General features: G+C 38.4%; 1 protein-coding gene across 1 annotated transcript; it reads right to left on the bottom strand.

Annotated features, from left to right (window-relative positions):
• Positions 1 to 899: 899 nt before the first annotated feature.
• On the bottom strand, positions 900 to 58,190 carry LOC140305678 (voltage-dependent calcium channel gamma-2 subunit-like). Its single transcript, XM_072384635.1, has 4 exons — positions 57,882 to 58,190; positions 22,121 to 22,204; positions 6,058 to 6,198; positions 900 to 3,155 (listed from the first exon to the last, which is right to left on the bottom strand). Exons 1-4 carry the CDS (start codon positions 58,090 to 58,092, stop codon positions 2,623 to 2,625), a joined length of 969 nt encoding a protein of 322 aa, XP_072240736.1. The 5' UTR covers positions 58,093 to 58,190; the 3' UTR covers positions 900 to 2,622.
• Between the last annotated feature and the right edge of the window lie 3,446 nt (positions 58,191 to 61,636).

The raw sequence follows: 61,636 nt of genomic DNA, 5'->3' as shown, positions 1-61,636 counted from the left end.
CTCTTTTCATATATGTTTAAGCTGTCTGGACAGTCAGGCAAATCATCATTTTAACTGAATTATGTAATAGATTATGAGGTCTTTTTCTATGTTTCTCAATTCAAATCCATTTCTTTTCTTTGAACAAACCATTTGCACACTGTGAATATGACTTTTTTCTTATCCTCGTAACAGTGTTCATGGCTACTTGTAAAATATTGTATATATGAAAGCTGGTTTTACTCTTCAAAATCATATTGACGTAGATGTGCCATCAACGTGTATCCAACTCCACAGCTTCCCTGTAGCCTGGGCACTTTCTAATAAAGGTAACAACACAACGTGGGGAAGCAGACGGTGACAACTGAGACTGATCATGTTGGTACAGTTTGCGTTTACACAGCATGCAGCTTTGCTGAAATATAATGCCTCTGTGGAACAAAAATGTAAAATGTAGCACACTGTAATTGAATAATTTTTGCTTATAATGCTAACACAACAACCAGTAATCTACCTGCAGCCATCTTCTCATTATAAAATATCTGCCAATCTGTCTGTTCCATTTGTTCAACATCCATCTCGATACAACTTCTCTCCTTTATGTGTTGCAGTAGTTTCAGTTAAAAATGACTGTTGTTCAACACTTCTCTGCTCCCCACATTGTCACAGAGCTGTTAGATCAACAGACTTTTGTCTTCTATTATCTATTGTTCGAATCAGTGGCAGAACGCTTGCTGCCAACTTGGGCTACAGGGGTTGAAACTGCCGACCAACGCAGACTTGTAGGATCAGCGTTGATCACATGTTAAAGCATAAATCAAGCTTCAGAGAGCTAAAGAGGCTAACATTGAATCACAGGATCTTTCTGTATGAAGCCCATTTGTGTTTTCTTACCAGACATAATACAACAAATACTCATTCAGTTCCCTACAGGGGAAGGGGTCAGTATTTATTTGTCATCAGGACTTGATGCATCCAAGTTCAGATTCATTCAGTTTTGGCACCTTGAAAGATATTACGCTTTTTTATATTCTCATTTACAACAACACAATGTGAAACCAAAGAGCAAGAAAAATGAGATAAAGAAAGAATAAGGCTGTGTGAGAGTTCAGCTGAGCTGTGAAAATAAATGAGAAAAGCCAAGATAAGATATTGTTCTGTTAAAAAAAGAAGCTGTGATACGTTTTCCAAAGTCTGTTTTTCCTTCAAGCGTAATAAGGCCCCACCCGAAATCCCCACTCCAAAGAAAAAAATAAATAAATGAAGAGACACAGTACTGTAACATTAATTTCTATTTTCCCACTGCCCTTACATGATATCATTGTTCAGTTGTTCAAAACATAGGTTTCTTAAAAGCAGAGTGGATGATTTTGATCAGCATGCACGTAAATTCTTAATTTTTTGGAGTCACTTTGCTTCAGCTTGATGGTAGCCGTGTTCTCTCACGTACTACTTTGTGTCTTTGGCAGTAGTGACGTTTCATTGTCCACAGTCATCTTCAAGTTTGCAGAGAGATTATCCCTTACCCAGAGTTCTCTCTTCACTCCGCCCCTTTAAGGGGTAAAAAAAAAAAAAAAAAAAGAAGAAAAAGAAGGAAAAAAAACAACAAAAAAGTGAGGTCAACTTTTTACCATGAGTTGACCCTGATCAAAGATGGCTGCCAAGGTTTTGGCAGACTTCCAAAGGATTTTTTTGTTGTTCTTGTAAAAGAATGTGACAATGTGTCTAATACTAACCAATATCAGTTTATCAAGCTGGCTGTAGCCTTTGCTATCAAATGAGCCAGTTGCGCTGAATCCTCCTTGGTTTTGTTTCCATGATGACTCGATTTAGTTTAACTACAGTAACTCTCAAGTTACTTCACTTTTTTTTCCTGTTGATATTTTTTTGCGCCAGGGATGTCTAGTCATGATGTATTAACATGTATATTCATATATTTATATATAATCAATACATATATTAACTTATGTGTTTTTTTCTTTTTTTAAATATATATATTTATATTTTTTTTGCGGCCTGAATTGCTCCCTGCTTGAATCCCACACCGCAATGGTTCACAGTATTAATGTGATTAAAGAATGAAATCAAGAAGATACAGCAACTAAACAAAGGAGTTGGGTGTAAGGGTGTTTATGGAGTGTGTGTTTGGGGCTTGTTGTATGGTAGTGCAAGGGCAGGTTAACAGGCTGGGCCGAGGGGAAAACAAGGCCCCTCTTTGTTCAGACTGAGGAAAAGTAAAAAAATAAAGTTCGCCTTTGAACAGGCAGTCTGGCCCAGCCCACCACTCCACGGTCCCACAGCCCCGAAACAACAACTGCCCACCACACCCCAGCGTCCCAGAAGTCTCGTCTCCCCGTTTATCACCCCCTCAACTCTTTACAAACATGTTCAGATCTTGTGAAACAATGGTTCATGGGAAAATCATGCATGTTTCTTTTTTTATGCATTTTTACTCTGTTTCCTTTTTTTTTCTTTTTTTACCAACAGAAACTCAATGATTATCTGAGGTGCTGTGGAGCGCACAGAATTTCCCCGTTACTTACTCATCACCCCTAAATCTATCCATTTCTACCCCTCCCCCTCCCCATCTCCCCCTCCCAATACCCCTCTAATTTATGCCAACGTCTGTGGTCCATCTCTGTTTCATACAGGTGTAGTGCGCCGATTGGCGGTGTTGCTGTGGCTGCCTGAGTCTTTCAGGTCTTTCTGAATGCAGTTGTGGACCTGCAGGAAGTTGTGGTCCCTCTCCGTGGAGTTATAGGTAGCTGTCGGGGTGCCCGTTTGGCCCTTGGGCAGCGTGTACATGGACAGCTCAGTGGAGGGCAGCGTCCCGAAGGCCTTCAGGCCCACTGGTGAGGCCTCGCGAGAGTGCGAGGGATCTGTAGAACGGGATGAGGAGCGCGAGCGGCGTCGATAGCGGTAGCGGTAGCTGGGGATGCGTGTGATGGCCGCGCCTTGGAGGTAGTCGGCGGCTCGCGCTCCAACTCGCAGCTCCCGATGGCGATCAATGAACATGTGCACAGCCAGCACACCCACCATCTCAGCCATGATGAAGGAAAGGGCGCCAAAGTAGAAGGACCAACCATAGGAATAGCTGTTCTTCTTGGAGTCACTCTTAGAAGGGTCACCAGCGTTGGCTGATATGTACACAATGATTCCTATGATGTTGCTCAGGCCTAAAAAAAAGGAAAAGAGAAAGAGTAATTATATCTAAACTAAAATACAGCTGAACTCAAATAGAGTAACACATTATGAAACTGCCTCTCCCGTGCTTTTCTATTGTTATGTGTTATCTGTAAGCTCGCAAGACCAAGAGTATAATCACACCAACTTCTTTTTGATGATTTACTGTGCAGAGGTCAGACAGACTTAAAGAAAAAAGAATTATTCATATTTACATATATAAAATATGTTATATACATTCATTAACAGGATTATTTTGTGATAAAAACTTGATACTATAGCAACAAAACATTCCTGGAGGGACTGAAAATGTAAACTATGGAATTACATCACTTCTCCTCCCTCAAAGCACCCCTGGTCAAAATGTTTTCCTGAATAACTGCTTAGAAGGTTAACTGAACCACAAGTGGTAAAGATCAAATGTTTGTGCGACAAATTTAAACAAAATCACTGCATCATTTTTGTTTTGGACAATTTATAGAAAGCAATAGTGGAAAAAATTAAAAGGAGCACCATGGAGATATTTGAATATCCCAAAATATTTGAGCTCATGGATAACTTTTGAAAATAAGAGACTTGGCCTTGAATTGCGTGTTGCTTTAATATTCACAGCTGGAGATGCAAAATTATGCAAATTTCAAACTTTATCAACTTCTCAAAGCTTGTCCCAACATTTAGCAGCAATGGGCTTTTCTAGGCTGATGCTTTGCGATCTGAAAATTTAAATAATGTTCCCAGACATTTACAGAACATCTTGAGATTTAGTTGTGAGAGACCAAGCTAATACTTAACCAGTTTTAAGGCCCTGGTGTAAGCATTATAGTCTATTGGTCTGGCATCTTGGGTAAATCCTTTATATCAGGTGATATCATGAGAGGCAACTGTGGTGCAGCTTGCAGGTTGGCCACTAACCTTTTCATGTTGTATGGAAAAACTCAGCCAAAAAAAATTCAATCAATTAAATTATTAATTGAATCAGAACATTTTTTCATGTAAATATGCACAAAATATGCAAATTTACATTCTAATTCTATAGATTTGTTATTATAGATTATTATTCTATGTATTTCAAACTTTCAAAATATAATTTTGCTCACAATGTTTAACAAAAAATACTTCACTGTGAAAGTATGGCCATATTTAAGTATCCTTGCAGACTTTCTTGAAGTTTTCTGAAATCCTTAATAGTTAATCCTTAATCCTTAATAATAAAAACCTATATCTATAAACTCCAACTTATGAAACGAATGAATACAGTTTGAATATATCATTAGCTAATCAATAAGCTCACACAGTGGTTATTTTACACAATTAGATTTAAACTGAATGATAGTGAGACTGGGGGGTGGAAATACACCCCAAGCAGCAAATGTTAGACAAACTTAGTTGGAGACTCCTTTTTAAAGTACCCAGTAGACAGGTGCATCATTTAAAGCAAAATATATTCAATATTTTCTGACAATTTACATTTCTATCACTAGGGCCAAACTTGTTACGGTTTTGAGGGAATTTACTCACTCACTGGCTTATCATAATTAATTGATGCTTTTAAATACTGCACATATCTGCACGTACATGAATTCAAAGGGTTTTACAATTTCAGTTACTTTTGATGCTCATCAGCCTGAGGAACCAGATTAGTTTGACTTGGAAAGAAAATGAAGACAGCTGATCAATACGAGTGACAAGGAACCAAAATATACTTCAACTGACATTTTTAAGCATGTCCATATATCAACAGCATTCATGGGAGTACAATCTGATGTGCACATTTTCCCACATGCACTGATTTCAGTTGTGGTAAATGAGAGTCCAGCACTTTTGTCTTTTGTTCTTCTTTTTTTGTAATTTTAAATCTCAAACTGGGGCAGATTCACCTCTATTTCTTACAGCGTTTGGACATCTTTCCCTGTATCCCCATATTTTACCCTCCCTCAGCACTTCCTACATTTGAAAATGTTTAACTTCATACATTCTGCTGATCTCTCTGATCTGCGAAACCTTTTTTTCTGCTTATATTATGATAATCTTTTGCATCGTTGCTGTGCTTAGCCAGAAATACATACTTAAACCTGGAGAAATAGCCAGAGAAAAATAAACATTCAAATATGAAAACAAACAGTGAAAATAACAACATATGAAGATACAGATAAGCAGACTTAAGAGTTTGGACTGAAGACCTGATTGAGATGGATCAGAGCAAAAGAGTATCAGGGACACCTTATTTTTAGAGTGTAATCCCAGCGGCCTCCTCTTAGCCTAGCAACAGGGCAAGAGAGACAGAAACAGACAGCAAAAAGAAAGAGAGAAACACAGAGAACTGCATCTCTCACTTCTGACTTGAAGGGGAACTAGTTATCTAGCACAACACAGTAGGCCATGGCCTAGAACCATGACACACATATAAACACACAAAAACATAAGAACATAGAATGGCAACCTGCATCCATTTTGGGCCTGCTGCAATCTAAGGCAAATGTTATACTGTATATGTCACGCAATGCACCACACCACATTGGTGTTGGAGAGCCATCGTGAGCATCCACAGAACATTTCATGTTCTATTACTTACCAAAAAATACATTTAAGTCGAGTCAGATATTTTGATACTGTGATGCAACAAGGATATCTTCACCTTTTTTTAGTCTCTCCCCCTCAGCTCTACCCATTCATGATACTGATCTTCTCTTTCCTCCTCCTGCTATAGGTTCCTCAGCTTTCCTTTTATTTGCTCTGACTTTGATCTCTTCTTCTTAATCATCCCTCCCTCCGTTTGCCCCACCCACTGACTTGTACGCTGACATCTCCTAGTTAGTCAGCCGTCCTCCTTCTTTCAGTCCTTCCAACACCCCCACCCCCCACCCTTTTCTGCAGTTCCCCTTCTTTCCTTTATACCTGCAGAGACGAAGAGGATGCCAGAGCTGAGGATGATGTTGTGGCGTGACTTGTAGAATTCGCTGGCGGCAATGCAAAGCCCCCCCATGAAGAGCAGGATCACACTCAGGATGGGGAAGATGCTGGAGGCTCGTACAGCGCCTGGACACACACACACACACATCCAGGAAAAAACAGCTGTCAGGATTGTCTCCACTGGACATTTGCCAAATATAAGATTACTAAAAGAGAGAAAGACCTTTCTGACTTAATGTGAGCTCTTGTAAAAATAATGATAATAATAATATTGCATTTTAGCATTTGATGGTTCACTTGTGGTACCACACAATAGTCACCTGAAAGATGATGGTACTATTTATCTGAAAAAAAGAGATTATATTAAAATAACTGTGTACATCTGTATGAATTTGTGTTGGCAAGAAGTACAATAAGTCATTCAGCAGCAGAAATGGGCAAAAATTAACAAATGCTTAATTCAGTGTTTGCTATCTTGAATGACTTGTTCAGGACTTAACACTGTAAGAATTATGTGATTCTGTTCTTTGACTGAGCTACATTGGATAAACTGTTTTACTTGCAAAAACCTTATTCCTCCTCCCTTCTGTCTGTAGCAAATGTTTTTCCTCCCATGGGCATCAAGTTTGTCTTGCTCATTAGAGCCGTCTTCATTGTCCTATCGTTCCATCTCTCCATCTACCTGTGTCTTCCCTCTCTTCCCTCTATTAGCTTGCCCATCGGCTATCTGTTTGCCCTCTGATGGACAATTTAGCTGATAGACCATAGTGTTGTCATGGTTCTACTTGTTTTAGAGGCAGCCAATGTCTCATGTCTGAACTTCTGATTATTTTCAAGCTGATGCAGGTTTTTGCACACAAATACCAGAGAGTGTATAACTTAGACTGGATTTAAAACATTGATTCCACACTGTCATCAGTGTGGAATCAGCACATTAAAAGCGAGACTTACTACACAAAGATACCCCAGATTGTATTTCTGTTTTACCTTTGTGTAACTATATTTTTTATATTGTTTAGATATGCAACTAACCGCAACCAATTTTTCAGCAACTTTAGCTGATTCTGATTCAAATTAAGCTTAGCTTGTGGAAGATATGGTAATATAGTTGTTAGCTGAAGTCCAAAAATTTACAATTCCATGGCACATCAGCATAGATCCGTCTCGTATCCTGGTGTGAGTTGGAGCAAACCAAACTAAACGGAATAAATCAGAAACTAAAAATTCCAGTGCACACCAAGGTATCGTGCTGGAGTTTTGACTTTATTTGGTTAATTGTGTTGTACCCCTGCCCCGGCTGGTACCCAGGAGAGAAACACTGCTGTGCATGTGGTACTCTGAGTTTCCTTTCAAGACATTTTATTTGTTCCAGCTTATTTGATAACAGATTGTGCTCAGCAATTAATGGGCTGAAATACATTTCACGGATGTGACAAAACCTAGATGTAAGCTGACAAACATCAGTTATGAAGTTTGAGGAGACAAGAAACCAACCTGATCTCATGCCACTGTGTATAAATAGCACACCATTCAGGCACCTTTTGACAAATGATTTTTACAAATAAAGCATTTCTTTGTGGCGAATGGTAATGTATGTCATTTTAGGCAGCTAAAATAACACAAATGTTTTTTGATTATAGTAAAGTGTAGTATTTACTTTTTGGCAAAATTAAAACAAGCAACAATTCTGTGCTGTGAGTATAAACAGTAGATAAAAGATGGACGTTGTGTCACCCACTCTCAAAAATCAATAAAGTAGTGCCTTACAGAGCAATTCCAATGATGACCACTTTGTGCTGGCTCCAAAACATCCCAGACTCCAGCAGAATCTCATTCAAAATCACCTTCCATCTTGAAATAGCTTGATATTTCCCACATTCACGAAAATTTCCCTCTTGAGATAAATACCAATTGTTTATTTTATTTATTATTTTGTTGTCCGGTATAATGTTAATGTTTTATGCTAGTCACTGTTTTTTGTCCTGAAAAAACAAAATGTCAACCAAAATTAGCAAAGCAGCGCTGGTGTTGTAACAACCTTGGGTTAGCCTTTACAGCCTTACCCTATGGCTACTATGAATTGCCACTGAATACACAAAAACTCTGGCGTCACACAGTATCTCTTTCTCTTCATGTCTCCAGCAGAGCAGCACTGTGATGCTTTCCTTCATCGAAGCAGATCGAATATTAAGATGACCTCAGAGTTGGCACTGCACCAAAATTTCCGTCCTCCTCCATGTGTTTTAACCTCAACTCCTCATCTTCCCTGACATGTGGCATCAGGGGAAATTGTCTTGGTGGTAGGTGGACGCAAAGGTGGAAAGCCTCTCAAATTGTGCACATATAGTATGAGAACATATATATTTTTTAAATTTTCTTTAAAGAGTAAAAAAGATGACACATATTCACAATTCCACCTGTGCTGCACTTGATTTATCTACCTAGAGGTGAACACACTGCTGTTTGAGCTTCACTGTGATAATCTGAGTCACACAGTGAGCACAAATTACTGTAGACAGCACACAATATATGGCAGCATGGCTGTATTTTGCAATCAAAATTTTATTGATTGTGTGCCAAGCCTGATGCTTCTTAATCACTGCGGTGACCCCTGTCTTGACTTGTTCTAGCATATAAAGATTACGATGACGACTGTATTCATAGTACCAATTAACTTGGTGTGTTGACTATTCATATTAAAGGCTACCTTCTTCATCAATAATAGACACCGGGAGTCTTGACAAAATTGCAGTATATGACACCAGCAAAGTGAGACTTGATTACAAGTAGGTAAGTTATAGCACAGCAGCATTTAACAATGAACCAGAGTTTTTTTTTTTCTCACCCTGCTTTCATCAAATACAACAAATTTTCAGAGCCAGTAGTGTTTCGGGTTTTCCTCATGGTAGCACGTGAGTATCCTGCCCTGATGATCTCACCAAATGTTGAGCGAAGGATTCTGGGTATTTGAACCAACTTAAGAATAAGAATAATAGTAATAATGAATTTTATTTATAAAATCCCTCTTCATCAGGGATCTCAGAGTGCTATACTTAGACAGTCTTTCAAAAACTCCTCACAGCCCTCAAAGATGATGCTAAGCATAGCTCAAATACTGATTGGTTGAAAGCTAGTTTGAGCCAGCAGAGGCATAAATCAAGCAATTTCATCATGATGTGGACAAAATGCCAAAAACAAAAAAGATCAAAGACACAGACAATAGCTGCACCAGACAATCAATAATAGTTCATATTTATTTGCACTTTCTTAGCAGCTCTTTGACCAATTTGATTTGCATCAAATTTGATTTGATTTGTGGGTGACTTTGGTTTATGATTTGAAAACATTTTGTTCCGAGGAATTTAGACAGTTTGTTGAAAATTGATGCCTCAGTGTTTTATCAAGCAATCCTGATAAAGCAATTATATGGCTTGGTAGTGAGACCAAAGTTTTTTTTCCTTTTAATGTAAACAATGTGATGGCATTTTTTTCAGATGAACTGATATTTATTAGTTGAACTGTTCGTTTTGTGTAACTATTCATTTGATAATGACAATGAATATAAAACTTCACAGTGAGGTGTGACACGTTATATGAGTTACTCATATATATGAACTACAGAGGCTAGTGTAATGGTGACTAGCTTGATTTCAGATTTTAGATTTCAAAGGCGAGGGACAAGCTGATACATTAAGGGAAATGTTGCAAAACCTAAATTGACAAAAACGAGAATAGAGGGATGAATATAAAAATGATTAGCAGAACCAAAAGGAGCTAAAAGTAAAATATGAGTGCAGAAGAGGAAAAAGAAGATGAAACAAGAGGAAAAGCACAAAGACTGCAGGCCCTCACTTCTCTGTGAAGCTGCTATGCCTCCAGCAGTCTTTGTCTCCCTGTCTCCCCCTCTCTTTTTGCACTAGTGCTTTAAGATGAAGGCAGGGAGTTTAAAAGGAAGAATTTTTAAATGTGCGGGCCTCCAGGCACACCCTGCCACCAAGCACATCATGGCATAGACACAGAGAGACGGAGAGTTGAGCTGAGACTGAATGCTCTGCAGTGGAAGCAGCATAAAGAGACGTGCACAGTATGTTTTTGGTTTCTTTTTTAAGAATGCTTGAGGCCACTGTGGAAGCTGAAGCTCTTTCTTCCTGGTTGTGGATTGATCTCTGTTTACTTGAGGCCACTCTACTCTATCATGCTGTACCAATCGTAACCTCATAGTCACATGTAGCACTGCTGTGCAATTTTTAACTTACACCCAGCCAAATGTACAGAACATTGTTATGGGAAACAGATTAATAAATGTAATAATAATAATAATAATGAAAAAAAACAACAAAAGGTGTCTGCTCTGAGCCTTGTCTTAAATCAAAGTAAAAAAAAGCTAATGTACTGTTCAGTGTAAAAAAATCCGTTAAGACACTTAAACCTTTTTAACACATGAGATATGGAACATTAATGGCTTTATCGCTCTGTTAAAGTGATGGCATTAATTTATTCAGAGACTGGTCACTTTTCCATTAGTCTCCCTCTCTTTTCATATGAAACTGCCTGTGAAAGAGATGTAAGAGCCTATGTGTGCTTGTTATTCACCAGTCATAAGAGATTTGACACTATGTGAGGTATACTCTCATTGTCCTTAAAGAGTCAAAGTCTTTTTCACAGCATGGTGCCATAACAATTCACATTAGTGTGCCGAGCACACAGTGGTTGTGTAAAACATTGAGGCGGTGGATGGAAGCAGCTGCAAATGTAATTTTTCTAAATGGTTAAGCTTGTTGAGGGTTTAGCTGCACTATTGTTACAACATAGTTAGAAACATTAGGATAAATGTGATGTTGACTTCAGCTCACCACGCTGTCTCTATACAGTCACAACAATTTTTCAGAAGAGAAGTTGTGCCATAACACAGCATTCTTAAAGTTCTTAAAGTAAATTAAAGTTTTCTCATAACTGTTTTAACAAATATGCAGTATTGTGTTAAACAAAACAATGGTGGATGGCAGCAGTGGATAATATTGAAATATGGTCTGAAGGAGTAGGGAAGCTTAATCTTTGGCTCAAACGCATTTCTCCCAGTCATTTATCTCAGGTGTTGAGAAAAAAAATACCACTCGGAGCTGCAGCTAATTATTGTAGGTGAAACCATGGAGAGGAAATTTTGAGCAGCACTGTTATCTATCAATGTAAAATTGCGATCTCCCGGCCACAATCAATGCCTTGAGGAGGTGGAGAAGTAGGAGCCAAATGCAGGACGAAAAGGCAGGAAATGGGCAGATGAATAAAATAGTCAGTATTAAAAAGGACTAACAAAAGGCACAGCCGGTGCAGGAAAAGCAAGGTACTAATTGAGGACGAACAATAAAACTAAACTCTGGTCATGGTAGCCACATGACTGACAGGCAGACTAAGAAACAATTAAAACTAAGGAGCATACACACTTGGAGGAGCGATTAGATGAGTTAAAGCAGGGGAGTTCACAAAGAGCAGGTAGTAACACAGTGGCAGTGTAACAAAGCAAAGACAGCAGAGGACATCTAGTTATAATGGCAGGAAGCAGCACAGAAAAATCTAACTGAGACCTGACTAAAGCCAAAGACAGAATCCAAGAACTTTAAAGCAAAAATTTAACTCAGTATAGGGCTGAACTAAGGTAAAGAACAATAGCAACTAAATGACAAAACAAAAAGTACAGAACCTAATCAAAACATGAAATTACTCCAAGAAAGCAAAGGACAACAACCCCGAACACAGCAAAACCCATAACACTCTCAGAGTCCTCTGAACAACTGACCATATATCAAATTTGCCCACCACTGCTGTGCGTTTGTTGATTCGTTTGAACACCTGAGTTCACACTTGTGCCATGTTGAAAATGATTCTAGTACGTTTCTAGGCCTAAACTAGAATGATTTCCAACTCAAAATGTTATGGAAATGCAAAAAGGGGAATTAATTCACACATGACACCAACAAATACGTAGAAAACAGCACCTGAGTGCTAATTATCTTCATGAACTTTATCAAAAATACTGTTTCTGTGTTTCATTGTTGTATAATGTAAGCTTATTGGTTCATTGGTGTTGTGCCAAGAAGGTTTTATGTTATTATTACTAATAGATAAACCATTTTTTAAATAATTGAAAAGCTGGGGGTAGTGAATTTCAATGATGCAACTGTTGCTGGAGATATTCCTAATAATCAGCTTTGTGATGTTTCATCTTGAAAGATTTTGGAAGGAGTTGGCAAGAAGCTGATGAGAGGCTCTGTTTCTTCTGTTTAGATTTTCCCTGAGAGAACCTGATCAAATGAACAAAGATAAGCAGCACCTGCATCCAGAGGGCAGAGCAGGCACACACACAAACGAAAGTGTTGCCTCTTCTGCACACTTTCAAACCTCTTCTCTTAAACACTTTCATCTTCCCTTCATTCCTCCCACTGCTCGGTTGGTTCTGCTGCAGTGGTGTGTGTTTATACGTGTGTCTCTGGCTGACTTATGGTTTCATTAGTTGCAGCAGAGGAGAGCCTTGTAATTGTGCTTGAATTATAGAGGCGGGGGTGGACACCAGCATGGGAGCTCCCTGGGTACTCATACACACAGTGCGATGTGTGCGCACAATCTACGGTGCAGAGAACCCCCATTACTTTGTCACACACACGTTAGCTCAACAAGCTACAAAGTGAACACACTCATCGATCAGCCTATCGCCTACTCACTTGCTCACTCTCTAAAGTGGGGTGTTTCCCATACACACTGTACATGATCCGTGCAGGAACAATCTGCTCGCTCTGTCTCCTACACACACTCACACACACACACCCATCAAACTTCTAACACACAAGCACACACAATTCGCCCACATGGGAGAGCCCACAGCAAAGAACATGTGGTATTGGGAACTCAGCAAAACAGCTTAAGGGGGAATAACTATCGGTGTGTGTGTGTGTGTGTGTGTGTGTGTGTGTGTACATGCACCTGTGCACATGGCGATGCAAGACTGACAAACATGTTCATCACAGGAGTCATGCTTAGAAGTCAGGAGAAGAGAAAAAACAGCATGAATGCGCATGTGTAGATGTGTGCATATGTGTGTGATTTGTTATGAATATAGTACACACATAGAGGAGCTTGTGCAGCCTGCCAGTCATTATCATGCCGTATTACTCATGTAAATCGTGATATGCCCCCATGTCACTACTCTCTGGCCAAAAATAACTGCAGTGACATCAGTGAGTCAGATGACGTCATTAGTGGGTGACATCACGTGTCTCCTAGCATCCTGATCGGAGACATTAGCATTATGTACAAGCATCCAGCTTTCTAATTATAGCAACACAAAGATTGCGCACTGCCTCCACTTCAGCGCTAAGACCGAATCAGGAGTCTTTGTGCGTGTATGTTTCTATCCTTGTGGGGACTACGTTTTAGACCTTAAGACAGGAGACATTGTTGTGACAGAGGTATTTTTTTGTCTGGTTCTCACTTGTTAAAAAGTTTAAATTAAAGTTCACCGGTGTGAGGTAACTCATTAGACTTCGAAAACCCTCCTTTTCTTCTGCTGTACAACATATCAGAGGAAATAGTACCTTTTATTTCATGACATTTATCTAAGCTCATTTGTTACTTTGAGGATCGAAATGTTTGCCTGAAAGAAAATTGGAACATCTTGTGAATGTAAATGAATATAAAAAATATGACCCATGTTCTTCAGCTGCAGCAGTATACATAATTTTTTAATAATGTAGTGGGCAAGTTGAGTTCTCTATATGACAGTTTTTCTTGATAAACATTTTTAGCTCTGGAGTTTTACTTGTCATTGGGATTTGCATATAATTCCTTGATGATTTCTTGTGTTTTTGCTCTTGGTATATTCTGGTTCTAGACCAAGTCAGGGCATGCTTGCAAATCAACATCAAGTGAGTAAAGTCAAGTGGGTTATATGGGTTTGTATCACTGAGCAATTTTAGTTGTGTGGCAACAAGCTCATGCTCTTCCTGGAGGAAAAGCATGTGTCAGTCATTCACCATCAGCACGACTTGAAAGTAAGCTGAGTTTCAACACAATGTGCTCAGGCAAGGTTTCCTGACAACTCTTTTATTTAAAGGTTTCCTGTAGTTTGTTTTTTTTTTACCATAAAAATGAAAAGTTTCTCATCCTTATGCACTGTGGATTTGTGTTGCTCTCCTCCCACTTGCTGTCACTTAGTGGAAAGGTGTAAAACTGTCAGTGTGAACACGTATGACTTTCTCCAGATGCGGTGTTAATGTTACATCTTTCTGTGTGAATGTGCAAAAACATAGCAATATCTTTCCTTTAGTCATCTTAGAATCCACAGGATTCTATTAACTATTAAGTAACTGGTAAAAATGAACATTAGTTAAGTAACTGGAAAGGTTCTCACAAATGTAGAAGTATGTGAGTGTGTGTTACTGTGTTTTTCAAGCCAGTTAGGGACAGTGCTGAATTGTTGTTAGCCATATCTAATCCGATTCACTGGCTCCATGCATGACACTATGCACATAGACACCACACACTCACTCACACACTGGTGCACACAAAATGCGTGATACACTTCACACCCTTTCACTTCTCACCATTTCTAATTCTGCAAACATACATGAACTATAGTAGCCTACTTGAAGTTGTATAGTAAAGAATAAAGTAAATATAAAGATTCATTTAACCTTTTCTTTTCTAACATTTCAAGCATGATTAGAGTATAGTCTTTGTTTTGTACATATTTAGGGAGAAAAAAGAAAAGGAGAACCTTGGACAAGCTTGTGAGCTCTAAGTCTTGGGCTCTCAGATAACTGTCACTGAGGTCTCAGACCTTAATTAGCTTGTAAGGACCACGGGTTTTTCACAATCATTTTTAGGCAAGACCAGGTGATAATCGAAATCCTTAAACAATGTCCACACAATCAGCACAAAATGGACATCAGATGAAGTTTTTTATTCACCTCAAATTTCAGCATTAAATGTTTTTGAATATATGATGCCTGATGCATTTTGATGCAATCGGGACATTTAAAACTCTGAGGTTTAAGTGAAAATTTGTAAAGAATATCACTTCAGCTGTTAAACACGAAGGTGAATCAATCATGTATTTGTTTCATCTTGCAGCAAGAGGCTTGGGGGGCATTTCGCTAGAAGAGGGAAAGAGGGAAGGTTCAGTTGAAACACCAATTCTTGAAACATACATCACATCGTGTACAGAAAGAAAAAGCTGAAGATAGAAATAGAGGATGACCTCTACCACAGGATGATGATCCTAAACACAACTCTTCTTAAAGAAAAATCTTAAAGCTAAAGGTTTTACCATTGCACCTACAGTTCCTTGACCTAAACCTCATTAAATATCTGTGTATTGACCTCAAATGAGCTGCGCAGGCAAAACAATGCATGAATTTCACAGAATAATGCACAATGAATGGGAAATTTCTGCATCAAGACTCACAATGCTCGTTGCAGTCAATAAAAAGCATTTGCAAGCCATGACCCTTGTCAAAGTATATGTTCTTTAGAAATTATGGAAGCCTCAACTTTTGCTTTTGACTCTGTCAATATTGTGTTTTGAGAAAATGTTAATGTTAAAATAAAATATTATCTAAAACTTTTTTGTCACAACAACATAAATTTGCCATAAAATGATTGCATCCCACTGCACCTCTTTTCCTTTTATTTAAACCACCAATACACAAGTTAAACTCACTCTTTAACAACCACAACTAGCCATCTCCTCAACCACAAAACCAGAACTCAGTCTTTCTCTTATGACGTTTATGTCCAGAAAACTATGGGTACAGGCAAAAATTGTTGTTAGTCAAACTGTAATCTTAAATTTCATTGTTTGAGGGTAAAGTGACCGAGGAATGATACATCCAAATGAACACAAACAGTTACTTAAATCCATGATATGACAAATATAAGTGCAGTTGTCACGGACGGTGGGAGCTCAGGTGCAATAATAGCAATTGGTAACCAAAGATATGGTGGACACTAGGCAAAAAAACACTATTATATGAAGTACATCACAGTCTCAGCATGCTGAGGTGAATGTAACGTCCTTCCATAATTGTTTTCTGGAGAGCTTGTGACTTAGTATCGGCACTAGTATGTGATTTTTTATCTCATCCATAAAGCTTGTAAAATGAAGTGTTCTCCTCCTTAATTTTCCCCGAGTGTACTGCAATCCTGTCATGGTGCCAAAATGATGGATGTAATTCAAAATTACATAGGTACACCAACAAGGTAAATCATAAGCTCCATCCTTTATATTATGCTGTAGTGAAGGTTGGGGGTGGTGACTCTGTTGTCTCTCTCTGTGGCTGTAGCTCATAGTACGACTGCTGCAGGATGAAGGCTGACTGCTTGCTCTTACATAACCACATGTGCAAATTCACCCAGTGAGAGGGGAGATAGAGCATGGAGGGGAAAGCAGCGTGAGACAGCTCAGAGATCAAGAGACTGAGGGAGAGAGACTGAAAAGGCCCTTGGGGGGAAAGGGGGAGAGACAGAGAAATAAAGAGAGTGAGAGTGTAAAGAATAGAAAACGAATGACAGCTTACATCCAATATATAGATTGATCTCCTTCTGTTTTTCTTGTCTAAATGGTAGCATTGCTCGTGGTTCTTGACATTTCTATTCCCCCTGGAAATGTCATCCACATTTACAGTTGTGGATTTTTTTTTTCTCAATGAAGTTTAGTATCTGCCGTACTTAACGATGTCTGTTCATGTTGGCTCTGAAGTGATTAAAAATGTAAATCCATCCCACTAACACAAACCCAAAATCGCTGCACTGTTTTGTGGAAGCACGCCAGTCAGTAATGTTGTGGCCGAAAAATTAGTGCAGTTCCTCAATTGGCCTTTTTCAATTGACTTTGAAAAAGAAAGTCAAAGATAAACTGTCAAAGATAAACTCCTACTTCCGTGGTTATATATTTTTTATGACTCATCTGTTATGCATTATGACATGAAGGGAAGATGGATTATTAGATTATTATTTACAAAACTGTTATTTTACTTAAAGATGTTCATTTGAAGTACTTTACTGCTGTGTGAATTGGTTCCATGTACTTGTGCCTATAAATGGTTTCAACCGTGATTTAAGTTTGAATTGCTCAAAATGGCTGAGATGACTGCATCCACTCTTGTCAGGATACATGCAGATAGGTTAATAAACTGTGGCAACTGAATTTAATCATTCTATCTGTGGCAATACCAACTGGCTTTGCATTTTTGTAATAGTCACTCTATGCTTGACCAAGTGTAAACCAAGTGGTCTAGCAAGTATTAACTTAATAAAGCTTGAGACGTGATACCTCTGGCTGTGTTAATACAATGCTAATCTGAATGTTTAACCCATTTACTTAGACTTGTTTTATTGCAGACTTTCGGAACCCAAGATATTGCATGTTTTGTCTCATTAAGTTAATTTGTAAAGAGACACCCATTCTTGTATTTCAGGCTGACAACAGATTTATTTTTTTTAAAGTTTCGCATGAAGCCAGTCCGGGCTTGTAATTAAGTTAAAAAAAAAGAGATTATTTTAAACAGGTGACTGACTCAGAAAGGAGACTGTAATCTTGATTTTGTATAGAAGCAGTATCAACAAAAGGCTGAAATGATAAGCACAAGACCTCTAGTTTCTCTGAAAATGTGCGAGAAGTTCCTCAAATAGAGATACGGAGGGATTTGCACATTGCTCTTTACATTGCACACTATCACTGAACCATTCAATGAATCTTCCAGAATCCCAGTGTGTAAATAGCAAGCGTGCAAGCCTAAGCTGGTCATCAGTGAACTCTGTTTCCTCATCCATCAACAGCTGATATAACCACACGAGCAAGAGATTACTGTGGGAAGCCTTTGTCAAGCACTACAATACAGAGTTAGATTCACAAACGGCATTTTAAACGTTAGCATACTATTATATATAATATGCAGAAAAGTGCATTGAGATTCATAAGCAACATGTGCTTAATTCAAGATGACATGTTTTCAGGCAACGTCCATGCAGTTTCCAATAAGACAATACAAAATCACATTCTGCACACATTACAGGTACTGGACTGGCCTGCCTGCTATCCTGACCTGGTACAAATAGAGTTTCTGTGGAGATTTTTTAACATAAATTTTGACAATGACAACCCCGTACTGTTGAACCTTGAGATGGTACAAAATAACACCTGAAACCCCTCATTGGTGTATTCAATGCCAGAATATCTTTTGCGTGTTGTGATAAGGATTGGAATCATTGCAAAGGGGTAAAAGTTACAGGCTTGCAACACAAGAGTGGATGTAAAGTCTTATGAAAAAGAAAAAGGCACCTTTTTTGTCATAAGGTTTTACATGTGAGGATAGAATGAAAAATATCCGGTCTTCACTAGGTCTTCAAATGAGGTCAAATCTCGTTCTATCTTGCACAAACTGTCGGTGATATTTTTTTCTGGCTACGTATGGGCACCTATTAGTGTGAACAATGTGTCACTGTTTCACTGAATTTCCCTGGCTGTCTTTTTCATATTACAGTAATATCTGAAATTCAAGGTGTCAGTTGGCCTGAGAATGGTAGCGGTAACATTTGCGGCTCTTTGAAGAGCAGTGGTCACATGTCTTAACTATCGTATAACAAGACAGCCAGCCAGGTTAGATATGCTGCTTAGTGGCCACTCATATAAGTCTATGACAGTACTGAGAATCTTCCAGGAAAGAATGTGTACAAGATTGTCAGTATGAGGCAGAATGATAGAGAGAGAGAGAGAAAAAGACTTTATCAAGTAATATTATATCATCTCTATCTCTCAGAGTATGGCATTATCCACACTTTAAACAGTTACTGCTGTAATTTAGCAGACACTGCTACTCAAAGAGACGTTCAGTAAATGCAACATAAAAATGATTGATTGCAACATCACTGAATATTTCAGGGACGACAAGTACAGAGGACAGGAGTCAGTATGTTAGTGCAGTCATAGTAATCATTTAATCATGTAATCTATAAAAGCAGAAGTTTGTGCAAGATGATCACAGTCACATAGAATGAAGGATTTGACAATGCATTGTTGCTTATAGACATTGAAAACGTACACTGCTGAATTCAATCTTATTTCTCTATTTGTCCATTCATTTTAGCTGATTTTGCTTCTCGGTATAGGTGTCTGGTTTAATTGTCAACTACCTTTTGTTTAGTCTCTTATTAAATTAAAACGATATATCAATTTAGTTAAATTGTATTGTTTTACTTTGCAGTTTTTCTGTTTAGTTTATCTATGATATAGCTTGCAAATTGAATATATTTACAATTTAAATTCTATTTAATTACATTTAATTCTATTCAATTTTAATGTTTCAGTAGTATCATTCTACAAAACTCATCAGAACACAGTCTGTGAGTGATTTAGACTTGGAGGAGGTAGGGTTGGGTAGGCTTCAGGGGTGGGAATCTTTCAATGCTTGTTTTTGATTGATTATACCGGTTTTTGCATTACGTGTGGTGGTTAGTACTTTGATTTCACAGCAGGGTTACTGGTTTGAATCACTGCTTGGGTCTTCCTGGGTGGAGTCTGCATGTTCTCCCTGTGCATGCGTGGGTTCTTTCCAGGCTACTCTGACTTCCGTCCACAGTCTTAAAACATGCATGTTAGGTTAAATAGTGATTCTAAATAGAACCAAGGGGTTAGTCAGAGTGTGCATGGTTGTTTCTCTCAATTTTGTATGTGTTGACCCTGTGATGGACTGGTGAACTGTCCAAGGTGTATTTTGCCTCTTGTTTGATGACAGCTGGGATAGACTCCAGCTCCCCCATGGTGCTGAACTAGATAAAGCGGATGTTGAAAATGGATAGATGGTACAACTCCAGTTCCACAGTTACTTTAGTAGCCCTATGAAGAACTTTGTTAATGTGTTGGGGTGGCTACCAATTGGCTACTCCCCTGATCTCAGCATAAAATCGTAAAATGTAAATGTAACAGTTGTCTATTGTTAACTTTACAATAGACAACTCCTCTTAGCCAGTTAATCATATTTACTTTAATTAGGATCAGAAAATATTTAGTATGATCAGCATCATCATTAACAGTCTAATCTTAAAGGCAAACTAAGTGACCTTTTTCAGTCATGCATTCACACTTGCTCATGAACAGTGTTCTGAAATACTGTGGCAAGTTGTATAACAAATAGTAAATCAGAAATAGTTTATGATTCACACCAATCAAGTTAATTCTAATGCTTTCCGGGAATCCTGGCCTGAAGACATCCACATCTCAATATTGAATTATCGTCGGTGAGCTGTCCCCCTAGCAACAGGGAGTCAGAATAATATCTTTAGACTTAGGTATTGTGTATACCACAAGAAGAGATTTACCACCAGAATAGGTAAATTATGTATGTGGCATTCTCAAAGGCCACACAGTAGACAAAGAGATGGGTATTTACCTCATATTTGCAACATCTGGCAAACATCCAGGCATAAAGACTTTTACATACGCCAACAAAAACCTACAACCAGCCCGATCACACAAAAAAATGTGTCATAGCGATGTTTGTTCACATCTCTGAAACGTATAGTGTCACAATCTGCGGTTTCATGCAATTCCAATATTAAGGAAATGAGAAAAGAAAAATTGACATTGGCTAAACATCCACTGATTATTCTAAAACTCTCTATTACTATGTACTACTCCCTTTGTATATCTAATGATACCAGCATAAATGAAGGTTTACAGGCAACATGGTGGTTCAACTAGGCAAAAAACTGCAATCTAAAATGAAAAGCTGAGCAACTGCTGCTTTAGTGGCCACGAGGGTATAAATAAGATACTGGAGCACATCTCAGTTGATGTCTTATCTCTGTCACACATTTTATCTGAAGGGATACATTTTTTGGCATCCATCTCCTCATAACAAATGGCTGCAAAAGCACCATGCTGAGGGACTACAGTGATATACTTAAGGACATTTAGAGAATCCTCTCAACTTAGAAACACTAGCTGTCCTAAAAATAACAGTTGTGTTTAGTGTATCCCTCCTCTGAATAAAGTACCTAAAAACTTTTCCAAACTTTATATATTTATATTCTTGCATGGGCCTGACAACAAATTCAGCCTCTCCTGTTCCCCATCATCTCTAGCTTCACCCTGCAGCCTCCATCCACCAGCTGTCAGACGGGCGTGAAGGCCTCACTGGAGATGGACGGACAGATGGGTGGAAGGCAAGAGGGAGGAGGTGAGGAATGCATGGAAGGAAGGAGAAGAGGGAGAGGTGTGACCCACTTTGTGGAGCCTGGAGTATTTATAGAAGAAAGTGTCCTAATTGGTGAGCCGCTGGGAGAGCGACAGCCCTGCACTGGTACTCTACTCCTTGTCCTTCACCTCCTCAACCTAATCATCTCCCAGTCTTGCCATTTTCTTGTTCCCCCTTCCTCCCTCTCTTTTTGAAAACTCTTTCTTGGGCCATTCCTGGGTGCTCCTCTTCCACATCAGTGACCTCTTCTTAATCCTGCCAATCCTGCCACCTCCACATTTTACCACTCCCTCCTCTCTGCTCTGACTTTAACTTGTCCTCTCTAGTTTCTCCTCCTCATCAGCCTTTTGCCACTCCCTGTCTTTGTCCTTTCCCATCCTCTTGACCTCTTTCCTACACTTTCCTTTTGTCCTTACTGGGTGAGCCTGCTTTTGCTTAGTCCTTTTTTCTATAACTAAGGGATACTTGATGAAATGTTGAGATTTAAGCAGTTTTTACTCAAATATACAAATGTTTTTCCAGTTTTTCTGGATTGGTGGATGGCACATTTAGACTATTTGGACATGTTAGGGTTTCCGTTACATATCAATTGTGCTTGGTTCTACACCCCGAAATGTTTGTGATAGTGTTTGTGCGAATCTCCTTCAGGTACCTTGACTTATCTTCTCACAAACCAAAAAAACCCCACAAAAACAAAAAGGACCACAGAAAAGAACAGTCTTCTGACAACAAAGCAAAACTGGAGTAATTGTAAGGGTGAAAACAATACAGGGGAATATGTATGAAAGAAAGGAGGAACTCACGTAGGAAGTACTCTGAAGCGTCCGCCTCATAGTCAGCATCCTCAGGGAAGTGATCTATTTGCTTACACATGCCTTTAAATGAACCTGTGAGAGAGAGAAAGAAAGTAAGAAAGAAAGGAAGAGTTATGAAGATATTGTAGTACAAACAGAAGAAAACCCACAGGTTAAAGCATGACTGATGAATTAATGAAATCTGATGCTAACTTGAATATCTATATAACGCTTTAACTAATATAAAAAATAACCAGCTACCTATCAAAGAAACAAGATAGCCACAGAAGGACAACAGTAAAAGGAATCAGAGAAGAAGGTAAGAAAATAAAAAATAAAAAAACGGATGAATCGAGAAACTGGAGTGGAGGACAAAGAGAAAATGTCAAATTTAAGGCAAAGAAGTTGAGTAAAAGCAGGGTGGTTTGTCAGCATTTTTATAAATTACACAGCAGGGCAGAAAATGAGAGAAGAGAAGAGAAGATGGGAAGTGTTTAAGTGCTTAAAAAATGCAGGTGGGTGTGTGAGGGGTAATTGCGTGAAAAGAGTGAGCCACATGCAAATAAAAGAGGAGAAGAAAGGAGGGATTGCTGATAGTGTTGCTCATTAAGATGGATTGTGCTTGTGTGTGTGTTTTTATGTGTGTGTGTGTGTATAAAGCTTGGTTCAGCTTCTGTGGTAATTGTATGCCCTCCCAAACCACTGCAATTAAATGGGCCCTTGTTAATTGGCAATTGAAGGACGAAAGACGAGTACCCGGCTTTGAAATGGGCATCAGTTACACACAAGTACACACACAGACACAATATGCCTCACACTAACAGCCATACGGACACACGAGCATTCACACTGGAGCATTAGACAGCTTGTCAAGAGTCTCACTGTTGTAAAAGCCTTTTACAGCTAAACTTGCAAATATTTTAGCATGTTTATCATGACTACAGGGAAAATAAAATGTTTAAACCAAAGCTTTACAAATAAAAGTGAGAATCGCATCACTTGGTTGTAATGTCAGCCTGGTTCATATTTTGCATATCTTCATCTGCATATAACTTCACCAAACACGGACAAATTGTTTTTTCAGACTTTGATAGATATAAAGAAGAGAAAAGCTTTCAGCATTCACCAAATGCTGTCATTATTTCATCATTTCTGGATGCAATATGTGAGTTGTGTGTTGAAATTCCTTTCAGTGCCTGAGAGTGACATTCCTTGAGTTAGAAGAAATAGCTTCACTTTTGTCCCACTTTGTGACTGTGCTTTTGCAAATGTGAGTGGCAATACAAAATATACTTAAATCATGCCATGTATATTCAGGGGGGGTAGACATAGAAATAATGTGTCGATGAGCAAAGCTCTCGTAGGTGACGTGATTTGACCTCTAGTGGACATGAAGGAAGTTTCAGAAATGATTTTTATAAGTGATGGAGGAGCTACGAATATATACTTTAAAAGAAATCAAATGACATCGTCTATCATATAATCAGTTGCGAGTTGCAGATCTCTTGGGACTGAATGTTTCAATAGAAAAAAAGGGAATAATTTTTTTCCCCCACCAAAATGTACACTTATACTGAAGCTTTATGCTTTATTAAAACAAAGTAAACATATCTGAGCATGTTCTAAATGATTTTATTGGTTTTCAGTGTGATTGTTCATTTTGCATTTTTGAAAATGATCCTCCCAGATTTTCTTTCTGATGTAAATGTGGACACCTACAAATAAAAGTGCAATACACAGATGTGGCAAAAATTACAAAACTGATAGTAGGACGATATCACCAATGATCACTGTAGACAACAGAACATCATAAGTGTTATCTGACATATTTATTTTGACTAGGAAGAATCAGACAACTATTTTTTACAATGTATATCAAGTGCAGTTTTCATTTGTATATGATATCTGAAAGTCTATTTCCTAATTGTAAGAATGTTCTGAGCTTGTCTGATATTGCTGTTCTGGTGAGTGAATCTATATTTTCATAATGTGAAATGCTTTTCTGAATATCAATAATAATTATAATAATAATAATTGTGTATCTAAATGATCATTAATAATGTTAACTGAACGTGCTATCTACCAGCAGACAGAAATCCAAAATACCACTTGACATTTTGATTTTTGCAAACTATATTCAGAAAATGTCTTAAATGTGGGAGCCCAATACACATGGTAAAGTGAAGTTGGTAAAAGTGGCATGGCTTCATTTTGACAGGAAATAATTCATTCATAAATAATGGCAGATGATATCCAGTTAGGTATCAGCTGTTAAAACAACTTGCCTTTGCAGGGAGGAGAGCAAGAGGGATGGTAAATGAATCATTGAAGAGGAAAAGTAAAGACAAAGAGTGACAAAGAACTGAGAGGGAGGAGAGAATAACAGGTGGAAGTGGAAGGATGAGCAAGAAGAGCGAAAAGTTTCAGACAGAGTGCTGAAGTCTTACAGGAGACATGTTCTCTGATTGGAAAGAGGACAGGATATTTTTTGTGATGTAGAACTAACCACAGATGAGCTTTAGGAGTCAAGGACGCTGGAATTTCAAAACATTGTTAAATTTTTCATCTCTGAAAGGCATTCTTGCCTTAATGTCTCATCATGTCACAGGAGTCTCAGATTATTGCTCCAGACAATGCATATTGTTTTGATTGATAGATGAGAGTCGGTGGAAAGCAGATGAGACAAGAAAGAATCCTTATGAGGGCCAACATTTTCATTATTTGTCTGCATATCCAAATTTCCAGATTGACTTTTTACTGTATCTGTGATCCAGCTCTGTTTGTTTTACTCATTCATCAACTCTACGCATCTAGACCAGGGCAGTTACTATAGTTACACAGCTGATTTAAAAAATAACACAATGAATATAAGACATGCCCACATATTGTTTTGTTGTGGAATATAGGCCTACTTTTTTGCTGGTTATATTTACATTCAAGTTTTTTTTTAATGTTTGAATGTCATCTTCAGGGTTTTAAACAGCAGAAGACCCTGAGCACAATGCAGAGGCATTTCCACACAGTGGACAAAAATTGTGAAATGTAATGTTTTCCTGTGACTGTTATTTTGTAGAGGGCACCAATCACACGGCTTGATGCCCTGGTGGAACCGTGTACTTCTTAATAATTAAACCTAATCCTGTATTTTTCATGCCTAACCCTAACCAAACCACAACTGACAGCTACGCTGAGAAGTGAGAAGTCAGATGGGGCTCACGCTGGGTTATCTGGTGTGACAGTACACAGTGTAAAACCACCTTCCAACCTCTGTAAAAGTATTTATGAGCACTCTATAGTTGTGTAATATGACGTAACGCCAAACTTAGACTTGTTACATCTCACGAAGAAAAGCATAGAAATGTAACATTTTTGGAGCCTTGAAAATGCAGCATTTTTTACATGACTTGATCGTACACTATAGCTTCATGTTATGCAAAACGCAGGCATGTTATGATTATAAAAAGCAGACTTAGGCATGCAAAGATTTTACAGCCCAGAAAGTGTAGCCATTGTACAATTTTTGAGTCTTTTTTTGTGTTCCTGCTTTTGCACTGTGGAGTAACATACTTAATGCATATTCTGAAATGAAACTATGTTGCTGAGAAATATGTTGCCATCATCTCTGTTCATACTGCAAGAGGACTGAGAGGATGTTGCTGACGATATTCTAAAATGATTTTAAAGATTTTAAAATGCTAATTCCCGAGAATTAACAAGTGCATTGCTATTTCAAAGGGTATAACTCGTGTCATTACCGCCCTAATATTGTCATTACATCAGCAGTATAAAATGGTCTTACAGTAAAACATTCTATATGATGGTTGCTAGGTGATGTACAAAGTAGAAGATCAGTAAAGACACTGTTCTGTCGCTCCCATCACTCCCACAACCTTAATTGCATTGCTATTTGTGCCAATGTTTAGTTTTCAGCTTTAGTTTCTTGCTACGAGTGCCCGTGTCTTCATGTGATTATCCATCAATATGTCAAGTGCATCAGTTCACATACGCACTGCAATGTAGGAGCTCCATGATATTATTCCCGTTCTACCAACACTGCTCTGTCTGTCTCTCCCGTTCACACGCTCCCTCTCTTGCTCCAACACATGCCCACCCACGCTGCACCACAAGCACATGTAATCTGGAATTGCATTTTGCCTTCCTTCTCTTCTTCTATCTCTCTCACACACAACCCCCTCGCTGTGTCTTCCACCCGTTCTCCTATCTGTCTCTCACATACATACATGTGCCTGTTCCCTGAAGACCAGATTCCCATTTGAACTGAGCTGGCAGCTAAGCCCTCCACTCTTTCTCTGCTCCTCTTTCAGTTTACACATTCTGCAATTCAAATCAACAGCACACTTTACCATCTTGACAGGGAAGAAGTCTGTGCTGCATGTACCTTGACAGATTTTTGGGTTAGGTACACAATGTACAGTCATGTGAAGAAGGAAGCACACCCCCTGACATTTCTAAATGTTATGCATTTGGACACGATAAAGAATCACATGGGGCTTCACAGGTCTCAAATTTAGTTAATGGTACCTCAGATAAGCAACACATGACATATTACACCATGCCATTATTAATTTAGAACAAAAAACAAAGCCAAAATGCAGAAGCAGCGTGTGGAAAATTATGTAAATCCCATGATTCAACAGCTTGTAGAACCACCTGTAGCAGCACTTCCTTAAAGTAATCATTGTCTGTAGCAGTCTCTCACATGTTTTTTTGAGGTATTTTGGCCCAATTTACTTTGCAACACTGCTTCAGTTCTTTGGGGTTTGCAGCGTTTGCTTCTGCTTAGTTCTCTTAACACCCCACAAAAGCATTTCAGTCAAGTTGAGGTCCGGACTTTGACTGGGTCTTTGTATCACCTTGACTTCTTTCTTTTATAGTCATTCTATTGTTGAATGTGTTCTAGATCTCTGTCATGTATGACTCAAGTTCAGCTAAGCTTTAGTTGTCAGACAGATGGCCTCATATTTGTCTCCAAAATATTTTGGTATACAGAAGAGTTCATGATTAACTCAATGACTGCATGGTGTCCTGGTCCTGTGGCTGCAAACAAGCCCAAATCATCACACCTCCGCCACCGTACTTTACAGTTGATATGAGGTGTCTGTGCTGATATGCTGTGTTTGGTTTTTACCAAACATGGTGCTGTGCATCATGACCAAACATCTTCGCTTTGGTCTCGTCTAACCAAAGGACATTGTTCCAAAGGTCTTGTGAATTGTTCAGATTCCCTCCTGCAAACCTAAGCTGTGCGGCCATGTTCTTTTTAAAGAGAAGAGGCTTTCTCACGCAACCCTTCCAAATAAACCATACTTGTTCAGTGTTTTTCTAATTTTACTGGACTGAACTTTAATATTCAACGTGCAGAGGCTGATAGACTCTGAGATGTAACAAATGTTTTTCCTTTTATTTTGCATTTTCTCAATGAATTGCTTGGTCTGAACTTGGTAGGATTAGGACATGATTAGCTATATGACATTATACAGGTGTATCTGTAAAACAAAACCATGACTGCAAATAAAACTACACAACATTAATTCAAATTCTTGACATACTGTATGTCAGTACAGCTGTTGTCAGTGTCATCACATTCACATAAATGTGAAATTTCTTCTGTAAGCATTAACACTAGCTTGTTTTCTAGCTGCAGTGACAACTGTTCTTTAGCTCAGGAAAAAAAACCCTTCTGGGCTTGTTGTAAAGTCTCCCTCGAAGAAACTCTCATCTGCTCTCTTCTCTTTCTCCCACCTCTTGACACTATTTTCATAATGAAGTGTCGCTCTTCCAAATTGCTTCTCTTGAATTATACATTCTGCTTAAACACGAAACAGATTCTATTATTCTGAGACCAACCTGCACCTCAGGGGTCAAGGCAGTTCTGTCACCCACTTATGCTCACAGCAAGAGGGGCCACTGTGTCTCTTAACGCATCATTTCTACCAATAAAAAGAGACCCCGGTGACCTCCCCCTGCTGTCACAAGCCAATCGGAATCATGCTTATCGACTGACTTCATACCTATTAAAGATAAGTAAATGTAGTGTGATGAAACACTTGCAGACAACCTTTTATGAAGTATTAACATCTTAACCCTCTCATTGAGGAGCAGAAAAAAATGTATGTGCATGTGCAAGAATGAGGGATGTGAATTATAAATTACCTTCTCTGAACCAGCACTGTGTGTTATGCAAATATCCTGCAAAGTGACTTTATTTCTTATGTTAATTAGGGCTCAGTCTTTCTGTGCACGAAGGTGCCATTAAAGTAATCCCTCAGCTGCAAAGATGGATGAACATCCGAGACCTCAAAGGAGACGTTTTTTTGCACAGCAAAGGTAGCCATCAGCTTAGTTCAGCGCATTACAAGTGTGATGCACAGAAAATGTTGCTTTCTTTTCTTCATCCAAGATCCCCTTTCCCTCTTCTTTCATGCTTTTGTAAACATTTCTTTGGGTTCAGTAAGTTTCATAGCCATACTAAGCATCTGTAGCCTATATACATACACACACACATATAAACATGTATATATATATATATATGTTTAGGTTTTAGTCCATTTGGATTAGTCAAACTGGCTAATTGAAGGATCTGTCCATCGGACTGGAGGGGTAGGGCTCTGCTCAGCTGAAAAAGACAGGATTCAATCAGAGTTGCATTAAAGGGGAATTCCGGTATTTTTAAACCTAGACCTTATTTCTGGCATGAAATACATTCATCTACTCACCGAGAGCAGTTTGGTAAAAGTCGGCGTCCTTCGGAAGATATTTAGATTCCTCGAGATCCATATAATAGAGTGAACAGAGCTTAGACGATGCAGCCTCTAAATAAGGCATAAGTTTAGTCTCTAAATAGGTTTCTAAATAAGGTCTAATTTTAAAAATACTGGAGTTCCCCTTTAATGAGCACCAGTCAAATTTTTGCTGAATTAAAAGCAAAATTTGTTGGCAATTTTTGGGTTGCTTATAAAGTCTCTATCAATCAGTATATTAAACTTTTGCTGTACAATGCCAAATTATTTTTTTCTTCAAACTTTAATTTCATTTTTTGTACATGAAAGTCGGTAATGGATTTATTAAATGTGAAGAAATAATTTACTTTTTAGATTTACTGATTTCAAGGCATCCATTAAGCTTGTACATAATTTGAGACAAATTAAATGTGAAAGGTTAATCATTTCCAACTGGTGTGTTTTTATCTTTTTCTGATTGTTTTAATCTTGTCTTATTGTTTTAATCTTGTCTTATTGTATATGAATTTGCTCTTATTGATATAACTATATGTTAAAAATGTCAGTAAGAATCACACAAAATCATTTGAAAATGAATACAATATATTTTGCAGTATAAATGAACTCCTCACCCTTTTCAGAAATAAAACGTTGATATAGAAGAATGGAGGCGACAGAAAAAGCACACACGTCATTAAACAGCTTCAATTTGAGCTACATTTCATTTTAATCTTTGAACCCGGACAACCCATTTCATTTCCACACAATTTCAGAACACGTTCGACAATAGAGGGACCTATTAAAGATAATTGTAATAAATGTAGAATTAGATTCTCACCCTATTTGCTCTAACTAATTTAGAGTAAGCAATTACTTTTCCTATCAGCAGGCCTGCATATGTGTGTGCGACACATAAATTAGCTTGATGTGTTGTTGTGGCAGAGAGAGACAGAGAGACAGAGAATTTCTGGGGTTTGTTGCTGAAAAAAAGCTCCAACCTGTTTTTGAATTCTGTGAGAGGGAAGTGGAGCAGTGTATTCTGATGTGACATAAAAGAGAGAGTAGGAAATGGCTGGTTAATTGTGACTTGGCAGAGAATGTTTGGTGAAGTGGAGGACACTATAGTGGGAGGGTGGTCATAGACTGCACAACTGAAGATGTTTTAAAAAAAATCTCCATGGGTTTTGTTTACTGTTTTTTTTAAAATAAATTTTCTTGTGACACATTTCATACTGTTATTGTTTGAGGGGCTTTTGCACACGCAAATACAGTTAAGAGGAGAAGAGCCCTGCCACACCCTGCCCGCATACAACATATAAGCATGCCTGCATCACACAGTACAGGACATACAGTACACCCCATCTTAGTCACCAGCATTAGAAGAGTTATAACAACAGACATCATAAGTGAATCTTTCCGACTTTAGCTTGACATGAACATCTCTTGAACACAAATTCACATAATTTACAAGAGCTAAAAAAAACAAAACAGCAGCACTTTTTTTTAGGACAGGATAAGAGCAGTTGAAGTTCAGATGCTCAAAGTAGGCCTTGTGTTGTGTCTGTGCCACCAGTGTGTAACATACACTATCAGAACAGGGGTGTTACAACTGGGTGAGTGCAGACTTGCGCAAATGGAGGCTGCAGGTTTTCACTGTCCACAGCTACGTGTTTTTAAACTTTCAGCTCTAAAAGGATCTACAGGAAGATGACGAGTGGGTGTTGAAAACACACTGAGATCGACAGACGGCCTGCGGTCACATTAGGTAAATCCTTGCAGAAAAGATAGAGATGGAAACTTCCTTTTGTCGAACTGTTTGTACTGTGATTACTCATCATTCAAGAAGTAAGTAATCTTAATTTTAGGGAATGTGTTTCCAGCAATGCATCCCTGTCTCATCCCTGTCATTTCAAACCAATACGAAGCCTTTGGAGGTGCAGTTTACACTTTAGCATAGCTAATCAATGTGAGATTACCATAGATGGAGCAACACTACAAAGAATATAGCTTATTTCACGTTTCTTCATAAATATTCAGGTATGGGATAGATGAAACATGTTTAGGGTTACATATTGATAAACGCAACTAAAGAAAAAATGTTATGGCCTCACAATTTCTTGGTCTTTGATTTTGACACTCTATGTTTTTGAGACTGCACAGCCATGACAGAGTCATGAAAGTATCCTTCATGGGAGGATATTTATACTGAGTTGGATTTCACTGCATTGTGGGAATGCATCATTATAAACCAAGAGGACATTTCAATAGCAAAAATGTACAAGAAAATAAGAGTATGATAGAATATAGGGGATGAAAAGGCATGAAGGGACATATATATCAACAGCAGGTGTAAGCTGTCAGACTGGGTTCACAAAAAAGTTGAATTGAACTATTTTACAGTTGCATTTGACTTTAATTTGGAGTACTGTGAAACACCTGCAAACCACCACACTGTCCCCCTTTTCAGTAATCCCTCAGCGCTCTCTGTGGTCCCGTAACTGCTGTATCCTAGTTTCGTTTCGTAAAACTTTCTGCAATGTTTTCCTCTCCCTCCAGCCCCGATAAATCACTCTGGCACAGAGAAAAAGACAGCGAGGAAGGGAGTGACAGGACCTTAATAAAAAGAGTAAGAGAGGAAAGAGAAAGAAGGAGATAAGGAGAGAGGAGTGACAGAAATGAAATAAATGTGAGAGAGTCTCAGAGCTGATAGCGTCCATGCAAAGCTTGTTGATGAATCAGATGTTTGGTCCTGTATAAAATGGAACCCGGCTGCAGTATGTGGAACAGCTACCTGATCTAAGTCTGCAGTTCTAAATAACCTCTTCCCATCTCTGCTATGACATGTTGGGCAACAAAGTGTCACTACCACGTGAACCTAGATCGTTTGTCTCATAAGTTAGAAACAAACATTTCATCTAAAATTCTACCATGAGATGGAAACATCTCATTCTGTGTCTGCTTGGTTTAGCACAACATCAGTGCTAATGAATGATATATTGAAGCCAATATTCAACTAAATCATCTGGAAATATCTGGATGACAAGTCGCAGCATTGTCAATTAAAAAGAAAAAGTGGAAGTTCTTTGGATTTGACAGGTGGACTGAATGGGTCAAATATCAAAAACAGAGATGAATCATATTTTGTTACCATGTAGACCATTGCTTTACATTTGGGTTTTTACATACTGATATATGAACAGTACAAGTAAAGGAAGCTAAACTTATATAGTGTAAAGTATAAAGTTTAAGATCTATATGCCCACAACTGCCCACAGATTGTGATTTCTATAAAATGTTATTGAGAAAAAAGATTGTGAATAGATCTGGATTTGGTGGATAGACATCATTCCAAATTGGATATATACTAGACGTTAACTAAAGAATAACTTAGCTGTAGCCCTTATTGGACAGATGAGCATGGATATGTTGGGAATCAAACATCAAAATTCTACTCGGGAGTTTAACTCTTCCCAAGACTGTCAGTGGAGGACAGGCATAAGGAAAAACTGCAGAGTATTTCCAAATTTCTGATTCCATCCTGGAATCAAAACTGGTTTATTTTGACTAATTTATTTCAAATCAAAACCTTTGTTGATTTTGTTCACAAGTTACAAATGTAACAAAGTAACACTTCCTGTGGATATAATGAAGCTGCAAAACATACAGATTTAGTTTTCTTACCAGTGCAGGTAACATTAAGGTCTGCCCACCTCGTTCAGAGAGATAAATCTATTTTTAAAAGGAAATTGTTTTAATTTTATATCTATAAATATATTGATTAACTTAGACATCCCAGAAGTAAACCAAATCCGAGAATTTCCCAAAATAGATCATGAAAATGATGTCACTATTGCTTTTTACTGGCAAAATTCCATATAATCTCTCAATGTGAACAATAGAAAATCAAATAACCACATGAGTAAGACATATTCTCTTCCATGTAATTACGTTCGATCTTAACAATATTTTTGGACACTTACTGCATTAATTAAAAGTTCTGGGTCATTCTGATATCTTTGCATCATAATTATCAAGATAGGATTATCAGCAGCTACAGCTGAATTTTCCAGTTTAAAATGTTATACATAAATCTCCTCACATATCCTTAAATGCTCTCTTGCTTAAAAAGCCCATGCAAATTAAATGCAGTAGCCTATCAATCTAATAAATGATTTAAGCGTGCGCTTATTCTCAGCTTGCTGAGTGAATCATAGCTGCAGTAGTGCAATTAAAAATGTGAATATTTTGTGTTGATTATACACCACAAAGACTTAGACAGTGAAAGTTTTTTAAATTTTTGACCTGAATATTGTTCGACAGATTATAAAGTTGAAATAGAAGCTGGTCATGGTCATGATTCCACATATTATACCGTATTAAGATAAATTCACGCTCCGATGGAAAACACAAGTGTAAATGGGTCAGAATGAGCCATTAGCTCATGAAGGTTGACTGACTGGAGCATGAGACTAGGCAAGATAGTGGGTGACTGACCAATAAAAAGCGAGCTCTCTCCTTCTCCTTTTCCCCCATCACGTCTCTCATGCAGTCTTTCTACCCCATCCAGCTTTCTGTCTTTCTTCCACCTCGCCCCACCACCCTCCTATACCCCCCGGTGTGTCTGTGATGGCTGTTGCATAACATTACCAAAGAAACAGCACACCAGAGAGCATCATCAGTGAGGGTTGGGGGAGTGAGGAGGGGGTGCGCTGAGCAGGGAGCACTGACCCAATATCTAATGAAAGAGCAGAGAGGGAAAGTGAGAGGGAAAAAAAAGACGATAGAGATGGAGAATAGGGAGAGAGCGCAGAAGCGAAGTGATGGCAAAAAATAAAGGCGGAAAATAGGGAAGGATGGGTTTGTTGGGTGTGGGGGAACTTTGGAGGAGGGAGTTAAAATGAAAGGGAGAGACAGAGAAAGAAGGAGGCTGGAGGGTGAGAGGGGGAAAGAGACAGAGAGAGGCAGACAATGAATTCAGGCAAAAAGAGCCAGGATTATGAAACTATAAATAACTGCAATACTAGCAGCAGTACTGGTCTTATTTTTCTCTTGCACTGTAGTACCCTTTATCCTTCTATCATTCTTCTTTCTTCCCCACATTCCAAAATCCCTTTCTATCAGTCCTCCTGTCTGCCGTTAGATGAAGTCAACACAACTTTCAGAGAGGGATTTTTTTTGTAGTCATCTTATCTTTCAGAGTAAACAAATTGTTTCCTTTGTTTAGGTTCTTCCAAATGACAATCATCATCTGCAAGTAACTGATATGGTGTTGTTTGCTTCTCGTTTTTCATTCACTTTATTTGTTGTTTATTTTGTGTCGTTACATTTTTACATCACAGCATCACCTCATCTTATCTGAATAAGCTAACTTTGTGTGTTGACACTTGTTCGGAGACTATTAAATGTCACTCACATTTAAGGTTAGCCCATTTGCCTTGGTAAAATTATTGTAATTACATAGAATGTCAATGTTTCTCACCAAAAAGAACCTGGGACCTCTACTCTGTATGCAGGATTAGTGGGGTTTTCTGTCCTCCCAGATATCTGAAAACAGACCAATTGCATACAAAAATTGCCAAAGCAAGCGAGAAACTGAATCAAATCAAACCCATGGTGTTAATTTCAAAGTCAAATTCCTCTTTCATTCCAATTATCTGCCTCTCATTGTTTCTCTTAAGGATTGTTTCTCACAACAGAACGACACCTCGGATTCTGGGGCAGCAACTGCAAGTTCGACAGAAAACTGCAGGGCAAATGAGGATAAGTCCTTGGCTGCTTAATTTTATACAGGTCACTGAGGGGCATGCACAGGGATCTGGCCAAGATCTAGGTATATCTATTTCAGAGCTCAAAACTGAATCTGGGACAGAAGACAACTTGTAGTTAATGGGAACAAAAAGTTGACAAAAACTTCAGTTACAGTTCAATTCAATGGATTTTAATTAATAAAAGGATTCTGATCAATAACTCAACATATGTACCTCTAGATCAATTTTGTTTCAGCACTTTCATGTTCTATGTAAAGCACTTTCAAACAGTTGTTGAAGTGCATAATATAAATAAATTTGCTTTGCCTTGACTTGCACACATTTTAAACCCATTAAAGCTCAATCACAGTTCTTCAACAAGCACCTTGAGGTTGCTTGTTGAAGTGCTTCCCACTAACAACACCTCAGCAATGGTTATTAAGGAAAAAATGTGGTGAGGGGTGTTTGTGTATACACTTCTAAAATTAACTGACAGTGTATATATATTTGTGCACATCTGTGAGATTGGGTGCCTTCTTTTGTCTAACCTGCAATAATAAAGAATGCGTTCCATTTAAGATGTAATAATTATGCACTGTAAGAGTGTGCAGCAGTGCATATACACAAGCAAAAATTACATCCATGTGGTGTGCTGTCTACATGTCACATGCATGTATTAAAGGTAATGCACCTTTGTATGTTTGTGTGTATGTGCATACATGCATTTGAAAATGAGCCATTAGTTGTTATCCACAGGGAAAACGTGTTAACAGGTTTGACTACCACTGAGAGAATTGGTAAGAAACCACCAGGAGCTGTGTGTGTTTGTGTGAATATTTGTCTATGAGAGTTCATGTGTACGCCCAACTGCATGTGTTTACGTGTGTGAGGTCCCATTGAGTCAGTGGATGGAAAGCGGGGGGGTATGAGTGTGAGGGGCGGGAGGGGTGGGGGGCTGGGAGGCTATGACTCATCCACTGCATGGGCCTCTGGCTCTCGCTTGCTGTCTTTCCCTGCGTAGCAACGACTGTGCAAAAGCTCATATATGTCCATAGCAACCAGAACTGATAGCACATTGGGCTATAAACACTGCATGAACAGGTCACAAGGAAATCATAAATACACCACTCCATGTGGGCTTAATTGTTTGCATGACTAGTTTACAAGGACCAAGGGGATCTTAAATAAACATTAAAGACAAATCAAACTGCATGTTACTGTAAACTAGAAGATGCAGCAAGACTTTTCAATGAGTCAGAGAAAGGAAATTTCGAACATGTGGTTCACCATCTAAAAGAATATATTGTAAGAAAAGCCATTGTGTTTTCCTAAACCTAACCAGCTACATTCTAATGCCTAAAACAAATGAAAAAGTATCTACATTTTCCAAGTAATGTATTCCAGGAAGAGTTTTTCATGTTTCTGCATCACATTTTGTGTGTTTTGCTGATAAGGGCAATGAAGGTGTGCTGGTATGTGATTTTAAATGTGTTTGTTTAGATTTCGCACTTCTGGGTTTGGTTTTGTGTTTTCACTTTACTTCCTGTTTTCTGTCAATGCAGTTTTTTGCTTTGTTCGCTCCAATTAGGCTTCTTTCCTGTCTTTCTTCACACCTGTTGTTATTCCCAATTGTTATTCATTAAGTTCATGATCTGTTCTTTGTTTTCCCCAGCCTTAGGATTTCTGTTCCCAGGCTCCCTGCAGCAGTATCTGTTTATTGCTTCTGTTGGTTAATTTATCAAAGTTTTTTGCTTATCATTTATGCATCATGATCCAGCCACTGCGACACTGACAAAGTAACAGTAAATAGCAAAGTTAAAGACAAAGGTAAAAGTAAATTGCTCTGGATTGGACGGGAGATAAACTTGCTCACTCACACAAAGAAAAAGATGTATACCAGGGCTTTAATCAACACATTCGGTTTACTATAAAATCCCATAAATTACCTTGAAACTGTGGTATTGTTGGACTGAGAATAGGCTGCTCCTTATTACAATTTGGCTTGCATTCTTGTTTTATTTGATTATTTGGACTCATTACTCCTCAGTAAAGAATAAAACACTTATCTCTGTTTAATTTTAATTGGCTGCCTATTCAATACATTGTTGAATTCACAGTTTACAAAACTCTTTTACCTCTTATAAAATACAAAAACCAAATAAGATGTTTTTTTAAAATTCAGTGCCATGGACAGACCTAGAGGAAGGTAAAATAGGTAAAAATTTCAGCATTATTTCATCAAATTGAAAGTGCTAGCACTTTCTTTCATTCATTCAAAAAGGGTTTCATCCAAACACAGTCTAGCTTGCATTGTAATACCACGTTCATATAAAAAACAATTATTTTGCACATAAATATAATTTCTAGTAGACTGATTGCTAGTGTACCTGAAGCACCCCCAGTTTAAATGGTGATAGATGGGGCAAACAGCAAAGCTCGTAAGCTGTGCTACAGATGGATGTTCTTCCCCAAAAAGCTCAGCAGCAGTCTCTTTCCCAAATCAGCAAAGGAGTAAGCAAGATGAAAGCGTTGGTCACTTTCAGCTGATGTTTCTGTGACTGTGCAACATAAACAAGCTTTCAGTGTCTACTCATTCAACTCGCTTAACTGTGAGGTAGAATTCCTTAAAGCAGCATCAATCATCACCTTAGCACATTGCTCTTCTTCCTCTCATCCCACTTATTTTCTCCCTGTCTCATTACAGATGTTGATCTCAGTACAGATGTTATTTGGAAATATTTTCCCATACACATCCACATCTCACTCTCCCTCCCTCACAGATGTTGTTTGGCATATGACTCCCCTTCCCTATCTTCCTCTGCTTATCTACCTTCCTTCTTGCTCTCCCATCCCTCTCTCAGCACTTTCTCTTCCTCAGCAGATTGTTTGTCTCTCCATCTGTTTTTTTTTTTTAAATATTTTTTTCTTCCTTTCTCCAGCTCTGATCCTTTTTTTTCTTGCCTTGCCCCTCTACAGACACCCAACTGTTTATGCTCTTGGTTTCTGCTCTTTCCTCCCGTGTTGTTTTTCCCATTTTCCTCAATTCTCAACCCAGTTTGTCATCTCACCCTACAATAATATCGCTCCTCAGACGGACACAGATGATCTAGTGACGTTGACAAAACTGATAAGGCTCCCGGGGCAAAAGAAGCAAAACTTGTTGTTTGGGCTGGGTGGGATGGTCACAGTGATATGCCTGTGGCCTGCAAAAGAAAGTAACACATACTGTCACGCAAGCTGGCAAAAAGTGTGTATGTGTATGTTCTGTTCTATCTATTCTGATTTGAGTTCAGATCCAAACACAAGAACCACATGAGAGAACTGAGGGACAACCAGCCTTCTTTATGAATAAAATTAAATCATTATAATGGAACAAGCAGATTCATTTCAGTCCAAAGTCTTTTTGGGTCCTGCTGAAAGAGCAGTTTGACAAATTGATTGTTAAGAGGTGAATTACTTTATACATAAACCACATATTTGTGAGGGTTGAGAATGGATGCGTATGTCTAGTTTGATATTGAAAAACCATAAAAAAGGTGAAGAATTGATGAAAAATCAGTATTTCAGTGTCCTGACTGTCCCTGCTGACACTCTAGATACCACAGGAAGATAAGGCTCAGCTTTCTGTTTTATTTTTTAGATAATCGTGCTCAAAACCCACTGGTACCAACACAGCCATGTCAAGGGTTTATATATATATATATATATATATAGATTTTATGTATCAATGGAAAAACATAAAAGAAAGAAAAAAAGAAAAAAAAGTGGTATAATCACCCTGCTAGTCTTTTGATATGGTTTTTGAGAAAGGTATCTAAAGCGAATCTCTATAATAAACTTACATCAATTTTCATTCATACATTTCTACACATTTTTCAAACTTTTATTAATTTTTGTTTAAATCTAACTCAGTCTTCAATTTGATTACTTTAAAGAAGCTGAATATGTTCAGGAACTAAAGTTAAATGATAAGAATTTCGACAAATATCATGATTTTGCTGAAAATATGCCTCTTAACACCTTCCATGTTCCTGATGAAACGTCTCTCTGGGACATAGTGGTAATGACACCGATCTCCTTTTGTGAAATGTTACAATGACACATATCTGCGGTTTCAAGAAAAATGGAACGCCAACATTTTATTAAGGATGCCTTCACCCACGTTCACTATTACGGCTCCATGAAAGATTCAACTACAGTCCGGCTAAAAAAAATGATAAAGCATGAAACTCAATTTGTGCCTAACTGCTACTTTATTCTGTTTCCTCTTACATTTTAGATTTGTTTTAGATCTTAAGACCAAATCACTAATGACTTATCATAGTTAATTGGTTGCCAGTATTTACATATTCAGTAATTAATTTTGTTCAGTACAAATACACGTGCCATCTCTCTAGGTTCTTACTAAAGTAACACATGTGATGTATGATAAAGACAGTGGTCCTTGATTTTGACAAAGGTCTAAAATGGCACTATAAACAAAACACAGACAGAAGACTTTCTTAATGAGAACTAATTGAGAAGATCAATAAAGCTTTTACAATGATCCTGAAATACATTGCTATGATGAGCAGTTGGTTTATTGTAGACACGGAAAAAGCACTTGCACTGTTGGCCATCTCTCTTAGAAAAATCTACCAACCATTCCTGTTCAAACAAGTTTTCTGTACTTTTAGGGTTCCTCCTTCAATACCTTCCCTTTCTAACTGTTAGCAAAATATATATATATCTACACTACAATGGTATGGAATAAAAATTCAAACAATTTCTTGGTTTCCCTGATATTGTTTAGCACAGCAGATATTTTCAGTGTATGTGAGGATTAAAGTCTCCCACTGTTGGTTTTCCAACCCAGCCGAGATGTATTTCCTCCCTGAAATGATATAAAGAGCATCTAACGGGGGCGCCACAACAATCGCCATGACAACAATGATTACTCATCCCCAAACAAGTGAAACAACAATGAATAACATCTAATCAGGCTCAACGCACTGAAGGTGTGATTATGCACACTGATGCTGCTTCACTGCCTCATGCAAAACATCCCTCTGTCTCTCTGTGTCTCAAAGTGCTCGGGGCAGAATGATTAATTTGCAACTATTGATTCCTCGAGAATGTGGGAGGGATTGAGAGAGAGCAAGGGAGGGGAGGATGGAGCATCCAGTATTCTGAGTAGCGCCTCGCTGCAGCTCTCGCCTCCAGTCTTTCATTTAAGAAAAAGCCAATGCGTGCAGAGTTTGGATCTGCAAAATCACCTCCATCCATCCCTCTCTCTTTCACTCCAATCCTCTTCTTCCACTTCCTTCATTCATCCCTCTCTTTTAGCCTGTGCCTTTTTTCTTCCCTTTACTTCCCTCCTTTCTGCGCCACCTCTGTTGTCTAATTTATCTGTGAATATTCAACAAATGCCTGAGAGTTTGGCAACATGCAGGAAGGAACTACAGTCAGGGTTAGGGGGGGAGGGTGAAGTGCTTAGAGATAAAAAAATAAAAGCATTTACCCTTCTGAGTTCATAGGCTGTTTAGTTTTATTAATACACTGAAACCAAGAGGCCAGCTTTTAGCTGTTTCACAATGACTTCAAAACAGTGATTCCACAGTGATTCTTATTTGATATCAGACTTTATCCCATCTATTCAAAGCTTGAAGTCTAGTTTGTCTGTGCCTTCAATAAAGCATTTATATTCTATGTAAGTATTTTCCAATGTAATTTTTTTTATTTTATTTATTTTCCATGTTTGCTGGAGCTATTGTTTGTCTTTCATAATGTCCAATACTTGCTGATCTGCCACCTTAGATCCAGCTAAAAGGAAGGAGGGTGACATGGATATGAAAGTCATCTACTTTGTGCCCTGACTTCCTTCCCACAAAGTTGTGTGACTGCCCCATTTCTTTCAGATTTGGCTCCTTAAATGTACACGTGCCATTTTTAGACAGTGGCACAAATGTCTGACGGTGTTGGTTTTCTTTGGGAGGACAGACTTCCCCAAAGAGGTCAAGGCTTTCAACAAAGTCATAGCTAAAATATACTGGCTCACTGTCTGATGTCAAGGTAAGTTTAAAACCATGCAGTTTGTATATGGAAAAAAGGGTCACACTTTGATGTTCTATCCATCAAATTTCCCAAGACTTAATAAATTAACTGAGGCTTTGTGATTGTCTATATTTCCAAAATGATAATTTGTTTAATGAAACATTTGAGCCACATCCTTTAGCAGAAAATGTAAGATGGTAATATTTACTGTGATTGTTGTTTTGTATAGGGAGGTGTTCATGGGACAAGATACCAATTAATGCCAACCAGAACTATGTATGTATATACCTAACCCCAACCAACTGTGACTGACAGTGAAGTTGAAAAGTGAAAAAAAACTTGAGATAACGCAGACGAACTGAAGTGTCAGAACAAACACTTACCTAAACGTGATGTTGAGAGTGAAGTGACACGATACATTAAGTAGGTAACCTACTCAGTCAGTTTTAACAGTTCATATTACAGGGAACTTTACAAATATTGCTCATGCTGGCATATTAAATTGATTCTTTACACGCAAACAAACACTGCTCCTCTAAAACAGAGTTGTTTCTGCTTGTGTCACCTGTCTGTCAGCATGTCTGAACAGAGCTCCCAAACACCAAACAAGCAGAGTGGCTGGAGGCCATTTTGTGTCCACATGTTTGTGTCGCTACACTGACCTGAACTCTGAGGAGGTGTCATGAAACTGCTGAGTCGTTTCCCTTATTCTTACCCAACTCATGTGTCACAGCACCTGCTGCAATGAGGACACTCCACGTTCCCTCAATACACCCAAATAAGTAAAAAACAAATCTCTGTATTAGAAAAATTCACCGAGCATGTGCTTGCACATCAGAAGTGTTAACTTAGTATCTATCTTGTAGGATACTCTTTTTTACTCTGGTTAGAAAGGCTCAAAGGAAACATTTTCCAATAACATTCTCTCAAAAAGATATTGAAGGCTGCATTGTGTGGTTCTTTCTCTGATTATTTGACTTTCGATGTCAACCTGTCAAATGAAACACATCTTCACTTTTAAATTTCTGTAACATTTATACATTTCAATCCCGAAATCAGGCTTTTAACACTATGAACGTCCATGTAACTTCCTTATATAGCAGGGGATTTGTAATCGTCTTCCCTGCACGTCTATTTAAAAGAAAATAATGCGAAAGAAACAGCTGAAAGTAACTTTGGCTGACAAAGGAACAATGGATGAGTGTAACTGCAGTGTTTGAGCAACAGACATCTCATTGTTACATTTACACATCATCACACTTCATCACCTGTCTTTTACTGGGCCATTTGGTAGCTGCAGTTGATCAATTAGTAGTTAAACATCTGAGTAACTAGTTCTCTTTACAAGCACTTACTGTATGTCTCTTTGTGACTCTCCTGTTCAGTCCTGCGGGACAGAAGAGTTGTGGAACTTAACCCAAAGTCATTTTTTAAAATTTACTTAGCATGGAAAAATAAATTTCTACTTTTGTCTTTTTGTCATCAGATGTAAAGTTAAGGAGCATCTGGGGTTGTTTTTTCCCCCCCAAGTTTTAATCTTAATTTTAAATGTTGCTTAAATTTTAATTCCTTATTAAATAGCAGATGTGCCACTTGATCCTGTAGGAATGAATATTTTGAGGCTTTTTTTTGTGAAAAAAAAAGGATAAAATAAATGCTGAAAGTTCATAACTGAACTGCTTTAAAATTGAATTTGATCTCTAAAGGCTTATTTTTCTGAATATCACTTCCTTCAAGCCTTTGAGAGTAGCATTGCAATCAGAAATGCTTGAGGATCAATCCAGGATAACACTCAACTGCTAATTATAGTAATCACCAACCTACTTGGCCTCTCTCCTCTTTGGGGGTTAAGACTGATCATTTCACCATGCTGAGAGCTGAATCACTTGACTATGATAAGAAATATTCAGTGCATGTCAAAACAAATGTAATCTTTATTGATACACACTTGACACTTCATTCTCTTTTTTTTATTTATTATGTAACACTTCAAAAAAACCTTTCTGAAAAAAAGGTTTCTGAGTAAGATTACATTTCAAATATTGCAAGGACTTCTCATTTGACTGAGGTACTGTACCCGAAAAATCCACACACAGATACTGTGCGGTACATAAACACTTTGAGGATTCATCGCACATCACAAGTCATAAAAAGCAGACACCAGAGTCCATCATGGCCTTCTTGATGTTGTACTATTCCAGTCAACACAAGTTAGCCACAGCCATAAACTACACCACTGACCATAAAGATCCGATGAATCATGGCATCATACTTCGCTGGGTCTCACTGTGCTTTTGATGAGATATTTGCTATCTGTTTCAATGCACAGATTTACTGCTTTCACACAGAATAGGAACATGTGAACATGTGTTTGTCTGTTGGATTTTTGATTTCATTTAAACACATCTGGATGGAAAGCAACCGATCATCTAAGTGGGTAGCACCAACTTTAGTGTTATCTTGTTGTACCAAAACACCTGCAACAAGATTTGGAAGTGAGACCGCAGCACAAATGTTCATCCAACCTCAGTCTTGACTCAAAGACTCACGCACACACACAGTGAAGTATAGCCAAACATAGTTCCTAGTCCCAGTGAAGCCAAACATAATTTCTTTGGTCCTGATTAGGATTAGGGATGTAGTTTGGTTAAAATTAAAGTTAGATGAAAAATGGGGTTAGGATGGATTTTGTAAACGTGCTAGCTTTACAACCAGCACCCTGTGCCTCACAGTTTGATAAAAAAAATAGTTCTCAAATATGTAATGTCTGACTTATTGTTATTGTTCCAACCAGTTCCAACTTTCTTACTGCTGTCCTCCATTGTTTTCCCTTTTGTATTGTACTCGTAAATAACCAGGTGTACTGCCTGTGTACTTCGATGCAACTTCTACTGCATTCAGGTACATAACCTCTTTATATTATTCTGTATAGAATAGTCTTTTCTAAAAAAAATAATGTGTATAATTGGCTTTTGCTTTCCAATATATCACCATATATTAGGATCTATTAACCACAATTATATTTTCAATCATCATTTTGCCTCCCAACAGTCTTGAAAACATGATAATTGAGATAAATGTATCACTTTGCTGAACCATGAACCCCCTTTGTTTACAGTGGTGCACTTTTGCCTCTTCCTAAAAGCCCAGACTCACTCCCTACCAAGCTGCCGAATGTTTTGTTGAGCTTGAGCCCAGACAAGAGAGGGATTAACAGGATCAATTGAAAGGAAGTCAAAGTTGGATCTAAGTTTCCATATAGGTCAAGCTGTAACTGGGAAGTCAACAGTTCCCAAGCAGCTAGGGAATGCATCGTGTCAACAGAGAACCAAATCGGGATGTAAAAACAAACATTTGTGTGTTGCTGGGGTCTGTTTATCTAACTCTCAATCTAGTGCACATCATTTAAACAATGAGCTAATATTTTGTGTACAGGCAAATGAGACTCGAATCACACACACACACACACACTTACAAGCACTGTGAGTCATGTGGCTTACATGACAGCATTGTTACTCCATCAGTTTGGCCATATGTTACTACTATCACAAACTTCATCGCGGCTTTACCCAGTGCTCACACTGAAAGCAGCTCGGTCGGACTGACTTTGACTGATGGTGGACGGTTCGTGGGCGCTGATAACATTTATCTGGCTATCAGCTGGAAGACCATTTACACAAGCAAGGAGCATGTGTGGACTTCTGTTTCTGTGTCTACCTAGCTTCTGCATCCACACAAATGTTTAACAGCTCTATGTGTAGAGTCTTACACATGCTGCTCATACACACACATACACAAAGACACACTGCACTCCCTGGTCATTCCCTTTGGCTCCTGATGTCTGTAGGATTAGGGAGCAGTCGGCCTGTCAGCACCTCTCCCACCAGGCGTTAAACAGGCTACGTGAAGGTGCCAACAGCTCACTGATAACACCACTCTCAACCTACTATGCTGTAAAACAAAGACTTTGACATACTGTTACTACTCTAAGACGCAGGCCCCTACTGTGAAATACAGCACATGACGTACCACTGTTTAGTGTTGTTGTGTTAAACAAAACAAGTGAGACATGGAACTGTTACTCTCAACTGTGGAATGATGAATTATTGTATTGTTGCGATTCCCTTAGCCATATTAACATGACTGTTCTGTAATCAACATGGTTGACATGTTTTTTTTAAACACAGTGCTCAAAAACTACATGCCTTAGGTGTCAGTGTTATCAACCAACAAATAGGACCTTATTAAGAAGTAGGTTGGGTTTGCAGATGGTTCTTCACTTCTCTATTTCATCCCTCTTTCTTTGATATTTTCTTTAGCTTCATATACAAAACAAAATCAGTTGGTTAAGTTCAGGTTAAAGTTAGTAGTTAAAATATCTGGTTAATGTTAGAACTTGGAACACTTGGTTATGGTTTGGGAAAAAAAATAAAAAATCAATGGCTTGATGTAAAATATCAGTCAAGTATCCAGAAGATCAGGCATGTACAGGTAGATGTTCTGGATATAGTTTTAAAAAAAACTTGGTGTGTTACCAAGGCAGTCTCAACTATTCCTTTCTATTGCACAAGAGGCAGTTTTGATTCCTAAACAAGTAGCGTCTGTTCCTAAACCTAAACAGGAAGCTGTTCTGCCTAACCATAACCAGGTAGTTGTGATGGCTAAACCAAAGAAAACAGTGAATGAAACAGAAAGGAAGAAGGAATTGCTAAAGATTAAAAAACAGCTATCGTAATAATTTAACTTGAGTCTATACTTTTTTAGTCTGTGACTGTGTTTTTGATTTTTATGCAGGCTTCTTACTTGCTTAACTTCAATCAAAACTTCATAGTAATGTTTGTTTTCAGTGTGTAATATACAGCAAGCCTCGAAAAATGCTAATTTGAGACTGCCAACAAATTGCCTATGCGGCCATTAGAGCTGAGAAGTGATGCATTTCCTACCACCTGTAGGGGCTCTCTAATCACCAATTCTCTAATCTCTAATTTCTCTAATCACTCCTCAGGGTTGCATTTAACAGCATGAACAAATAACCTTTAAGGCCATAAGGGGTTGGAAGACTTGTTGGTCCCAAAACATGCATGTTAGATTAATTAATTTAAAACTGACAAGGCATGAGTGTGTGTTTTTGTCTGTGTCAATTGTCTATGTTGACTGTGATGGTATGGCGACCGGTCTAGAGAGTTCTCCGCCTCTTACCAGCTACAGTGTCAGCTGAGGCAGACTTTAGCTTCAAGTGAGCCTGTACTGAATAAAGATGGTATGTCCAGATTTCTAATCTGTCTCTTTTGAGTTTTTCCTAAGACCCACTTTGGTTGCATTTTCTTCATAACTCATTCACAGCTTGAATTTTAGAGCATTTCATTCCCAAAAACTTAGTAAGTAAATTATGTAACTTTGACTGTATGTCAACATGATGTAACTACAATGTTCAACATGGCTTTATCCAGCATTCAGATTTCTGTAATATTTCATACTTGTAGAAATGTTTTGTTGAAGGTTTTTGCTTGTTTTTCTATAATCACAATGGCAGTCTCTTATACTGCCGTTACTATGTTGTCCTAAACCCAGAGTTAGGAGCCCATGCTCTAGTTTCTCACTTGGCCTTATTGTGAACTCATTTTCACTCACAGGCAAACTTGAAACAGCTTCAACAGTTTTTCAGTACTTACAATAAAAAAGATCAAGTGAGGCATTTTACCATCTTTTACAAGATAATTGATCCTTTTTGCCCTCTGGTAAGCACAATTTGAGAAGTTAAATTGTGGGATGCCGTTTGAAGACAGCAACATAATCAAAATGGGACTGAAGGCTCCTGTTGCCAGTTGAAATGCAGGTGACCGGTATTTACTCAAGCTTATGGTCATAATAGAGCATATTTGCATGACGGTAAGGGCTGTACACTATACTTACTACTCCGCACTGGCCACTTGCTTCCAGTCACACCCCAGACTGCTTATGACTGTGTCCTGTTGCATAACCTTGTTAGTGAAACGTTTCAGCATCTGCAGCAGAGCTAACACAGCACTGGACACACCGCCGCAGCTTTCAAAGGCAATTTCAAGAGTTACACTGGAGGCTTTTGGCAACTTGTCCACACACAGAACATCCGAGAAATTAAGATTTTCACAGTAACATTGAGGTGATTGTATATTAGATCAGATTCAGAGCAACCCCAACACAATGTACAGCCCTCACTACTATTAATGCATACATTTGATTTGAATCTAAAAACGCTGATTTCTTTCATCAGAATATCTATTATGTTTAGATTTCTTGAGTCTGAGAACATCAGTTACTAAAACCACACATCATCTTGTGTTTTTAATATAAATGCAGTCGTTTGATCCCTGAAAAATGTAGCTCATTGAAGACATACATATGCATACAACAGTATAAAACAAACAAACAGTGGATTTGATGTAGTGGCTGACAAGAGAGCACAATCTTATTTACATGCATGTAAATATGTTTAACGTGTGTGTGTGTTTGCCATATACACACACTCGTGTGTGATGTCCCTCCCATGGAGCAGAGCAAAGTGTGTGTCAGTCCCAGGTGGTGTGTGAGCACACGTAAACAGACTCTTTGATTGAGAGGCCGTGATGCCCGTTTGACAGGCGGCCTTGTGCTGCCAACAGAGTGCTGCATCGCCATAGTTACTGTGTCATGTGGCCATCAATACCAGGCAATGCTATGAAAGAGGACAACAAGAGCTGCTCCAAGTAAAAGGTGGAATGGCATCATTAGGTAATTAGAAGAGGGGTTCTGGTTTAAATATCAGTTCTGTAAAAGTAATTCTTAAAAAAGGTTTATCCTACAATATGTACCATTATTTCAGAAGAAACATGAGCTTGGCCTAAAGAAAATTACCATGACCTCTGAACACTGCATTATGTGCTGGAGGCATGCAGTGTGGACAAATAAGGTGCAGCACCTCAGACATCCACAGGCATTCTCCTTTATTGTCTTCTTCATTGTGTTGACAGTAAGTCATGCCCCTAATGTGTAGCTGGAGACTTTACATGCACTTTATTCATATAATAGCTGAAATTGAGTAATAGTGTCCGTGTTCCATATTTTTCTAACCCCTGAGTGTCCATTCAGTTTGACTTACAAAAGTAAGTATAGCCCATAGAATGTTATCGGTATAGTGCAGTCTCCTGCTTGAAGGTCGTGTTTCTGACCATCTTCTACCTCTGACCCTGAGGATTTTTGCCAATCTCTTTCTTCCTAAAATGAACGAGGCATCTGATGTGAAAAAGCCAGTAACTGATTTTATACTTTAATTGTTTCTCTTCTGTTGATAAGATACATGCTGAAAAACTAAGCCAACTTGGAATGGCCAATATCTGTAGTACTCAAATGGCGAACTACACTACTAAGCTAAAACATGCAGGGGCTATGATTGTATATGTAAGTGCTGCACTAATTAGCACAGGTATGGTACAAAAGAAGTGTGTTGTTTACAGTCAGGCTGGAATGTGTCTTGTATGCGTTTCATTTTTGTATCTGAAAATAAATGGATTGGCCTAACCATTGGCCTGTGTAGCAAGCCACAAGCACATAACAAAAACACGATTGGTGTTTAACCACGTTTTCTACTGTCTGCTACAAAAGAAATATTTAGGTCTCATGTTCTTTTTTAAGATAACTCATCCTTTTACACTGCATAATTATGACTGTGGCTGCTTTGAGTGACAGCCAAATTATACAACAGAAGTGCATTATGTCTCTGCACTCCAGCTTAGATTTGCCTCTTGTTGTTCACTTCTAGCAGCCACACCCAAGATGTCAACAGCTAAATGCTCGGTAAGGTGTCTAAAAATTCAGTTGTCAGAATCTGATGTCATGGTGGCTTCATCCATCTCTCATTGATTTTCTATGAATGGTAGCATGTAAGCACAATACAAGGCCTTTTGCAATGTAGTGATGAGGACATTATGGTCTTTCACCTATTTCTATGGAATAAAATACACAATAATCTAGATCAGGAGATCTGTATTTATGTGTGGTTCTGCAATTTGTTCTTTAAAAAAAACTGTAGAACTCAAATTAGGTAGATCTGCTAAACATTGATTTAAATCATCCATCCATTTTCTATACCTGCTTAATCCAATTCAGGCAGGGTACACCCTGGATGGGTCGCCGGTCCATCACAGGGCCACACAGAGACAAGCAACCAGATATACTCACACTCACTCCTAGGGTTAATTTAGAGTTATCAATTAACCTAACATGCATGTTTTTGGATGGTGGAAGGATGCAAGAGTACCCACACAGGCACAGGGAAAACATGTTAACTTTTGGTATGGATTCAAACCATGCCATGAGGCAACAGTGATTACCACCACACCACCGTGCAGCCCTGGTTTATATACATTTATGACTATTTCCATGGTTTGAAGATCAAACCCTTTGATGAGACAAATCCATTTTTTTGTTACGTTGTTACTGGCATTGTGATAATGTGATCCATTAGCTTTTCTTACAAAAACTGTCACAATACTAAGCCAGCATGCCCCAGCATTACAATATCAACGACATATATTCATGAAAATTTCTCACATGTATGAAGAACTGCTATAACATGATGATTACTGACAGGTGAAGAAAAGAAAACCGATTAGCTTTCACCCCTCAGCTGTTCAAGAACTTAATTCTCGGGCCCTATTCCACTGACCCCGACTTTCAAGATCTAAATAGCCTTGGTCTTGTTGTTATGAGAGCAAACTGTGTGCAATCACTGAAATGCACTTTAAATAACATATGCACTTTCATGATAGCTTTTACATTATTTATTACTTAATCAGTTTTATCTGAGTATGTGTGAGATCTGTGTGAGAGTGAAAACACTTCAAGAAGAGCTGTTTTAAATGTTGTTGTATTGTTCCCAATTTAATGAAAATAAAGAAATTCTATTCTATTATCATGTTACTCTGGCACCCAGCAGTGGGTGGACTTTGTATGTATATGGTGGCAGCATACAAGATAACAACTAACCTGCTCATTTGTGCACAAATAATAACTCACGGAACACAATAACTATCATTCTGATTTTTTCCCTTTTTATTCAAATAGATTTTTTTAAAATATGACTGAGAGAGAAAGTTTTTAAATCCCAACTTGCCTGACTTTTAAAAGTATCAGGTATCTTTTTTAACATTTTAAAAAGGGAAAAATACACAAAATGTAGTTTAAATACACAATTATGAGATCTGAAACCAAATAGAATTAATTGTTGATCTTGCATGAAGAAAAACAAGCATACAGACACAAAAACTTCATAACAAAGGCTCCTGTGTTTTGACAATGCCATCCAGTCCTGCTTGAAAAAGAAGGTTGAAAGGGTTCAGATGTGTTCACGTATAAAATGATTTTGAGCAGCCTACTGGTATGAACACGTATATATGGCAGACTCCGACGCTCACACCTCATTCCCAGAAACATATCTCTTGTCATCCACACCTCCCCCACTCTCATACCTGCCGTGATGGAGATTAATAGCAGCATTTAAAGCCTGCTGAGTTCCACCTGTCAAGGCTGCAGCCCCCAGGGCAGCTCCTGTCGGTGCCCAAGAATGAGAGACTATCCTGGGGCAAGATCCATCATGAATGTCCACCACAGACTGGATCTCTAGTGCCAACCTCCACAGCTGGACCACCGACATGGGGCCATCCGTCCAGAATGACAGGCGCGATAGGTGAATCCAGCTGGAGCAGACTCGATAGCTGCTCTATGGAGGGACCTGGGGTTCGAGGGAACAAGTAACGGCTGTATAGCGGGAGGACGAGACAGGACTGTATTTACTTTTCACTGGATATTCAAAGTTTAATCCTGCAGGTGAGTGGGATTTTGGCAGAAGAGGAGATACAGAAGTGTTATATCCAGGTTTGAATATGTAGCTTAATTTTGATGCCACCTTTGTATGTATCCCCTCGTACTTTAATATCATCTACCATTAAAGCGATTAAAGGTATTAACATACATATATGAAACTCGTGTTGTACTTGATTTTAATGCTCTTAGTTGATAAGGAACGAGTATCCAGATGCTGTTCTGCAACAACAGTGTTCTGAAAAATATATAATTGATGCCACCAGTATCTAGTTCGAGGTGTGTGATTGCAAATTCACAATAATGTGGTAAAATCAGTTAAATCTATATAATTACTGGTCTCTAAAGTCTTATGATATCAAGTGATGACAACAGAGTAATATGTGATAGGTTTTGTGTTTGAAAGCGATGGTTTCTATCCTCCAAGAATAAGGCAGTGTTTGAATTTTAGAATAAATAGCCATTACTGTCTTATGACAGATGCAAAAATTGGTAAGTCACAAATAGAATCTATCGTTTTATTGGGAGGAATTTTGAAGTTTGACAGCCGCCTTGACTTGTCAGTCACTTCTATTACAGTATCAACAACAGGCCGCCCACAGAGTGCTGCTGGATGCTGACTGTTTGCAAGCCTCATTGTAGAGGAAGAACAATGGCTCTTTTTTCCTTACCCAGCACTCCGATGCCAGACATCATAAATAATGTGTTATGTGTTTTAGCGTTTTTTTTTTTATCGAGGGACTGCAGCTTTAACTTTTGCTCTCCTTAACATTAGTTCAATAATTGTAGGCGATCACAGTTTACGAACTTGCATTATTTCTAGTCTAAAACCAGTCATTGTAATTAATGTTTTCCTTTCTTGTGACCTAAACCAATATACAGCGAAGGAACTTTAAAAGATTTATTTTTAGCTCTGCTTAATATCAACACAGGTGCATAACAGGGAAATGTCTTACTGGTCAATTACTGGCCTCATTTTATAGTCAAATGTTTTAGTGTTTTGTGAACTAAAAAGTATGGAAAATATTTTGGATTCATATTTCAGCATCTAAGTCACCCCAAACTTAGATACTTAAATAAAAAAAACTTCTGCATAAACTTCTGCGTATACTAGAAGTTTGACATAAAATAAATAACACTTGGGAATATAAACCATAATCAAACAGGATCTGGGCTCAATACTAGATGGAGAAACTGAGAAACTACCAGTACAGGGGACTCTTGGACAGAATTAATCATTTGATTAAAAATGTTTTTGTAACATTGAATTTACTAATTGTCATTATTACCTATACTGAGTGCCTGACTTTTGCTTGATATCAGAGATCATGTGATCCCCCCCAATCAGATACTTTAGTAATCAGATTGCATGTAATTTGTCCTCCCCAGCCACTAAACCCCTTATTGGAGCTTTAGATAAAAAAGTAATCAGCATTTTTATTTTGTAGCAGCAGATTATTTTTGTAATCTGATTCCATGTAATTAGATACTCCCTATCCTAACATATCACTAACTGCAGCTTTAGATAAAGTAGCAGCGTAGTGAGGCTGTGGAGACGATCAGCACAGTAAAACTCCTGGAACCGTTGGTTATTAGGATGATTAACATCAGAGATGTAACGTACTCTAATTCGGAGACCGTCTGCTTCACAGACACTCTTACATTTGTACACAAGCTGGAGCATTAATGCTGAAACATGATCAAATTTACTATGAAGAACTCAAAGCTCAACTTGGGTCTCACTGTTACTTGTGAACTTTACTGCATTTTAATGCTAACAGGTCACTTTGATTACAAAACTGAAACAGTCCCAAAACCAGTTCCTAAAAATCACATAAACCATGCCCCAAGGACTAAAAAAAAAATAAAAAATCACAGTCAAGCTGTGACGTATTATCTCAAAAGCTGGGTTAAGATAGGTTAGATAGAACGTGGGCCTGTGTGTTAAAGATAGCACAGGATGCCTGAGGGTGTGTGACAGCAAACCAGAGCTGCCTGTTCTTTCTGTCTCTTTTTCTTTTTTCCCTTCTTTTTTTCTTTCTTAACACCTCCCAATTTTCCCCTTATCCTTCTCGTTTTTCCTCTCTGCACCACGCAGCTATAAAGCAACTGTAGCTCCAAAGGCAAGGCATACAGAACAAGCTGGATCGCTCTCGAATTCCTCTATGCTGTTAACCATTTCAAATCTTTGATGCCAAGGACACTGACCAAGCTTAGATTGTGAAAAGTAAAGCCACTTAGCAAGTAAAACAAGCATGTCACATGGAGTGAGTTGGTGTGGCTGCATTCACGTCAATAAATGTGCTTTGACGTAATTTTTCTAACTCCTGACAAGATTTGATGTTTTATATCTTCAAAGACAAAAACATTTTGTCTTGTAGTTGAGCTGTCCTTAAAATGATTACACCTGCACAGAATCAGCCACAAAAAAGTGGCCTACAATGTAAAACATATTGTTTTCCATTTCAGTACCCTCAATGCTGGAAATCTATATTCATTTTTCATGAGCAAAACTAAAGAAAAACAATGTCGGTGGGTGAGCCTGACACCCAGCAGTTGTCTCTGTTTCACTGCTTTTCTAAACAGTTCATACACAGCTAGCATTAGCACCTTGGAGCCTAAAGTGGTAGCCTTGTGGATGATTAGGTGGAACTTCATTTTGGCTCTGCTGGTGCTATAAAGCCAGAGAAAAAAAAAAAGCTTTTCAGAAGAGGTTGTGCCCTGAATAAGGCAGCATTAGCAGTAATTTATTTCTGTTTGCTTCAGATCTGTCACATTGTTGGCTGCATTTCTTGTATTGGTAGATGCTGCAAATGACAGAACACAGAATGTAGCTCTCATCAAGAGCTTGAGTAGCTTAAAAAATAAATAAAATTACATAAAAACAACCACGACAATAATGATGATAACAATAAACAAGTACTGTAGCAGTGTCCGGTTTTGCACAAAACCGGACATAAAGTTATAGCTGTATTACTGTGAGAACATGAAAACCTTTTTGTGACTCGAGTCCCAGACTGAGCACACATAGGTAGGAAAAAAGAACTTTGCTATGAAATAGTATATGCATGGGTGGACTGATTTGAATGATAAGAAGTAAATGTGAGTATGATGAGTAAGTAACACTATGAGAAAAAAGGCACAAATTATTTACTCATCCATTAACTAATGCAAGGTACAGCAAGAATTTTTAATGCTCAGTACTTAAAAATGTTCTAGTCATTATCACCTGATGCGATCAGTTCAAACCTAATATATCAAAAGTTTGGGAGCGTTAATTTCAAATAGAAACTGATGCATGGATTTCAGCTACATAAAAAACTACATTAGCTCAGCCTCTCCTACAGTGAATCAACAGAACACCTGTTCTCATATGTTTTACCATACTGTCTCTTGTGTTCTGGTCTAGGTAATATTGTAATTTGTTCTGCCTCTTGATATTTTTTGTAGAGTCTGACCCCTTGTATTTTCTGTGAATCTCACTTCCTGTTCTCGTTTTACACTCAAATGTGTTCAGCTAATTACCACCTCCTGGATTTTGTTGGTAATTTGCTCCTTCAGTATAAAAACTCCTTGTTTTTCTTTGTTTGCCACCAGATCCTTGTGATTTCTCTCGTCAGTCAGTCAGTCATGTGTCTCCTCTGGAATTTTGTTTTACTTGTTATTCCTTGATTATTAGTTCCTTGTTTTTTCTGCCTTGGCAGCACCTTTTGTTAGTTTGATCAACAAAATCACTGTTTTTTTAATCTACCTGTCTTCTCCTTGTGAGTCCTGCATTTGAGTCATTTCCCTCCTTCTGCTCCAGCCATGGATCATGACTAAATTAAGCTGTTTGTAATGAAATTGGGCTGTCAGATGCAAAAATGCATATTATGAACATACAAATACAGCAAATTAACTTTTCTCAATTTTCGCAAATCACTTCATGTTTGAATTATCTCTCTAGTAACATCCCTTCACTGATTCCTCATCTTACAAAGTGTTAACAGATCACATAAGGAAATATGATAATTTGTTATTTGTGAACACTAAACTGAATGATTATTCTTTCATTAATTCATGCATTAAATCATAATGAAGCCCTCCAACTGAAACAATATTTTGGGTAATTTGCTCATATCCTTAAATATGACCCAAAGGAGGAATATGACCCTTCTGCAAAGGGCAGAAGGAAAATATGACTCAAATGAGACTCAAATCAGAGCAATTATCATTCTTGTGCGTTTCCTGTATGAAGCCACAAAATCTTCACAAGGAGGTAGTAGAGGGGGTTAAATGGCACGGTAGCACGTTCATGCATTTATGATGTGTATAAGACCAACGTATGACAACGGCTTTTTCACTTCGAAGTTTCATTCAGTAAAAAAAAACAAAAAAACAACAACAACACTTGACTAAAACACTTTGGTCATTTCCTGGTTTAGTTAAGGCAATAATCTTTGATTAGTATTAGAAAAAGATCAAGGTTTGGTGTAAAATACATTCTTTTTACAAGAACCCAGTTACCTTCTTGGATGCCATTTTTAGAATTCACATTCAGATGCTTGTAAGCATAGGTCGTTTTGGCCTGCATGAACAAACGCCCCACGGGGACATATTTGAGCAGAGTACAATCTCTGCCTGTTAGTATCAGAAAGTCACTCATCTGAACCTGAAAACACTCAGATTCAGAAACAGTTTAACTTTCTATCAATTAGATAAGAGAAGTAGGAACAGTTAGTTTGACAGTGGAACTGGTAAAAGCGTAAAACCTTAGGGAGATGACAGACAAAACTGCATTAGCAAGATATGAAGACTCAACAAAGATGGCCATCGTCTATCAACTACCTTAAATATCATATGATGTGCATATTAGTATGAATTATCTGGGAGATATCAGGAAATATGCATGCTGTTTCATTGCATTTATTTGATTAAATGATTATAGAGACAGCTATCTGCATTGCTGATGTAGAATAGATGAAGAAAACTATGTGAAGACAGACTTAACTCTCTTTGCAACTATATCTCATTATAGTTTGCCTTATAGTTGCTCTGATACACTGAGGATGAATAACAAGGTGTGTGACATGATTTGACTGCACGGCTTGACCGATGCAATAATATGAGGTCACAATCAGAGAGAAACACATCACATCATCCACACAATAACTGGATATGCATGAGTGCGCTCACACACACACACACATAACAAATGACTAATGGGTCTGTGCTGCTTATGACATGCATTCAATTGCAGAGGGTTATTTAAGATAGAAACAAAGCATAATTTTGAGATATTTACAATCAAAGTCATGAAACCTTAGTCAGAGGCTTTATATGACACGAAAAGCGCTACATAGTGTCTTTCCATATTAAACCCACATAAAAAGTCAAGACAGAAGCTAGTCTTGTGGCCATTTTAAACAAACAACAGACAACTAGGTGAATCATGGGAAAAAGCCTACCAATGGAGTGAATTGATGCCATCAGCACCAAGCTTTGTTCTGTGATTTTGGTGAGGCCGGGTATTGTCTGATGATGGATGAAACAAGATTTGTATATTTGATGTGTGTGAATGTGTCAAAGTTGCTTTTACATTTTAAGAGACATTTCACAGTTCTCTTATTGTACACGTAAAGTCACACTGCAACTCATATATGCATTAATTTAGCTTTCTGTCTGCCAGCCAAACACTTGTCTAAACAATTGTTTTTCTTTTCGCTGACAGGCTTTTTTGATAATTAAACTAATATTTCTGTCTATCTGAAGTCCTTAAATGTTGTATAGATGTTTCTTTGTCACTTTGCAGCTCCCATTTAGAATGCTAATCGAAATATCCAAAGTAAAAGAGGTTTGAATATTTTGGTCTCAGTCCAATTAGAAACTGTTCGCTTAAAACTAGGTCTGAAACATCTCTTGAACTTGTAAAATCAGACTACAAGAGCATCACATTGGTTTTTGCCACACATTTGTCTGATTTTTAACTGGATAAGAATTCTAGATTGTATTCAAATCCATCAGACTGATACAGGTTTGTTTACACTTCAATGTGCACTCAACAGGAGGATAAATTACTAAAATTACTTGACACCTCCTTCATGGACACTAGCCTAAATCTTGTGAGAATATATCTAAACTTTCTTTTCATTAGAGAAGTATGAATTACGTAAGTTATGCACATATACTAGGGAGTATTAGGTGGGTTCTTTGTGTACTGGGCTTACTAGCTAGAGATACCACCGGATTCCCACTTTATCTGCTGTCTGGGTGAACACCTCAGACAACTTTGCAGTGTTCTTTGATTCCTTCCACAGCATTTTTTTTTTTTTTTGCAGGAAACTGACTTGGTGACTGGTATGGTAAAACTGTCTAGGTAGGTAGCAAGTGTATAGCAGAACATTGCATTTTAACACAATGAACAGTGTGACTCACTTTACCTGTCAGTATTTTTAATGTTATTGCTGATCAAAGTAAGACCAGTCTGCACTCTGGCCCTGACAGACCAAGAGGAAAGTCTTAACCCTGAACGCAACCGTTTGGTGGACACTTCTCTTAGAAAGCAGATACATTTATTTCTCCACATTTGAACACACAAGAAGTATGGTGTCAGAGGTCGTTATAGATAGATAGATAGATAGATAGATAGATAGATAGATAGATAGATAGATAGATAGATAGATAGATAGATAGATAGATAGATAGATAGATAGATAGATAGATAGATAGATAGATAGATAGATAGATAGATAGATAGATAGATAGATAGATAGATAGATAGATAGATAGATAGATAGATAGATAGATAGATAGATAGATAGATAGATAGATAGATAGATAGATAGATAGATAGATAGATAGATAGATAGATAGATAGATAGATAGATAGATAGATAGATAGATAGATAGATAGATAGATAGATAGATAGATAGATAGATAGATAGATAGATAGATAGATAGATAGATAGATAGATAGATAGATAGATAGATAGATAGATAGATAGATAGATAGATAGATAGATAGATAGATAGATAGATAGATAGATAGATAGATAGATAGATAGATAGATAGATAGATAGATAGATAGATAGATAGATAGAATAGATAGATAGATAGATAGAATAGATAGATAGATAGATAGATAGATAGATAGATAGATAGATAGATAGATAGATAGATAGATAGATAGATAGATAGATAGATAGAAATGTGTGTGTTAGAAAGTGTGAATGTTTGTATGTGTGATGGATGCAGAGTACATACAGTATAGTGTGGGCATGTGAGCGTATGTGTGGGCATGTGAGTACAAATGCAGGACTGTGTGAATGTGTGTGTGTGGGCATGCAGGGATCGATCAGCTCATGTGCCTGAGCGGGGAGTTGCTGGTGCATCTGTCCATAGATGTATGACTACCTCTGTGTTTCCAGCTCACCTTCCAGGCAGCAGGTCCTCCAGAGGCCTGAGTGCGTCATCACCTCCTCGTTCTTCTTGCTGGTCTCGTTCTCGTTGGTGCTCTTGATCTTGCAGACGCCACGTGAATACAGCCAGTAGTCTGTCCCTACGGCAATGGTCATGAGGCTGAAGGCGGCGAAGGCCCCCACCGTGGTCAGCAGCATCTGAACTCCGCGATCAAACACGCCCATGTTGCCGCATTCCACGAAAGGGGGGCCCCCTTTCCTCTTTATGTACAGGAAGTAAATATTTGTAAGTTTGCGTCGCCACGCCAGCTCGGACAACGGGGGATGGGCGGCGTCGGGTGGACGACGGTAGCGGGGGGCTGCTGGGGGGACGGGGGAGTTAGGGGAGCTCGGGGGAAATCGTATGGTTGGTTTTGGGGGGGGTACAGCCAACAGGTGAAAAATAAGATAAGGGAGTAAATTTGAGGGGGATTTTTGGCGTTTGGCCCAACAGATGGGCCAAACACACTTTGGCGATGACAACAAAACCCTCAGCTGAAAGCGTTCAAGACTCTAGTCCTCTAATGGCAGTAATATGCCCTGCTCTGGAAAAAAATAATCATTGACCTAAAAACTCAGGCTTCAAGCAGATCCCACAAGAGACCTGGTCTGGGATCTGGGCCTACTTTGTGGAGTTTGAAGGCTTCTAAACGTCAAACTCTGAAAGTGGCCGAGATAATGAGAAGATGGATAATTTTGCTCAGCTTCTATGTGACTGTTTCATCCCTAATTTTTGACTTTTCTGAGCTGACTGAAACAGCCCTTACATGTAATACAATCCTCACAGCTTCAGCGGTGATGTATGGAATAATGTGCACGTACCGTTTGATCTATCCCACATGGACTGTCACATACAACCTACACAGGTTCACACACACTCTCTTAGAGACTGAAACTTTCATCTGCACACACCTGTACATGGATGAGCAGCCGCATGCATGCAGTGTGAATTAATTCATACTGAAAAGGGATAAAAAAAACAGGGAGATGGGGGTGGAGTGTGGTTCAGACTAACACAGTTGGCGGCCTGATTTCTTTAAAACAGACCCAAAAGAAACAAAAGCAGAGATCTCAAACGAAAGATGACACAAATACGTGATGATCTGACTACCTCAATGTAACCAAGAGGATCAGTAAAATGTGGATGCCCATCTCTTACATTTCTGAAGAATCAAGCTTTAACAAACATGTATTTTGTGTGAAGAGGGTGATGGGAGACAGGCAAGGCAGACAGGTAGGGCCCAGTTAAGAGAATTAGTACTAAATGTACTGAAAGAAATTAGATAACTGATTCAAACCAGAAGGACCAAGCATTACCACTAAATCAAGAACAGAAGTCCAAATAATGCCAAACATTAGCCGGTACCATGATTGCCATAAAACCCAGCCATTCCTTAAGAGATGATGGAAAGTAAACCAACCAGGGATGACAAGCTTCCAAATAAAAAGCTTAAAAGAGAATAAAAAAAAGCTGTGAAAATCAAACAACAGCCCGCTTAGTTTCCCTTTTTCCTAAAATTCTGATCCCCAGTTTCCATATGTGGTCCCTAGACCTTTCTCCGGCAACAGTGGAAATCTATTAGGGGATTGGAGCTGCGGTAGCGACGGCACACCGCGGAGAGAGGGGCGCATCCAGGCGAAGAGGCCGAGCATCACCGGTCATGCAGCCGGTCGCAAGAGTGAGGAGGATACGATGAGAAGAACGAAGCTTCCCGGAGCGCCAGAGCCTCTTCCTCCTGGATCCAAATGATCCTAGACGGTTATATCACGGCCAAGTGAGAACAACGAGCGCACATAGACACACGGCCACTTACTGTCATCACATAAAAAGGATCGGACATAATCAAAAAGCTGAAATTTTGACAAAGCTGGCATTAATGATAGTCGTGTGCGCAAAAAAGAGATTTCAAGCGGAGCAACACATCAATCCTTGGTTTCCTCGTTTTTCTTCTTCGCAGAGCTGAGATAGAAGTGGAGAGAGAAGAGGAGGAGGAGGAGGGGGTGGATGATGGTTAGAAGCAGGGGATGAAAAAAATCGACACAACCAGAGAGCGAGGAAGAGGGAGAGAGAGCGAGGGAGATGTTTCGTGCGCAGCAGCACTTTACGCAAAAACAAGCGCACAGGAAAAAAGTCACTTCCAAGTCACTTGCAAGTCAACACTGAATCTTCGTGGGTCTTTTTAAAAATATCTTATTAAGTAAATTGCACGTTTCTCACCCACTTGCTTGACACTTTTCTTTAGTCATTCCTTTGCAGTGTACTGAAGGCAAAGCAAATGCTTGGGTAAAATATCTGTAGACCAGGAGAAAAGATGAATTATGATACTATTTGTTAATTGTTGTACATGTGAGACAGACCAAGATGACTCAGTTTCATGAAGCAATGGATATACAAACCAAGTGCAAACAACACGCCCCACAGTATCTGACATCTGCTGCAACATATGACCTCTACATAGAAGGTAGGTGTTATCAGAGGCATGTTATCATTTTTTAGCAGGCTGCGGTGTATTTGAATTTCCTGTTTGGGAGAGACACAGTTGATGAAAGGGGTGAGCAGTGAGTGTAAAACACCTGACTGAGCGGTTAGAGGCTTGGATGGCTTCAACTGAAATAGATGTATGAGGCTGTAAAAGTCACTCATCCGTGCTCTGTATGTTTGGCTCTGTCATATGTTTCATATCCCCTCGCCTTGCAGAAAAGACATTGATTCTAATACTGTCATAACCCCTCAGATATATTACATTTACTGAATAGGCTATTCTTAGAGTAGCAAAACTTTGTGAATTCATACAAAATGCAAAGTGGATCTTATAAAAAAAGATTAAAAAAAGAAAAGAAAAAGTTTGCATTTGTTATGGTTTACATTTTAACAGTCTCATGTGTGGTTACTTCTGCCTCTCCGTGGTGCTGAAATGGACAGCTCCCTCAATGGCTCCAGAAGCATGGCAGCTGTCTCCCTCTTGTGATAGGCTACACTGTTGCCACATGGTATTTTCACTGGGAATGGTAGGACTGTAGACAGAGATGTATGCACAAAAATAAAAAGATACTCAGAGCAGCAGACTGGCCTGGAAGTAACAGAAAATGGTTTATTTCATGCTTTGAGGAGAGGACGGAAAAGTGTTTGCCTTTATGGAATCATCATATTAGTGTCTTCAATGAAGTACAGTACTGTGCAAAAGTCAGGAGCCACCACTCATTTCTTTATATATTGCCAGGAAAATGAAAAATTCTCGCAGTGATCAATTGAAACGTGTGCAAACATAAATGCAAAGACAGTATGAAGGCAAAAACAGACTATGAACAATTCTAACAAGCTTGAATGTTAATATTAATTATTTCTTTAAGACAGCCAGCATACTTTTAGGCAATATATCTTGTAATTTCTTTAAGCAGGCTTCAGGAATAGATCTCCAAGCTCCTTGAAGGACATTCCAAAGCTTGTCTTTGGATGTTGGCTGCCTTTTGTTCTGTTCTCTGTCAAGATGATCCCACACTGTTTCAATAATGTAGAAGTCTGGGCTCTGTGAAGGATTCATCACTCCATAAGACCTGTTGCCACTGATTTTCAGTCTAATTCTTCTGTCATTTGGCATGCCTCAGCCTTTTCTCCCCATTTTCCTTCCTTAAGAATGGTTTCTTGACAGCCACCCTTCTATGGAGACCACATTTCTGATGAAGCTTCAGCAAACATACTGTGGATGGATCAACTGAAGAGCCAGATGCA

Source organism: Leuresthes tenuis, unplaced genomic scaffold, assembly GCF_036924035.1.
Source record: "Leuresthes tenuis unplaced genomic scaffold, fLeuTen1.0.hap1 SCAF_4, whole genome shotgun sequence".
NCBI lineage: Eukaryota > Metazoa > Chordata > Actinopteri > Atheriniformes > Atherinopsidae > Leuresthes > Leuresthes tenuis.
This window is presented reverse-complemented; position numbering and strand designations above follow the sequence as displayed.

Excerpts from the sequence above, each read along its gene's own strand:
- LOC140305678 (XM_072384635.1), bottom strand. The coding sequence starts at position 58,092 with ATGGGCGTGTTTGATCGCGGAGTTCAGATGCTGCTGACCACGGTGGGG. Across the intron at positions 22,205-57,881 it reads GAGGACCTGCTGCCTGGAAG|GTTCATTTAAAGGCATGTGT; the intron begins GTGAGCTGGAAA and ends TCTCTCTCACAG. Across the intron at positions 6,199-22,120 it reads CGCTTCAGAGTACTTCCTAC|GCGCTGTACGAGCCTCCAGC; the intron begins GTGAGTTCCTCC and ends GTGTGTGTCCAG.